The 61,158-nt window shown below is 39.1% G+C and overlaps 2 protein-coding genes across 2 annotated transcripts; one reads left to right on the top strand and one right to left on the bottom strand.

The window, feature by feature from the left end:
• Nucleotides 1-17,532: 17,532 nt before the first annotated feature.
• Nucleotides 17,533-43,640, bottom strand: LOC116494021 (uncharacterized protein F13E9.13, mitochondrial-like). The gene is made up of 6 exons (XM_032195718.1): nucleotides 43,564-43,640; nucleotides 42,530-42,612; nucleotides 35,506-35,686; nucleotides 27,643-27,793; nucleotides 25,538-25,665; nucleotides 17,533-19,948 (listed from the first exon to the last, which is right to left on the bottom strand). Exons 1-6 carry the CDS (start codon nucleotides 43,634-43,636, stop codon nucleotides 19,758-19,760), a joined length of 807 nt encoding a protein of 268 aa, XP_032051609.1. The 5' UTR covers nucleotides 43,637-43,640; the 3' UTR covers nucleotides 17,533-19,757.
• A 637-nt stretch (nucleotides 43,641-44,277) lies between these two features.
• Nucleotides 44,278-56,401, top strand: CCNE1 (cyclin E1). Its single transcript, XM_032195837.1, has 11 exons — nucleotides 44,278-44,349; nucleotides 44,456-44,546; nucleotides 44,800-44,868; nucleotides 50,267-50,409; nucleotides 50,488-50,623; nucleotides 51,815-51,961; nucleotides 53,049-53,144; nucleotides 53,500-53,634; nucleotides 53,720-53,831; nucleotides 53,921-54,078; nucleotides 54,903-56,401. Exons 1-11 carry the CDS (start codon nucleotides 44,336-44,338, stop codon nucleotides 55,023-55,025), a joined length of 1,224 nt encoding a protein of 407 aa, XP_032051728.1. The 5' UTR covers nucleotides 44,278-44,335; the 3' UTR covers nucleotides 55,026-56,401.
• Nucleotides 56,402-61,158: the final 4,757 nt, after the last annotated feature.

Genomic DNA, 61,158 nt, shown 5'->3' with positions numbered 1-61,158 from the left:
ATCAACACACCACACAGTCTGCCAAGCGTTCTGTGAGTTTTTGCTATGTAGCCATGCAGAAAACTCCTATTTTTAGTCTTACTGAAGCAGTAAGACCCACAAGAGATTTTCTCCTGACCACGTTTACTGCCCAGCTGGCTCCATCTGGTGGCTACCCGACCACCTAGCCACCTCAGGGGTTCAGTCCACACGTGCCCTTTGGGAAACCATGATCTTGAATGAAAAAGATAGCTCAGCTGGCTGTATCATCTCTTACCAGATTGTGAATAACATATATCTGTCACTGTAATTCCAGCATGTGTTTATGTCCATTTCAACAGAAGAAATAACTAGTACCTGAGATAAACATCCATATGCCTTTTAAATTCTAGGAGGTGGTAGAGTGAGAGCAAGGAAGTCCTGCTGCAGCTTGGATCCTGCCAAGGATCTCACTTTGTTTTCCACAGTATGCTAGGCTCTTATAAGTAGTAGATGGCATTTCTATTCCTATACTGGTTCCCTTTGCCTTTTATCAGCGTCCACTCACTATTTAATTTCCTTTAGCAGGATGTTTTATGCCTTTTTCTTCTTCAGGTTACCAGGAACTCTGTACTCCTAAAAAGAAACAGGAAAAAAAAATCCCCTAATCTGCAGCTTTTGACATACTCGGAGATAGGCCAAAGGGGGGCCAGGAATGATTTCATATGGAGATTGGCCGTTGCTACCAACAGACTGATTCATTCTGGCTTCCTGCCTGCTCTGTACAGGGTCTAGAGAAAATGTCCATCAGGAACAGGCTCAGTGCTGGAGGAATTGTCCTGAAATACCTGATACAATTATCTGAAATACCTATTACCTTCTCAGGAAACCATGGCAGATTTGTAAATTGAGGCACTTAATCTTGTTAGGGGGGGAAAAATAGTTGAAGACACTGGTTCTCTAAACTTTCTTCTGTGCCAGAGATTCCCTGAGAAAATACAAGGGTTAGGCAACTGTCCGTGGCAGACTTGTAGTTTCATGTAGTTGCACTTTTTTATCCCATGCAATCTCTAAATTTCTCACTGTTACAATGTCAGGAAACAAATCTACAAAACATGAGGTGTGTGCAAGTAATATAGATCAATGTGCCTTAGTTTGTAAAGCACCTAAAAACGTGCAGTGAGATTCCCCTTCTGTGCCAACGCATTAACTTGTATACTGGTGAGGACGGCTTAATTCACAATGTTATTTCATCAAAGCATGTAGGAAATAAGAAAATGGAAGAAATGCTGTGCATTCCTTAGAATGTGCAATGGGAGTGGTCACAGAGAAGAAAGGGGACAGAAGATGTAACAAAGCAGGTTTCTGACCATATCCAAGCTTGGAAGGGCAAGAGGTTTGTATCAGTTCCTCCCAGCTCAGCTCTGTCTAATGTCTGGGGTTCCACACAACCTGTATCTCTCTCTAGATAAATACAGAACCACCATATGCATTCTCTGAAGGGTCACAGAATCACAGAATTTCTAGGTTGGAAGAGACCTCAAGATCATCGAGTCCAACCTCTGACCTAACGCTAGCAGTCCCCACTAAACCATATCCCTAAGCTAAGCTAACAGGAACAAGAATCTGTTCTAAAGGAGTCTGCTACTTCTCTTCATATTATAATTAGAATCTTCCCTTCCTGAAAACACCACACTTAGTATTTTAACTTCTTCATATTACATTCTGGATTACCAAGAAATTGTGAACTTCACAGAACGAGGCACAACCTATACCGAAAGAGAAAATAAATAAATAAAAGCAATGCATTAGCACTTGAACAGAGCCCGGCTTTTCCTGTAAGGGAAATTCTGCAGCTACAGAATGGCTGTTTAAAAGGAATCATGCTTTCTCCAGAGCTCTGTGTAATGACAAAAGGAAAAAGAAATTCGAAAAGCAGTAACCTAACTCCAATTTTCACCTATTAGCACTCTTCATCTCAGTGCGTGCAGGTGTAAATAATATAGTAAAAATGACAATTTTACCCAATTCATTACAGGAAGACACAATAGGAGGCTACAGAGATCCACTACAAGCAAAGCATATGCTTGATGGCGAATCTTTTCCCCATTTCCTACATTAGATATTCATCAGGGTCTGACTTCTAATTGAATGCAAATAAACGATATAACAGGTTTTTGCATATGAAGTGAAGTTACAGAACATCTGTCACTTCACAGTCTTTCAGTGTACCTTATGTGACATTAAGCAAAAAGGAGGTTTGCCTCATCAGCTTGTAGGAAACAGGGTGAATGTGGAGAAGTGTGTCTGAACTAAATCATTCCACTGCTGCTCTAAGAGGTGCTTCTTTGGTCTCTCTGCACACACTCGCAAGTGATGAAGTGACAAGTTGGGCATAATCAGTTTCAATGCCAAAACGATGGACTACCGGTGCAGAAGGTCACAAAACACTATTAATTACTTCGTGTCATCTCATTCTTGAAGGATGATCCAAAAATACAGGCTAGTGGTTTGGAATAAAGTATACATCGCTAGCTAGTGCTATCCAAGCTGTTACAGATAATTAAAGTATGTTTCCTTAACTGCAAACAGTACACCTATCTTCTGCTCTTCTAGACTCACTATAATAATCATTTATGCTGTGGTTGCGTGGTGTTTGTTTTTTTTTTTTTGTTTTTTCCTCCTCAGCAGCCTAATTCAATAATTGCATTTACTGGCACAGAGTAGCCATTTTGTAATGTTTTCAGAAAAAGCTACAGTGAATATGAATGTAAAAGTCAGTGTCCTGAAATTAGCTTCTATGTTCATATGTTATAGCATGTCTGAACACTGAAGTGCAAGGAAAATCCTGGTAAAAATGAGCTACACAAAATATCTGTGAGGAACTAAATAAGAGAATCTCCTACCACCACTTCCCTGCACTTTTTTTTTTTTCTTCTGAATTTACATATCTGAGGTTTCTCCATACCTCTAACTAAAGGGCACAAAAAGCAGACAAAGTTCAAAATCAGATCCAAAATGTGTACAGTAAATGCAGGTAAGAATAAAGCATTCTAGTATCAAGGATGGAAGGATGGTATTTGAAGGAGTCTGGAATGACATCAGTGAGATTTCCATGCTTGATACTATTCAGTAGTAAAGCAATCCATATTGTAACTCAGTGCTTGTGGAGCCTGAGAATAGTAAATGTCTGGCTACATTAAATTCTGGCCATAAATATACAGTACTTCAGGGACACAAAGAGTAAAATTTTAACTGATTATAAGTCCCATCAGAGTGAAGGGTCCATGGCTATCTTCACTTCCAAATTTATACCAACATCGCAGGTGCTGAAAGAGAGCCCGACATCCACATAGCTGTTGGACAAAGCTTCCTGTTCTTCTGGGAACACAGAACAGTTCTCTCAAGCCTTCCTGGGTCTGAATTCTGACAATGTGACAGGCAAGAGGAGAGGGGCTCAGATTCACTGAGGAGGAAGAGAAGAGGCCAGCTGACACCAATTGCACTCTCTGATTTTGTTTTCTCATGTGACTTTTCGGAGGCAACATGATGGAAAGATTAATTTGAATCCCTCTGTACTATGATAGACCAGATTCAAAGCTTCCAGAAGCCTTTGGAAATACTCAAATGTCTTAAAATGGAATTTTCAGACTTGGCACAGTTGAGCACATTATGTTTTAATACTGTCTCTTCAGCTACCTCTCCTTTACTTGCAGTCACAAGGGTGTCACCATTTGGGATCACATAATGCCTCGGTGGCTACAAGATTGTCTAAAGAGCTATAGCTAAGCTAAATGAAAAGCAGCATTTATACTGTATTTATAGTTTTTCTAGGATGTGACCTAGACACTGAAAACAAAAAGAACTGGAGTACACCCATTCTTTACAAACTATAAAGAAGCCCTTTGCTGGCTTTCTGCAGGCCTCATTTTGGGAACCAGTCTTCAAAATCTCATAAATAGCTGTCTCAGGAGTAAAATGATGTGCATTCAAGACCTTTAATGGACAAAAAATTTATAAGGGGCTTGTGCCAAATTCCTTTACCTACAAGAGTGTGCATACACACAGCCCTGAGATGCAAGTGCCACTGGCGCAGACAGCACCGACCATGCAAATGACTGAATGCTAGAAAGGGAAAGAACTGAGCAGCCCCTTCCTTTTCTGTGATAAGTTCCAGGGGATCTTTTATTCTACCCTAAGCATTAAGTTCTCAAGTCTATTGAAAAGACTCACAGCAGGATATGCCAATCTCTATACCATGGAAGAATAAACGGCTAAGATTTTGCCGCAATTAGAATAAACAACTATCCTTAATTTCTGTCAAACGGTAGATGTCTCCCTTTGCCAGTATTTGAAATGTGTGTAAAATGTTGTTAGGGTACACATCCACAGCAAGCATTACTCATTTTTTTTTTTTTTTTTTTTTCAGCTTACGTTCCCATAATGCCTTGTAGAAAAAAAATCCATGGGGGACGAAAAGATAACACTGAGTCCAAACCCTGAGAACAGAGCCCCGTGAAAGCAACAAATTATAAACTCAACTGAAGAGATTTTCTTCAGAAAGATCACAGGTCTCATGCTTTAGTCATGGCCTGTTCCTTTGCCAGCAGGTTCAGAGAGTGATCTGTGAGAGCTAAGTGATTTCTTTCAAGTAAGCTGCTCACGATGACTACAGAAACCTCAAGGATTACAGTACACAAACAATGGGAGAAAAGCTGCTTCAAATAATACACCCAGACAATGGAGTTGCTGTTCTGGTAGCAATGCAAAATATGGACAGGGATTTAAATGAAACGGGTGATATCTGTATACTTTGGAGGGCTCATGTGTGCCAAATTTGGCAGCATGAGTGTTCATATTGCTTGTTGCTCCACCCCTCAAACAATGAGGCTAAACCCCATATGTGCAGAAGTTGGTAGAGCACAAGCAGTTTTGCTAATCACACTGCATGCAAAAGCAAAAAGACAAAGGGAACTAGTAATGCTTAGACTAGCATGGGGGAAATAATTAAGCATGAATGAAATATTGTATGTGGATTTGAAATGAATGCAAGGCATTCTTGGAAACAATTGTGCTGTTTCAGTTGTGCCGCTTTCCCCCCTAAGTTTCACAAAGTAATTTGCATGTCATTTAAATAAATACCATAAATTATTGCAAACTTTTTGTTTTTATCTACATAAAACAAAACACTCACTCCCTTTATTGTTTGGATTACCTGACGAGTGAAATGCAGAGGTCTTTCAGAATAAACTTTCCCCTAAATACTACAGGTTTTTCGTGCATGTCTTCCACAGGCAATCAGTGCTCTGTGGATCTAACAGCGGTACAGGAGCAGATATTTCAGTTGAGCCAAGCTGCAGCTGCAAGCTGGTCAAGGGTACTGGGATGTGGTACGTTGCATTTGTCATGGTTTCATGACCCCTCATGAAAATCAGAGCAGCCTCAGGGCCGCTCATTCGCTGGCATGCAATGCTCCCTGGCCAACCCTACTGCTTTTCCTGAGATAACTTAGCTGTTTGGAGCTTAGGCACACAGAGGTAACAACAGCAAGTCTACAGGTGTAGAGGACTGGGCACGAGCCTCCTGAAGTGCTTGACAGCAACTGCAATGGATGCTCTCCAGCTTTCACACCTTGGGAGGTTACAGTAATGTTAACTCTTGTCTCTGATGAATTCTGCTTCCCTTTGAGAATTCATGAGGTTTAACTTCAACAACCATTAACTTAAAAACCTACACTCTTTTCTCTGATACTCTTACTGTTTTCACTGACATTCAGTGTTATCCATACATTATCAATTCGATTTCACCTCCAATAAATATTTGCTTTCCTTCTTGGCTATATAAATAAACACCTTAGAGTCCTTCTCAACCTTGCTTTCTCTTCTCATGCTCTCAGAGGGTCAACACGCTGCCAATTCAGAACCCTTAGCATTCTGTGCATTCAGTTAAGAAGAAATCAAATTAGTGAAATACAGATCCCAATCCAGGAGAAACTGAGTGCAAGATCACCTTAAAAGTTGAGTAGGTACACATTCCTGTGCAGGGTCACATGGGGCCTGCTAGCCTCTGAAAACTAAATAGAGGTACCATCATCCGAAAAAAAACAAGTGATCTAACCTTCTGCAAAAGGAGCAACTGAATATCTATCATAATTTGTAATGTTTTGGTTATAAGATACTAAAAGGTCATTCGGACTTCTGACCTGCAAAGACTGCCTGCAGGTTTCCTCCATGCTGTTTGTATTCACATCCGATCTCTCCTTCCATGCTCTCTCCAGTTTCAAAGAAACCCCCTAACAACTGTTCTCTCTTCTCAACTATCTGCGTTTCCCCATGGTGTGTTGTCAAAACGCGTCCAACACTCCAGATTGAAATCCAGAGGAACTCATCATACAGATGCTCTTTCCACAGAGGAACATACCATACTTTCTCGGGCTACTTTTTGTTGATAAGCCAAGGAATTAAACCTCTTCCCATTTTGGATATGGAGGCATTTACATCTGTGAACTTGGCTTAGTGGACTCCTAAGTTTTGTATCACCACAGAGCAAGTAAAATTGACTGGATCTAACTTCATGATTTCCAGATATCACTAGGGTGTGCTGTAGATCATGAAATTTCAGTAAAGCACAGTTGTTAACAGGGAAAAATCTAGCTACTATACTAAATATTTTACGTTAATTACAAACACAGAAACAACCCAACACTGACTCAAATTCCTTTTAAAAACAACATAGACAGTCAAGAGAGGTAACAGACATTAACAATTTAAACCATTTTTGTTACACAAGCTTGGTAAGCACACTGCTATACACAACAGACAACTAATGAGAGTTAGTTTGAGAGAGAGTTAAATGAGAGAGTTAAATTGAATCACCTAAACCACACACAGGTAACTATGAACCAGGCATGCCATCCAGTGGGAAGTGAAAAAAAATGGGAGTAGAACCAGTATACCTTTATATATATATATTAATATATATATATAAAGAAAAAAAAAATAGCAATAAGGGTCTGTTTGTGGAAAACTTTCTTTGATAAAGATTTATGAGTCTGTTTCAGTCACTGGAATTCAAGAGGGTAACACCTGGGACTGCAGAGTCAAGGGCTTAATAGTATTATTTAAACCAATTAATGCATATAAACAATAGCTCTGAAATTCACAGCGAGGCTAACAGCCCAACTGAACCAAATCCATCACAGGGTCTGTGCCTGTCAGAGAGCAGCTCAGTACCAGGGTGCCCAGCATGGAGCAACAGCGGCCAGGAAGGTGACTGCAGGCCCTTGAGAAGGGGAAGTGCCAGCTCCCAGCTCCTGGCTTCCACCTGCTCTGGGCCCAGCAGGAGGTGGGCACCCATGCTACAACCTGCATGCAACTAGCTCAGCTCTAAGCTGGTAGCATCTCCCAGCTCTTGTACCTAACCTCCGACTTGAGAAAGAAGCAAATATCCTGGCACACCACCCCGCAGTGGCCATCAGCTTTTGGCACTGTTAACGGAGTGGTAGTGCAATGGGAACCTAGTGGAATAAGGATCTTGAGTCAAACAAGTGTTAAAGCACGGGCTTAACTTCAAGTATATTAACACCAACAACCACAAATACAAGTGCAAGCTTAAAAACAAGCACCTACTTAAACACACACAAGCTCAGATGGCTTCCTGCACTGATGTCCCAGCTATTAGGCACATTGCTCACCATGGCATACCGAGTGACGTGGACAGAAACGCCAAGCAATGCTTCAGTAGGCTGCAGGAACTGGGCTTGGTAGTCTTGCACCATGAACCATGTATTCATAACAAGTACTTGTATTACTATTTGTAGCATCTAGGGAACCCCAATCAGGGCTCTATTGTGTTACAGACTGTACAAGCACAGAAAAGTAGGATGGGTCTTATAATGAGTATATCACAAGCCCCACTACCATAATTAACATTGATTAGCATCGATGCGAACAGCATGGGAAGACAAAGATTGAGCCAGTCTGGAAGCTGAGGTACTCTCTCACCCTTTAAGGTGGCTCCTCTGGTTCCCAACCCCATAACAGAGGGGAGGCTGTTTCCATCAGGGGAGGCTGCAGCCCCCAGTGCTCCCAGTTAGCAGCTCCCCTGACCGCATTCTTGGACACAGGATTCAAAGAGGCATCTTTGTCACTTACTAAGACAGTCTCTCCTATCACAAGCAAAAAGATCACACAATCCTGCCATTAAAATTATCAGGAACAACTATAAACTAGCTAAAAGTGTTTTTTCTTCCTACTCAGGGTATGCATCTCTCTGGAAATATGTTGCTCAGGTTTGCTGAAACAGCTGGGCCAGGCTGCATGCGTATTTATGCATACACCTAAACACTAAAGAGAACCTGTGATTTACCGTAACACATCAGTATTAGGCATGAAATGCAATGGCTGGAATTGGTCTAAAACAAGAATCAGGCAGATATTCAGAATATGTAAAACAGACAAAGTCAACACACCACTACTGAATCTGCTCCTTAACACTCACATGGGGTATTTCCCCTGCTTCCCCACGCCACCACCTTCCTTCCCAGCATTTGTTACTCTTTCCAATCATGCTGTGAAGCGATAACATTTTGAAATGAACAGTGAAAAATCATAGGGTTGAATATTTTGATTATATTCATAAAATTACCCTAATTAACTGAGATACAAGACTTGAAACTTTACTGTGAACCATCCTCTCCCCAGAATGTTTTGCATGTTTTTAATGCATAACCTAAAGAAATGCAGCCAACTGAAGTTTTGCTTTCACTTCCAGTGCCACAGAAAATACATCCACAGAAAAACAGTTACACTACAAGTTTTGTTCAGTTCTCCATGACTTAACTCATGTCACAACCTAACCTACAATCTTGTATATTCTTAGACTCAGTGCATGTCTCAAGACTTCTGTGTGCATCAAATTGAATGTCTATGTAAATATTTGCAGGAGTGCACTGTAACCACAATTTCAAATGCACTCAGGATGTGTTTATGTGCTCAGCTACAATTAGGCTCTGGTGTTTTGCTACCTTTGTTGTTCTGGTAAAGTTCCCTATTTTATTTATTTATTTAAATATACTTCTTACAATTTCACTCACAGGGAAATCAAACACAACTCTATTAAGCCTAAAAATCAACTTGGATCTGCTAAAAAAAAATTCATTTCACTCTCAGGATCCCACCAGCTGGGCTTGTCTGCTTTAGGTTTTACACCCCTGAGAGCTACATGCATGACTGATAAAAATGAACAAGTTTACATGAGAATGATGAAGAGATCCATTTTTAAAATTTTTACTTTGCCAAAATACTGTCCAGGGTGCTTGTTACCAGAATACATTTGTTTGTGGCAATTTCTCACATAAATAAATTTATGTTACTTATGCATTTGGTGAGGTAATGTCCAAATACATACAATTCCCTACTTGTACTTCTTTCAGGTTTGCTCATTACATTTGTTAAACTATTTAATTCTCAAGGATCTACTGGAGACACAGTGAAGACCCCCTGAACACCAGTTAAGAACAAACTTGTAGTGAGAATAAATTACACATACAGATCAATTACTACAAATCCTGTAAAGAGTAAGACCTTATTACATAAACATCTGCTGCAGAATTAAATCTGATACGTTATTAAAAGCCTTCTCCACCCAAATCAAACAATGGAAGTATAACAGTTACCAGATCAGTTAAAAGAATAAACCTATTAAATAAATAAATTTGCTCTACACCAATTTATGTCACTGTGGTACTTAAGGCGAAACCTTTTAAAGGAATAGATTTACTGTGCATACAGATCTCCACTGGGTATGTGTAATTATGCAAAGAAAAGGCATTACTTTTAAGGTGGATGAATGGGTGATACTTTTTGATTTACTACTAGAAACAGAAAAATGGTAATGGCATGAAATAAGCATTTGCAAAACCGTTTTGGCAGACAGAAAATGTTTGATTTACCTAGGGCATCCATCAGGTTCTATATTTTAGATCAAAGTAGATAAATGGGAAGGCAAATGGATATTTGAAAAAAAAAAGTCTACTGCTTTTCTGTCAGCCCTGCAAGTAAGTTAAATGTTTGGAGGGGAGAAAAAGCCCAAGGCTCTTTGGAGGGAAGGAAGTCATGATTCATCACTGATCTAGCAAGTACAGCTTTCTGTACTTAGCCGGAAAGGTGAGAATTTCATGGGATCAGCGTAACTTTCTCCGTTCTGGGCCTGATTCTGCAAGATGATTTGAAGAAGGCTGGCAAAGCTCTACATTTCCACCTGACCCAGGAAACAGGTAACAGGCACCCTGGGTCATATTTCCCTGTCTCTTTACTACCAGCTTGCTCACTCTCTCTCTCCCCTCTTCTGGCTTATATTCACAAAGGTGAACAGAATACGTTCTAGCCAATACACTCCCTTCCCTCCAAATCAAAAACCACCATGTTCGAGACCCTTTCAAAACTTGTGCAGTAGCAAAGCACGTGGAAAACAGGATAAGACTTACTGTATAGTTACCTCTCAAGTCAAGAGATGGAAGAACCAAAAATCAGCTTCTTCTAATGGGAGCATTCTTCCTAGAGGGTCCCAGTGAAAGGCGTTATTTCTGTGCTCTCCATTATCCTGTTCTAAATTTCCTATCCTGAAATGTATCACCAGGAGCTGTGTCATGTAGGCATCATGTCCAACCCTTAAAGCATTGTCAGTCCTGTGGTACATGTGTTGCACAGACGGTTTGAACATGCACAGGAAACACAAAATATCTGCGACACATCCAATTTTTTGTGCTTGTGAAACTAAACAGTAGAGCACATGCACAGAAACCCCGACCATGTCCCATTTACTGTGAGTGTGCACACCACGTGCAGTGCTGTGGGCACTTCCAATGTCAGATTTGTGATATGTGCACTGTAGAAATGATCTGCTCCCATGACGAGGAAAATCTGGGATTACTAAACACCTGGAAATCTTGACTAACTTACACAGTCCTTGAAGATAAGCTCTTGACAAAATTTCTGCCAGGGGAAGGACACATCTGGGGAAACTCAACACAAGTCCCTCTACTTGCTCCATTCAGAAATAAAGTGGGGTATCACCTTGCTAGCTCTCTCCACATTATTTTGAACATGAATGAGAAATCCATCAGCTACTTCTGCACCCATTTATTCCACAGAGGGGTTGCATTCTTAAGAAGCCAAAGAGCAACCAAAACTCATGCCTTTTGCCCAGATATTAAAAAGAAAAAGAAAAAAGCAGCAGAACTGCCTAGCCATAAAACAACAGAGGAGAGCTAGCTGCTCTTGAGGATACTGACTTCATACATTTATCATAAAAAAAATAAGCAGATAAATGCTTCTGCTGACTTACATAGCCTGTTTCTAACTCAGAAGCTTATCCTCGAAGACTGAAGCACTGGAACAAGTTGTCCAGAGAGGTGGTGGAGTCTCCTTCCTTGCAGATATTCAAATCTGTTGCGAGAAGATCCTGAGTACTCTGTTCAAGTTGACTCTGCTTTGAGCCAGGTTGGACTAAATGATGCTCCTTCCAACCTCAACTGTTCCACAATTCTGTGGTGAAGATCCTTCCCTTCAGTTGTGTGTTTTATTTTTTGTGAGTTTTTCTGTCCTTCACTTTTCAGAGATGCTTTGTGGGTGGAATAGGCCAAATCCTCTGCAGTTACCAATAAAAAGTGACAAAAAACATGAAGCTTCACTAACAGAAGGACCAAGAAGGACAATGCTAGCATGCTGCTACATTCCAGTACCTGTGGCTGGTAAACAGCCCCTTTACATAAGGCTTTACATAGGCAGTCCCACATAACGAAATGAGGGCCAGCACAGCCCGAGACCAGGTTCGTGCCTTTATGTCTGTGTGCTCTCTGATCTCATCTCTCCTCTCCCCAGAAAAATTCTGATTTATGCCACTACAAAACAAATAGCAACCCCTCTACAGACTTGCACATATACAAGCTCTTAAAATCAAGACTCAAGACTAAGACCACCACACGCAGAATGCACGTGCACATGTAACACTTGCCATACCTATGGAAGCTGAAGATTTGTGCACATCCAGGGATCTCTGAAAGTTATGCACCCTATCTGTAGGAAAAGTCATAGCCAGCTTCTGTGCAAGGGACAAAATAACTGTTAAAATATTGAGCGAGGAGTAAGGCCAGACTGTATTTCTCCTCCTGTAATAAATCAGCACTATATGTATATATTAAATCCAGTCCCTTGATATGTCCAGTTACAGTGATAAAAACTTAGCAAGCAGGGCAAAAGTTATTGGGTAAAGATCGATATGCTTGCTTGTTGTCCTTGATTGGCAATAATATGACATTTTCTCCTTGACTGTAAGAGGCGCTTTTGTGATTTGGGAACATAAAGAAATTCTGTACTTGACAGATTTATATAGGAGGAATACGCTAATGTCCTTTGACCCGCTTAAGAATAAATACGACCTACCAAATTGTCATTTTTATGGGTATTTACAACTGAGGCACTTTGTAAACCTAAGAACTAATATTTCCCAAAGGAAATCTGTGCTCTCGAATCTTGATAAATTATTGAAAAATACAAGCCACTACCAGCCCTACAAATTTTCTCTTCTTTTTTTCCTATTTTTAGTTACGTAGGAGTTGTCACAGCAGATTGGACCACTGATCTATTTCACCACATATGTCGCTGCAGCCATGGCTAGTGCTTCAGAGGAATCCTCTGACAAAGACTGTATTAAAAACAAAACAAAACAACTTTATTTCCAGAAACTTGAAGGTTTTCAGTGCTCAACTGAAATATTAGTCAAAATTATTTAAGATCCCAAATTACTATTAGTAAAGTATTACAAACCAATTTTCACAGCCCAAATGCCACCAGCTGCACTTGCTCTCATTAATGCTTCAGTTGACAGTTTTCACAGAAGAGCAAAATTGCATGGGGGCCTATTGCAGAGTAAAATAAGCCATCTCCATTTATCAAAACTCCAGCACTCACCACCTCACGGCTGTGGTGCGGGTACTCTAATATGATAACTCATTACTGACCAACTACAGACCTGTTTTTTTGTTTGTGTCGTTATTTTTTGTTTTACTTTTTAATTCTGCAGGCCAGGAGACCCAGAAAACCTCCCCTTGATTGCTGTATCTCACCTCCACTTCATCTTACCTGTCAAACAATAGTTACATAAGCTTCTTTCATTACCTTTCTGCTGACTCTGTCCAAAGGCTTTCAGAAAACATAAACTGACTACAGCGGAGAGAAGGAAGCTAGTGACATGGGGCCTTTGTGCCCTTCAGAATTTTTCTCTGGAAGATGCCAGAACATGATTATACCTCTAAAGCTTGGTCTTGAGGAAACCAATGCTTTTGACAAGAAATTGGTTATTAATATTGTCATTCATAACAGAACAGTTGAAAGCTATTCCCTTTTATCCTTATTCTCCAGCTGAAAGTTGAGCAAAAATTCAGCGCTATTCAGAACAGTATCTAAGACATGAGACCATCAGTATTTTTCCAGCAGAAGTGTATTGTTTCTCCTCTTGGTTATGTGCCTGTACAAAAGTACAGATTCTCTCATGGAAAGACATTCAACAGTTCAGATTTTGACTAAAGCATCATGACGTAGCACTTATCACTACTTTTACTCCATTTCTAAGGGCAGCTGCTTTTCTATTTTTCTTTGCGCATCTGTGGACAACAGAATCTTTTCTCTACCACAAGAATGTCTTCATTAAGTCATTTTCTGCCTTCAGCTTATTCTTAGTCTTCTGTACACTATAATCTATGTATATGCACAAGAAAGGCTTGAGAAGCAAAATGAAAAAGCAGGAAGCTGGAATAAACAATGATGCAGGAACTGCAGGGAACTTAAGCATCTTTTCTTGCCCTTAATGTACTGCCTTCCTTTTTGTCCTTGTTTACTGATGAATTTGGGATTCCTCCTACATTTGTATGAAACATGTTTTTAATCTCCTCTGTTTTGTGACCTCATTCTGATAGCAGTAAGACACGGCACAGCCAGTACACTAGCTGCATCACAAAGTCAAACAATTCCAAGTCTAACTACCATCTTGAACACTTAATTTCATGTCCAATTTGGCAAATTTAGATATTTAAAGTTTATTTTACACTGAACTTACACTTTTACACTTAATGCTGTTTGCAAAGCAATAAAAAGGTCCTAAATACCAGCAGATTCATCAGCTCCTACCCCCTACATTAGATATTCCATCTTCCTTTGCAAAGGCAGCAGGACAAAAGAAGTTGCACATGCATTTTAACATTCAAAAGGGAGATCAAAGAGAGATGAATCAATGGAGAAGGACTCAAGAACTATGGATAACAGACAAAATAGGAATTTCTTCTGCTTAACCTGGTACTAATTCTAACCTGTGCTTCTTTTAAAGAAAATGGGTTGTGTACCCTCTTGTCACCTCTTTTTCTTGAAATTTTCATCTGTTCATCATTCTGCTGCTACCAGCAAAGATGTTTTCAAAAACAATTAAATAGCTACAACGGATTTAATAGCAGAGGAACACCGAGTAAATTAACATTGCACTCAATCAAGCAGCATCTCTCTCCCATTCATTTCAGAGAGTGATTTCCACTGGAAAAAAGAAGTCGTGAAACATAAGGCTTGCTGTCTGACACTCAATTTACTTTGTGAAACAGTGAAAACTTGACAGTGACAGGAAAGAAGGAAGTTAAAATGCAGAAAGTGAGTAGCAGTTTCAGCCCAAATCAGTGAAATCACTTCGTGACATCTTGAAAGAAACCCATCTCTTAATAAAATCGATAAATTTTTAATCATGAAAATTAACCTCACACCTTTGCACACTCTCAAGTGTTTAACAAGCAACACTCCAGGCCCTCCTTACCTTTACTACCTTACTACTTCTGAAGCTTCAAACTATATGGAAAGAGACAAAGTCTGTTGTGAATTACAAACCTTTTGCCTCATATGAGGGACTTCCCTGTTTGTATTGCAGAAGTGTCACTCTCACCCCCCCCCCCCCCAATTATTTATGCATTTTTAAATAATGAGGGTTAAAAAAAAAAAAAAAATGTGTGGGGGGGGGGGGGGGGAGGAGGGGGGAAGCATGTATTTGCCTCAGCATTTCTCCAAAAACCTTTTAGCCTTACCTGCTGCCTCAATTGTCTCTTTTCACTGCAGGTATACAACAGTTCTCTGAATGTGAACAAGTGTTCAAAGGATCACATAACAGTTGTCACTAGCAGTCAAATGATGATTAAGAGTAGAAACAAATGGAGTGAAGTTCCATGATACTTCAACACAAACAAGCCCCAGTAGAAGCACTGGTTGTTATAAAAACAAGGAGCTAATTGGGTAACTTTCCCTGACATCTCTATGGAGGAAACCCAGCTCAGTATCTCTCAGAAGGATTTTAAATTCTGACAGTATTTCTGCAGCAGGGACCATAAAATGGAGTGGGAGGGAGGTTCAATTCTACTATACACCATGGCATATTAGGCCACAAAAAGAGTATCTAAGCCCAGTTCTTCACCCTTTCTGAACATTTTATCATTTAGGCTTCACAGATTAGCATTGCAAATGCATAAGAAAACAAAAAAAAGCAAAACAAACAAACAAAACCAAGAGAGGAAATTCTGTTTCTAAACTCAACATCTAAATACCAGTTCTTTGTCTTTACGACACATGCAATGCCAGCTCTGGGATGTCACGCTTATAACATCACACAAGCTAAAACCAATTCTCCCCGTCTCTAGTTTATAGAGCAGAAATTGCTTTAGCATAGTAAACAGTGCCTAGATGTTAGGGCAAAGGTGCTGAAAGTGAAGCTTTTGTAATGCAAATCTTTAGTGGTTTATTTTTGAAGACATATATACCATCTCTAAATATGCTCCTAAACCAAAGAGCCATGAATTCCAAGCCCAGATTTCACTATAGATATCACATCTTATTGCCATAATTATCCTGGAAAACTTCAGCTTTCATTTAGCAAAACATGTCTCCCTAAGCACACATACCAGCAGAGATGATCTTGGAAACATATTCCAGGTGCAAACGCATGAAGTCTTAACTGAAGAGGCAGCAAACAACCTGAAACTACAGTCAAGAGGAATAAACATCCCCATTCACTTCTCTTGAGAGAATCATGCTCTGTAGCAATTTGTCATGGACATCAAGATTTTGCTACACCCAAAAATTTTAGTTTCCTTCTCCTTTCAGCTTGCAAGTCCTTTACATTCCTTGGTTTTCTGTCAGTGAGAATTTTGCTAGGATAGGTGCAGAAAACAAGAACTTAAAAATAAAAACAAGAACTCCAACCAGGGAGTCAAAAGAATTAGGTGACATTCTAGTAACACAAAGAACAGCTCAGCAGCTGGACCAGCTGCCTAGATGACACAGGGAAGAAAAACTCTAGAGATTATCTGTAAATCTTACAAGCCTAAGTATTTTCACCACTGAAATAGGTTGAAACAAAACAAAACATTTATCTTATTAGGTCCATTAGTGATTAATAACACTAAAAAAAGTAATGCTAGTTCATAAGTCAACAGTGAGAACCATGCATGATGTTTGGGTGGGCACATAAGGGAACTGAGCTGTGTGTAACTGCTATTACATTTTTACGATCTGTTCTTTCCTGCTCAGCACATAATGGACACAAGTAAGTGTAGTAACTAGGCAAGAGCAAAATGTGTGAGAAAGAAGAAATCTAACAAGAAAGAGAGGCCACTATCTGACATTTTAAAAGGGCAAATCGAAAGCAATCAACACCCAACAAAACATTCAATGTAGGATGAGGTGATAGCTTAGGATACACTTAGGATACTGTAATGAGGCTAACAAGTGCCATGTGTTTTAATGTAAATTAACACAAGATAATCTCTTCACATATTTAAGTGATGCACTTCAAATTAATTAATATGTATTTAATAGAAGTCTTCTTGAACAGCTGTTATTTACTTCTGGAGTTACTACACATTAGCACTGCCTCCTTTGTTCTGCTCTAAAGTTATTCATGCTCCAAAGTACGTCAAGAACTTGGGCTGTATAAAAATTCAACACTCTTCCCAAAAGAGACAGCCTGATAACTTAATATTTTTTACATTAAATATTCAAACACTTTCTGAACAAAAGGTCAAATTCTATTTACAGCATCTGTGTGAAACAGGCAAGCAGATGCTTAATGCTGCTAGACAAATACTTTCAGCACAAAGAATGATAGAGAACTGGTGATCAATCACATTTCCAGGCTTTAAAATCAGCTTTCCTTTGCTTCTGGTCCCTAAATTCTTCACTTAGAGTTTATATGTAATAATAAAGGTCCAAATTACAGCCTGTTCCTTCTGTTAAGTGTTACAGTGGTGTTAAATGAAATACTGACAGTGAAAGTGCTGTCTACAGTATTCATTGCATGTTTTGAGGTATTACACCAACTCATTAAGGTTTTGTCATACAAAGGCTGTGTATGGCATTACTTCAGTACTATAAGCAAGGTCTAAATGAAGTAGTTCTCACTTATCACTCCTTTTATTCAGCTTAAGGCCCCTCAGAGTCCCAGTCACTGCAGTTTTAGGACGCGAATGAGTAGAAACCAAGCCAACAAGCATTCTGGTAACACATTATATTTTCATAAAGAAATGAATGTGATTTTGGCAACTCATTCAGTTTCTTAAACATAATTATCATCACAGAAAGATGCTTATTAGTAAATTGGTTGTAGTTTTCAACTGACTACTTGACAGTGTTTGCTTATGGCATGAAAGCACCGGCAAATGTTCATTGCTTACACACCAGCCTTTCTAGCTTACAGGTTTAGTGAAAATGAAGTTGGTGGCAACTGTATTAGAAAATATTTGTTGGTACAACCATCACTAAGTCTTCTAGGCAATGATCAGACATGTGAAAGGCCTGACAACAGTCCTAAATACACAAAAGTGGAAAATGTGTCAATTTAAGCACACTGATATTACTAATATCTAAATCTTTCTTTCTTTCTTTATTATTTTAATGTGGCATTTTTCATAATAAAGAGGCCATAAGATGGAACTGATTAGTTATGCTAAGAACTTATCAGTTAAACCAGATCAATGGTTTACTTGATAAATACATCAAAATATGCTAATGGTGAATGAGTGTGTAGGGGAAAAATATATTTATTTAAATAAATCCTTGAATGCTCCTGCTTTCTGGACATTGTTTGAGATGGAACCATTGTTTTTGATGGAAGTCCAAATCCTCAGGACATTAAATCACATGTATAAATGTGGACTTTGAAAAAGTAGTGCTGCCCACAATAAAGAGACACCTGAAAGGATTTTTATAGATCGAAACTTTGTCAGCGTACTTAGAAGGAAAAGGGATATAAGCAGAAGAATGCCAAGGTTGTTATAGGGTCTAAACAACCCCTTCTCTAGGAGGTCAATGTTATGTCTAAAGTTATGTCTGCTTTTAATGGGGGTCATGTGGGAGACAGACTAGTCCAAAAAAAGGGAACCTGAAGAGAAGACTTGATCTCATGCTGTGATGTTTTAGAATCACCATTCAATTAATGAAGCTAAATTTCTTGAAAAAAATCTCTTTTGTCTTTGGAAGGAGGATGTATCTTTTGTTCAGAGAAGCATGGGCACTCTGCCAGCTGACAGAAGAAATATGTTTGTATGCTCGCTTTGATATGTACAATATAACTTTCATTAGCATCAGCAGAAGCCTGATGCATACATGTCAGGAGAGAGATCCCAGAGGGTAAACTTAGTTTGCAGTCCCAAGGAATGAAAACATATGTCCACATTTTATACAGCCATGACACAACAGGTATTCATTGCTGTGTTTCTGTTGTTCTGTTTTTTCTTTGTTTTGTATTCCTTACAGCTAAAAGATTAAATTTAAGGGGTATCTTTAACAATATAGATAGATCATCACATTTTTCCTCTACATTTTAGAGGAAAAATGAAAATCCATGTTTCCCTGTCAGTTTTGGTAGAAAGGATTCCATCATAACTTTAACTTGTGTATTGGAAGGAACCTGGCAGTTTTAAACATCACTAATACTAGTCTGAAGAGGTACAAAGCTGTAGGAGCTTGCTGGAAAATAACCATAAGCCTTTAATAAAGTTTCCAATTTTTGCAAAAACATTTTGACTAAATTCCAACTCTACTTAAAATGTAATTAAATATTTACATTTATTCTCTAATAAGTATTGTAAGTAAATCAATTTCCCAATTATCTTAAATTTTTGTATGGTATACAATTATTACATTTTTGTAATAAATGCACAATTCTAATGAAAAAATAATGATCTTGAACTTTAATAGAGCCCTTCATTTGAGGAGATGAAAGTGCTGTACATTCATCCATTTATTATGTCTTACAACCCCCCTGTGATGTAGGTACTATTATCATCATTTTACAGATGGGGAAACTGAAAGGCTAATTAACTTGTCCAATTTACAATACTGGTAGCTGTAAACTTAGGGTGTCCTATTGTACTCACATGCAAAGCAAAACTCAGCTCATCCTGCAATCAGTATTTACTACAATTTCTTAAACTCCATAAGCACTTTGCATATAGGAGAGAATATATTATAAAAGCCTTTGGAGAGCTAGTTTTGTCTTGGCAGTGGCTTTGAGTGCTACAGAATTCTGCTGCCTAGGAACAAACATCATAGCACCAGTTCATTGTAAAGTGTCACCACGTTCCCCAGTTAGTTATGGAGATGATGTGCATTTTAATTTAAAGTTATTAGCCACTCAAGTGCACATTTGTGCTTTAATTCAGTGCGATATATCATACTGCATTTGTATACACACAAAAAGAATACTGTTTGACAAACTCATTCTCTCAGTTTACTTATGTGATCCATAAATTTCTTTACTCGCTCAGGATCAACACTGTTTGCCCAATAACCTCCTTTCTTGAAATACGAACCAATTATTAGAGCATTTGCATCCACGTAATTATTGACATTCTCCATAGTCACTCCAGACCCAATCAGCACAGGAATCTTCACAGCATGTTGAACCTCTGAAGTAGAAAAAAATAAATAAAAAATAGGGTTAAATCCTCTGACTCTAACCCATCTTTAAAATTCTCTAAAGGCTACATGTTCCAACTTTGTTTTTGAAAAACTGTATCTCAAGAAACTCATAAGTGTGGTATTTCTTAGTTCTATAATAGAGTGATACAACTGATTTCAAGAAAACTCCTTTAGCTCTCAATGATTATTAAGAAAATATCACTTTCATTTAATTTTGCATTCTGTTATCATATGAAACACTGCAGAATAATATTCCTGACTGCATATCAGAAGGTGGTTTCAGTGGTACAAGAGATGAAAGTCGAGTCTTGGTACCCATAACTGTACCCCTTCTCTCTCCTCCCCCCCTCCACCCCCAAAGAAAAAACATCCCTGGTAAGAAGAGATGCTGGATTCAGGAAGCGTTTGCACAGCAAGACCTGACCCACCTATTTAATGTGACTGTTTACCATTGTGCTTAAGTGGCTCTGTTGTGCTTGGGGTGCCACATGCAGAAAACAGTTATTTTCTACTGTGTTGCAGTAGCACCTAGTATAGATTCCAAACAAACCAGCTCCATTGTCTTGAGAAAGGATTTACTGCTGCTGGAGTGACCATGGGGATTACCATGTGCTATGTGGATTTTTAACTGCATTTTCAATTTCCCTCACCTTAAATGAACTGACTAACCACCTCTTCTCAATCTTTTTATGAAGTAATCAGTATATAGACACAAGAATAAGATGAAATTCTTGCTTCCATTTATTATATCAGCTCACACTCTTTTTTGCAAGTCTGGTGAGATCATTAAAGTGGCAGAACTATTCAGCAGAGCTGTGCTCATTACAATTCTTCAGTCATCAGTTTAAATCACAATAATGGTAGTTGGACTGGTGTGTATTTCTGCCAGGTCTCTGCTAAATTTACGTTGACAACTAGCAGATCTTCACCAAAGAAACAAAAAGGGCCTTACTTACAGAGAACTGAAAAAGAACACACACTCTGCTTCATGGCAAATTTCAGCAACACAAAAATAGGAAAGCAAGCAGTGGTTATAGGCTGCACTGATAGCTCCAGCTAGTTTACTAAAACTCAAAAGACAGCACTGATAAAGACTTCTTCTCTTTCTGTAAATATCAATGGAACACAAAATGACAATTTTTCTGTATACAGTATGTGTTACTGGTTGGACCATGGAAAGGTTCTCCATGGACACAAAAGGTTATTAGAGTGCTTTCTGTACAACACAAGGCAGTACTAGCTGGGAAAACTAGAAAAGCCCTCGTTCTAGAGTTACTAGGCATCCTTTTCATCCCTTCATTTTGAACTGCCCATCTTAAGAGTCACTCTCAACACTTCATCCCTTACACAGGGGAATGTTGTGAAGCATTAGTTCTAACCTTTAAGAACATATAAATTGCTTTAATTGGTGACGATATGCTGATGCAAGATGGTTAGAGCTTGAAAAAACTAGGGAAAACATATATGTAAGAAAAAAATGTCTGCTTCAAAACACTGTTTATTTAAATAATATTTCATCAGTAGCCTAAGTTATTAATGATGCTTTAGGAAAGAATAATTGTGTGTCACCTTGCTACTTCACCAAAGAAAAGGGATCAATTAAAATACTCTTGAATTTCTTTTTAGGTCTCATGTCTGTTTTTCCAGCTAGGAACAATAACTGCTTCTTACAATTTTTTAACATAAAAGAAAACAAACATTCCACACAGAACTTATTGAAAATTTTAAACAAAGCAGAATCACATATATGTGATTAAAGCTACGGTTATTTCTTTGCATATTTTATATTCCTGTGGTTGTCCTGCTTACAGCAACAAAATAATTCATTTTTAGTTATTTATAACATTATTACTGAAATCCTGTTCTAGAAAAATTAGAATTTTATTTATATAGCACCTATGTACTCTTAGAAATCTTATTTGTTTTACATAGATACCAATGCATAATCAAGGTGCTACAACTGACCGCAGATTTGTGCAACTGTACTTTCCTGCATTCCCAGAGGAACTGTGTTCCTAGTCGGTATTGTTTTTTAGGACAGATGCATAAGGCACATTAGCAGGTAGTTGTTTGGCAATTATTTCACATCGGCAGGAAAAATGAAGAGCCAAATAATTAAACAGAGCACGATCATACAGGTGTATGACAATAGGTTAGTCCTACTAGGCAAAGACTGAAACAGCAAAACCCAAGACTGCTGTGAAACTATAAAAAAAAAAAAAACACAAAGCTTTCCTAAATAGCAAGGTATCCAACTCCTGCTGTGATCCATGTGTGACACGTGCAGTCCACATGCATCTGCTGTGCTGGAGATTTATTCAGACTGTCAATGTGAAGAACAGCAATGGGAGTGCCCAGTCTATAATGAGACTGGGTTATCTAATTAAGTATGCTACAAATACTACTTTTAAGTCAAGCACATCAAGGCCTAAAGTTGATGAGTAGAGGATGACTTGTCTACTGGCTGCGTTAATACAAATTCTAACTTGTAAAAGAAAATAAAGCAACAGTGGTGAGATGCTTCCACATAGTGACATTCAGTCACTGTCAGGATGTCTCTAAGCACAGAACCTTGTTTATAGTCTTTTTCAGCTTTCTTCTTCTGATTATATTTTTTGACAAAAAGAGAAAAGGAGACAATTTTGTGATGTTAAAATAACAAGATACTAAACTTTACAGACCTTGCACATTTCTCTATTTCAATGAACTGTAACTAGAGGGCACTGTGCTCTTTCTTCTGACAGTATGTCTGCAGACATGTCTTTAATAAAATCAAATGAAGTAGTGTTTGGTTGCAAAGCACAATGAAAGCATTTGAACTATGGTATGCACAAGTTACATGAAATAAAGGCCAAATGCTCCTAGCTTGAAAACAATGGCAAAGAGCAGCGTAAAAATAAGCACCACTGTGCCAATAACTTGCTCGACTACTCTTCTTTAACAGCTTTTTCATATGCAGTAATCACTGTACCATACACAATGCTATGTTTATGGTAATATTCCACTGTAACCCATTTTAGCTTTTTAATTCAAAGGACTTTTTCCTCTGTCATTAAATCTAGGGCTTATAGAAAAGTACAGATCAGAGACTTGCATCTCCCATTTATTTATAGGAGGCAACTACAAAGGCAACAGCCTCTTATTTTGACCTAAACAGGCCATCCAAAGATAGGAGGGTGAATCAGTCTTGACACCCCTTCTATGAACACTAAAACATGAGGGGACAGCCAGAGCCAGCTGCTGGGCTTTGTGATGTGCCCAGTTTTCCACCAGTCACTCAGCTTAGGCCATTTAGTTTGTTCATACAGATAACTAAGCAGTCCTTACACACAGGCTTTGGTCACTTAAAATACAGGCTGGATTTGAACCAGGTTCAAATTTATCCCAAGGAGAAAGCCTGATAGATTCACATTCTCTAACCAAAGAGCATTTTACAACATAAACTGGAACAGACTTATATAACCTCTTAAATAAAAATGCTTTAAGAATTAAATTGTAATTCAAAATGCTCAGCTATAATTCCTGCTCCTTAACAGCCTGGAGTTTGCATTATGATTTTCAGACCACTTGCTCCCTTGGCTATTGGTTCCTGGTAGGCTCAGGGAGCCCTGCTCACTGCCAGCACACAGCCCACCCAGGGCTGAGAGGAGAAATGCTGCAGGTTCCTTCAGGAAGGCAGTGACACCAACTACAAACAAAACCCCACTGAACACACTTCTGTCTTGACAGGGAAACACTCACTTCCCACACCCCATCACAAATCAGTCAATTCAACACACAGACACAAAGGCAAAAACACTTCTATATTACTACACAACGAAGCTGAAAAAAAGACATGACAAAACCTCATCTGTCTCTTGGTTCTTCTTTCAAGAGATGCTTTGCAGAGTGATGAAAGATGCCCAATTGTATCACTACAGTACAGCACTTTCAGTGCTGCATAAATTCATCAAATGCAAAAATTTCACTCATATCAACAACCAACTTTGTATACTGTACATCTGATTCCTTTTAAGAATCTACTGACATAAATATGCCTAATTTGTCATTTCCTTACACCCTGAAGTACTGATTTCTATGCTCTTCTCAACTGTTTTAAGCCACCATACTTTTCATGAAATGCAGGAAATCAATGGAGGTTGCATGTGAATGTTGGAAAAAAAGAATTTAAACTAGGATTTGCCCTAAGACTTGTCATTTTTTTTTTCTTTTTCTTTTTTTCTTAATTTAATCTGCACTAAGAGAGAGGGGGATACATGGGGATATGAATTGCAGACAGGAAATGGAGCTCTAGATTAAGGAAATTTTGCAGTCTCCAAAATATGCCCCTCGCTTTCAGGGTGATCTGTTCCCACATATCATTTCCAGTTTACTGTACTGAGCAACCAACTAATTTAAGAGCTCAGTATTCACTCCAAGCAATCATTTTTTTTTTTTTAACATTGGTGATTGAAGTGGAGTCATTTATCATCTGTTCTTTGGCAAAAACATTTTTATTTTTTTTTAACATATGTGAAATTGAAAAAACATTTTGACAAGTTCAACATTCATTTTAAATGCTGATAAAGATGTACAATATGGGCAAAGCCCTGAAATCACTAAAATATTTAATTTTGTTCCAGAAGATGTTGGGACCTATGTCTCTATGCCAAAAAGATCATGTTATTCACCTCCTCCTTTTGTATAACAAAGATGGAATAATGACAGAATGGTCTAGATCAGAACATGCTTAAAAAAGCAGAGAATATATTAGTATCTTCCTTCATTCAAAAACATTATTTTTGCCAAAAGGTATTGTTATTTGACCAAACATGCAGTAATTATTTTGAATATTGGTCCTTATAGGTATCACTCCAACTTGAAACAGAAATTGTACAAGGGCAGATGCATGAAGAAAGCCCAAACTTACACCAGGAAGAAATACATTAACACAAAGGACAAGACTAATAGGCCAAACAATTTTCGCTTAATAAAAAGTCCAGACCGTTAAAAAAAAAATATATTTTGATGACACATCTTTCTATTTTCCAACAGATCTGCATTTTTTTCTGAAAACCTCCTAAGCAGTATTTTCCCTGGTATTACTGTTTGGAATTGTGCCATATCAAAACAACCCTTTTCTTGCAGGACTTTATTTTAGATTGTGAAATATTTAAATCTTTCCACTGAAGAGTTAAACACTTTTATTAGGTTATTTTTTAATAAGGCTATGAAGTAACTTTTTTTTTTTTTTTTTTTAAGGGGGGTTAATTCTTACAACTTAAGTTTTACATACTCTTTTTCTAAAAAAAAGTAAGTAAGCCTCAGCATCATTCAGTATTATAAAAGCTTGAAATAATTTTTACTTTTGTCCTGTCAAATGGTTGTTTAGAAACATACCACAGAGAATCCAAATAGAACCTCAATCACATCAGCTTTGCTGTACCATATCAAAGTCTGCAGTGAAAATTCTTTTCTTCCTTTTTTTTTTTTCCCCCCTTCTTTCTTAAAGAACAGCAGACATACAGATTTCTTTCTACATTAACCCAGAAGCTGATTCATTGCCTGTTGTCTGACCTTCATGTGACAGCTCTCACCTTTCAGCTCCCCAGGATCTGTGGGCAGCCCAGTAGCCTTGCCAGTCAATACGAGCCCATCAGCCAGGAAGAGCTCGGCAGCTGCCGCAGTCTCAGCCACACCGACATCTGCCGTCAGAGTATGAGCACTGTAAACAGCAGGAATGTACCCTGTGGTTACTTTCGGCACACACATTTGTTATCCATCTTGTTCAATGTTTAGACTGCATTTCTTCATCTTCCCCACTGTCAGAACAATCAAACTCAGGCTTTTTGAAAGAGAGGGTAAGTGGCCTATTTTAAAACGGGAAGAAAAATTGATATACAAACAAGAGGAAGAAGACCCAACCTCCTCCATCACAACACCATAATTGATCGCTCTATTGCTCTGGGTCCTCTGTCTCTAAGGAGTGTGAACTACCAAGTGTCAACCGAGGCAGCTGCTTGCATGTCAAGCACCTGTATCCCAGAAACGTTGAGCACAAGAAGCTCTGACGTCAAGTGGGAGTTGTGGATGTTCAGTCATTCATAAACCAGATTCTGTTACCTAGAACTGCAATAACACCCTTCACTTCATCTCATGAAGTCCAACTAACAGAAAGTATAGTTATTACCTATAATATAATCACAGGAATCATTTTACATAGCAATTACAAACATCAATTACCTGCAGAGTAGCTTTTCAACAGCAGGCTTTGATACATGGGTGATGCACTTTGAAACCTATAGCGATAGCAGTTTTTAATTTAAACAGACCTGAACCTTGAAAGAATTCCAGTCTTTGCTGTTTCAACAGCTGACTTTACATCCTAATTAACTGGAAGTATAGAAACAATAATGGCCATGGTCAATCCTTTGCACCAATGAGGTGCAGAATCAACCTCTTCCTTGGATTAGGTTGGATGGACAATAGACATGGGGGGCCCGGTTTTGTTCCGTATTAGTGAGTGGTAGGACATGCTTACTCAGCAGTGCTTTCTACTAGTGGTGATGGGTGCAAGAGAAAGTATACTAAATCCCTTTCTGTATGTGGAGAAAGGTGGGCATAAATCTCAAATACATATAATAAGGTAGTAATAAGATGGCTCTCAGCATCTCCTTCTCAACTTAAGAATTCCCCTGAAAAAAAACAACTCTTTTCCTCTCTTAAAAAACAAATCATTTCACCAAACTATAATCTAAATATTAACCTATCAATTGATAAGACAAATGAAGAGAAGCACATGATACATTCATCAATTTTTGTAAGTCTAAAAAAAATGTCTTTTTAATATATAACTTTATATATCATTAGAAAGAAACAAAAGCAAAAGGACCATAAAAGCTTATTTGGCCATAAGGCATTGTTTTCTTTTCTATTTTGAAATCTATTTTAAATCAAAACAAAAAATAAAAACCAAACAGATATTTAGAATCTTCCAAACATGGTTATTTTCATGATTACCCATGTACTACACACAAACACTTTAATTAGGTTATTTAACATGTATAATACATAACATTTGAGCAGTTCTTCTGGAAAAAAAGTGACATATGAATAGCTAAAAGTACTGTGTGACAGTTAAGATAAAATATCAACAGAAAAACTGGGTTCATCTATCATAAGTTCCTTCTGTGTGATAATCACAGAACATAATCCGTACATAGACAGCACCGAATTTAAGTAGAAGAAACCAGTATTATTGGCAGCAAGGAGAAAAAAAAGAGAAGAGCTTTCTAAAACGCCAGAATATTATGATCTGGATCCTTTGTATGTGGAAACTGCTTGCATAACTAAAAATAACCTTGGATGCTTAGCCTCCTGAAACAATTTCTTTAAACATAATAGGTATATAAGGATATAAAATCTCACCTGATACCAGATGCAAGACATTTACAGTCTGCATTTATATATCCTGAAGGTTAAGCTGAAAACTTCACAGATGCAGCAACCTGCAGCTTACAGGTGCAAATTTATTTTTGAACATATCCCTAATAGTGCTGCAAGACCTTGCTTGAATAATAAAGCTCTCCCTTTATCATTAACTTTGTTGATGTTAAATAGACATAAAATAATCAGAAAAAAAATGAGAAAAATGTAAGAACATTACTACATTAATACTTACATAAATATTGCTTATATTTACCTGTGCTTCTTTTTAATATCAGCAAAAATCTGAATATTCTCTGCTCCAACTTGTTTTCTGTATCGTAGCAGGTTACCTGCACAGGCATTTATGATCCCTTCATCAGCAACATGAGAAAACACAAACCCTTCAGCTCGGATAAAATCAAGACCTGGAGGGAAAAAAAAAAAAGAAGAAAAAAAAAATTGTCTTAACCAGAACCAAAGACTGAAAAACAAAACTAAAAGTGAAGTCCACCCTACTACCCCGCTCTTATCTGGTCTCGACACAAAATATTCCGTGTGCTCTAAGACTCACCACCCTTGCTTTCCCACATATTTAAGTCTTTGCAGCCATGGAACAGATTCAGGAACTGCACACCCTGCCCTGCCACTCTGCCATGATGTGCCAGCAGGCAAGAGCCAACAAAGGAGTGGGTAGGCCAAAGCATAGCTCCGTTGTCCTAATGATGTGGCTTCCCTCCAAAAAAGGGCATTAACTTAGGTTTCACCTTTTTCCAGATACTCTATGATTGTATTACTTCTTTCCCAACATCTATTTATCTGTTATGCATGCCTGAAATTGGCCAACAGGTCAAAAGTGACAAGGACATGGACAAAGAGAGAACAGCACAGGTCTTGTTTTCTTTCAGAAAGAAAGCGCAGCCTGCAACACTTTACACACATTATTTGACTCTTCATCTAAATGCAACTTGTTTTCTACGCAGCACAACATCAAGAAATTACTTCTAGAGCTAGGCCAAAGGTACAGAAAGATAAGGTTTCTACTCCACTCCAAATTTACAGTAAGCATCAACTGTACCTTACCTCAGTACCCAGTGTTCACCATGTTCATTCTTTCATTGAATTATGAAGGTTTTGTGGGATGGGTACTTAGGAGGAAGACTAAGAATGGAAACAACTACCACAGACCATTCATTTACTCCTGCGTTCCCCCTACACAGCCTTTGAATATCTTTATATTTAAATATCGATGCCTTAAGCCATGGCTTAACAAACCCACCACGATTAGGCACAAGATGACAGAATTCTGACTATTTTATTGTGGACCTCTCTTATCTCCAATCTTTTGTAGCATTGAAACTTATTTCACCTGTCCTTTAAGATGCGTAAAAGTTCAGCACTCATCTTGTGCAACCTTTGCTCCTTCTTCCAGGTTGCTTCAGAGCTCTCTTCCAAGCCCTTCTGAAGTTCTGCTGCTCCTCCAGCTTTGAGTCAGCTGCACATTTAATTAGAGCTGACATACCAAGGAAACAAATGCATGTGAAAGCAGCCATCAGGGATGCAACCCCACCTACCCAAGAACTGCTCAGGCAACAGAGGCCTCACCCTAACATATTTCAAATATAAACAGAAAGGATCTTTAATACATTTACCAAATGACAAGGTGCCTGCTTATTTTAAAAGCTAAATTTCAGTTTCATTCCAAAAGCCATGAAGTTGCAGAAACAGAAGCTTATGCCTGATAGAGGAGAGCCTCTATTGCTTAGCAACACAGACTCCAGCTAACAAGAAACATCACAGATGGTGCCAAATCAAATATGAGCTGTCCTATGCCTTGAAATTAGCAGGTGAAAAGCATGGAGTATTCTCAGGATCCAAAGACACAAATATGTCACAAGTATAATTAAAGGTGCTAGTAGGAAAGACAGTGCAAATAGCTAGACTGAGATTTCTGCATCTAGGAACAAAACCCACATATTTTCATGTAAATCATCCAGATTTACAGTATAATTCAGAGTTAAATAAGTAAAAATAATTATCCTCTAATCACAAGACTATCAATCAGACTAGAAATATGATAAATTTTCACAGCAATCATAACGGATACCTCAGGATGAGGGTTATTCATTTACTGAAGCTCACTGCTTACATGTTTATTGATGTTGGTTTGTGGTCCTTTAACTTAGGAATTTGAGACTTTCTTCTAAACATTGTCCTTAGTTTAACAGAGCTGTATACTCTCTTTGGGTTTTGGGGAGCTACGAAGATACAAATTTTAACTAGTTATAATAGGTAAAGGCACCAAATCATTACTCTTCTGTTTTTATGAAACCATAATTGGACTCTGATAATGAATTCATTTTTATGCTCATAAAATTGTGAGAACATTACTATTTCTTATTTTCACATTTCCCAAGTTGAAAAGTAATAGATGTTTAATAGTTAATAGGCAGTCCATTTTCTGACTTATATGGGAACAAAAAAAAAAATCTTGTAATCTCACTGGAAAACAAGAACAGGAAGTTTCTAAGAAAACCTAGCAAACAGAGCTTCAGGACTGTGTTAAGAACATGTAATCATGTTACCATCTGGAGCAGGGCCTGTTTAAGGATATAGATCTTGTATCTTTTTCAAAAGCTAGCGTTCCTACACTTTAATTCTACTTGAACAGCTCTGCCTAAGCAGCTGTGAAAGTTTATCAATTATACAGGAAACCTTTATTTTTTCTTTTCTTCCTGTGATAACTAGTGAATAAAAGGAAAAAGAAAACCACAGACAAATATTTCCTTTGCTGGGTCAAAAAGTATTGCAACACTAAGTTGATTGAGGAAATAGTACTTTTACATTATCCATCTTAAAATGATGCAAATGTGCATTTTAATACCACAGAACAGTGAATCAGATACAATCATTAAGAAGCCCTTTCTCAGATATATTTTTCTTTCCTGAATTATGAAGTCAAAAGAAGCTGGAAGCCAGGATTTACTGCTTTCACGGCATAGGATCTGGCCTTTGCAAGGCTGCAGCTCCAGGTTGCTGCTGAAATTTGAACTTCACACGAATGTAAGATGATGCAGGTGAATTTACTGGTAGAATCTTGGCTTACATGCACAGCAAATCCTGACTCCCAGCTCTTCTTGATGCCTTAATTCAAAAAGAAGATGAAAAAATATTTTTTTTGTTCTGAAAATAAAAACTCAGAGGAGTATCAACCTCACTTGCTATTGATGCTAGAGCCATACAGTTTTTGTGCTATGGAAAACCATTTCTACTCAGGACATCATCTCGCAGCAGCTCCTTGCAGACTCTGCAAGAATTCCAAGCCTGGGAGAAGCAGCTTCTCCAGCAGTGCTTGCAGCAGCATCTCATCTCTGTGAGAGTCGCTGCACTTGCTGCCTTGCTCCACGGCACCTGCAGATGCTTCCAAACATGCACACACATCCCCAAAAATTAGGATGGTGTCAGTTAAGATATAATAATAATAAATCAGCAAACATTTTCACATACATTTTAACCTAATTCTATCCCACCTTAAACAGTATCATTGGATGTAGCAAGCAGAGAATTCCTGTGGAGTATCTCTCTGCTGGTGGGTGGCTGTGGGAAAGGAACAGTCTCAGACAGGAAAGCTGTATTTGCAAAAGACCTGGAGATAGCTGGGTACCTAGGATATCTTCTGATATGAAGCCTCACTTAATCAGCTACTGACTGTGCTGTTATCATTACTGAAGACTAATTAAGAAACTGTGACCGCATGGGATTTCTAAAATATGGTCCTTAAAGAAAAAAGGGCATTTTCACAGTCAGCTGGAGATGGTAGAAGATAAACTGAGTAATGATTCATGAAGAATAACACAGACTCACCCAGCTATAGGCAAGCTGCACTCTACAGTAGACCCTGCTGTCCTTGCTCCCAGGCAAACAGATTGAAGCTCTGGCAGACCACAAAAATGCAACTTGCCTCTGGCTCACGTGCTCAGGTTTTTCTCAGGTGCCTAGAATATGGAAACCATTTCCTTGCAGCACTGTTGAGATACAGATATGGGGATTGTTTATGTCTCACAGATCAGCAGATGTCTAGGACAATATTCCACAAAGCAATGATTTCTTGAAAACCTTTTCACCATTAAGTCTGTCTCCATTAGATTAATGATTGGCCAGTTCTATCTTTCAATGACTGCTGCATGTTACTACGGAGAACACCCAGAATGTTCAAAAGGATAAAGAGACTGTCATCATCATATATCCCCTGTATTGCAAGGGCTCTGCATCTCCTCTGCAAAGACATACACTGATAGATCAGAGCCAAACACACCATCTCATCAATGCAAGGAAAAAGGCAGAAAACAGCTGAGGGATTTTGGGTGATTCCTTTAAATGTAACTGTCCTCTCTAAGATGACTACTGCTTCATAATTAGCAAACTTTCAATAAAAGAAACAACATGTAATTTCAAAGTCAGTTAATAACAAACAGCATGACTACATGAAATTTAGTAGACAGACCAAGCATAAACGGTGGTTAACTTCAGGAAATAAGGTATGCAAATAAATAAGGAAAACCTAACATGATGCCCAAATCTGACCCAGATTTAGTGAACATTCCTGAGCACTGAAAAATAATAAACAGTAATATTTGCTAAACAAAAAATAAGTAATGGAGAATTTTTGTATCCTCTACAAATGTGTGAAGGACCTGCATAGATATATCATTCTGTCTCATCCTTAAGCAGATGTAGCTAATTAAATCAGGAACTATAAACAGGAGACTGTACACCTCTAAAAATCACATGGTACACCTGTTAATAATGAACCAATTGAAAAGTATCCCTAGCAAACGATTTCTGCCATGTTTCTCCACAAAGAACAGTTTAGTTCCATGAAACAGGAAAGAAAGGCGATAATACAGTGTTTGGAAGATGTCATTAGAAACACCTTTTAAGAAGGTTTGTTTTCCTAAGAATAAGTATTTGAGATTGAGGTGGCTTCCAGTCAAAAAATATAAAACTGTACTATTCTGTATTATCTCAATATTTTGTGGTCTACAGTTACCTAGGTATATTACTGTATTTTAAATTAAAAAGCCTACATCAGAAGAGTATAATATTGAGCAGCAGAGGACTTCATGACATAATTATGATGTGACTGACACACTTTATAATTATACTAATTTTTAACATACTAACATTGTCATATCAGCCCTTAGAAACAAAGATAAATCATGCAACTTTCAGAGTCTTGAAAACAAAAGTGAAAGCAGAAGATCCCCACACATGCTCTGTCACAGTGAGCAGGCCCGCGAGCCTGTGGCCATGGATGGAGGCAGAGCTGGGCACCAGGCCTGTGCCAGGAGGAGGCTGTGGCCTGCCAGATGCTGACCCCAGCCTCTGTGCAGCGCACATTTGGCATCAAGGCAAAAGCTTGCTGAGCCTTCCAGGGCAGGGAGGAGATTGGCTACAACTGTTTGGGCTCACTGGATGCTTTTTGGTAACCCGAAGAACTGATTGTGTTGAAAGTTATTTCTGTCAGAAGAGCGCAGGCAAAGTTGTTCCTTTTTTCTGCAAGGCCCCTCACTACTTCCCTGCCACTGCCCCATATCTGTGCTGAAGCTCCCAGCACAAACACGGTTTTGGTGTTTTCTTTCTTTTAGGTTCCTAATTTCACAAACATTTCCCAAAGAACTAAAATAAATTAAAACAAACTAACAAGAAACACAAAACAATCAAACAAACAAACAAAAAAACACCTCAGCCTTCTCAGATTCTTCACCGCCTGAATTTATTATTGAATAAATCTGAAAACAACAGTAACCCACTGCAATATGCTGTCCTGTCTGTTTTACTGCCTAACGATGAGAATACCTGAGGAATTTGTTTACAGCAGGGCTTTCTAGATTTATTGCCGTTCTTTATTTCACTCAGAAAGAAAGGATGTTCAAAAACATTATTAATATTTGAATCAAAAAACTTAGGAGTTTTTGACAACTTATGATTAATTCAGGTAGTTTCCAAATTGCCCTCCTTAAGAGAACTGCAGTATTACAAAGTAAAAATTAAGGAAGCTAGGGAAAAATGAACAAAGGTTAAAATACACAAACATACACACACTTATATAAAACTTCTTATTCACCAGCTGTCTAGAATCTTATTGTATAGTTGGACTGCTTTGGGACAGAGGTCTTTGCTCGTTTCCCATTTGGACTTGATCTTAAAGGTCTTCTCCAACCTAAATGATTCTATGCTAGGAAAATTCAGTGATTTAATCTGTTGCTATTCGGCTATCTACAGCATATTTATCAGCATAACCACATATTATTGATGAGTTCTTTCCAGTCACACCATAAACTTGCTGATTTCCCCAACCCCTTTACAAAATAAAATTACCTATGCCTAAAAACCACTAAACCACTTATGGTTGCCCTGTGCAGCTCTTCAGAAGTTATTTCTGCCAGAGACAGAAGTATCTACAGGGAAAATGAAATGTCTACATAGTAGCAGGAGATGCTACATACGCTTTTTGGGTATAACATCTTCAGTAAGCATTTTGTAGTGAAAGCATGTTGGACTTGCTTTATTAGTAGCCACCTTTAATGACTATTAAAGTTGTATTGATATTAAAGTCACTACTATGAGATTTGCTATCTACAAAATAAGTCATTTTACTATGGCTTTGTCTAAAGTGATTTTCTTTCTTTTTGCTTTCCTGTTCAGTGAGCTTGAGAATCATTTTTAGAGAAGTGCAATGAAATGCATTAAACACAGAACACAGGCCTTTCTTAGCTGCTGTTCTCCAGTTACAGAGCAAATAGTGCAAAACAGTAGTAGAGATGAGCAAAACCCAAGCCCTTCAGGAATTCTCTCCCACATTAGTAATTGCTGAGAAGTAAGAGAAACACATTGTTCCCACACTACACCCCCTATACAGTGATCAATTTTGCTCCTAAAAGGAAGCATAACCCACTAGCAGTCTATTACTTTTGAAAATAAGGTATATAAATACTTTTGCAAATGCCGATGCATCTCAAGTATCCTACATGCATACAATCCCCGAAAATTAAAACTGGATTCTGTTAGGTTTTTGGTTTAGCTTTTCACATAGGTTCCACTGCAAAAATAAAACCTGTGTTTGGTCAGTTTGACAAGGAGTTACATACCTGATAAGTGTCAACTTCTGATTCTAAAGCACTCAAATCAAATCTGTGTTCCAAACACAGACTAACAAATTCCACCAAGAAAAAGGGATTCAAGATTTTCAGAACATATTCAACATAATTAAAACTGCCACTGCAGATGTTACTCCATATTATTTTAACCAAAGTATGGGTTTCAATTAGTACGAGCATCTTTTAGTTTTACGTTCTGACAAAACTCTGCCTGTTTACAATATTTGTACAATTTACAAAATGTGCAACCTCACTATAATTACATATGCAATTTGGGTAAACAGAGGCATCAACCCTCGATTTGGGAAGTACAAGCTTTCCATATGAAACCAGTCTCCATCTTTGAATCAGGGAACATTCTATATGAAAACCTAAAATTGCTTCAGCAAGGAGTAGAAGAGAAAGGTCAGCAAGTCAAGGATTCTTGCAATAAGGGTAGATTAATTTACATTTAATTTCCCTGAATGCAATTTAATTTTAAGTAGTTTGGGTACCTGTACACTCTATTTTTTGTTTTTATACAAAAAGCCTCATTCATGAACAAAGGCAGGGAAAATTTAGTTTTAATAGATAACTGTGGTAGCAACAACATATAATTAGATGCTGAAACAGGATGCTTCACCACAGTGGGTTAAATTAATCTTCAAATATAATTTAACTGAAGTAAATAGAGTTACACCAAAGGTGGCTTTTAGACATCAATAGGTTTAAACTAATCATTACGTTTAGACAGGTTTTACCCAAAAAGCAGCACCAATGGCCTTGGGATTTCTAAGCTGCCTCCTACTGAAGCACTGTGTGAGCATCATCTATTATAATCAAACAGGCATCTTTCTCAAAATCTAATTTCTGCTTTTTCAGGGTACAGTGAGCTTTTCATGTCTCATTTTTCATGGTATCTATGTTAGTACAATGCACAATTTGCAGAGAGTAAATGCCATAGCAAACAACAGTAATAACATGCGAGTCATTTCTATTACCTGCAGCGAGAGCAACTGCTATCGCCTGTTGATTCGCAGCACTCAGTACCTGGACTCCCAGCGCGAGGTGTGGGCAGGATCGCCTCACGGCGGCACTGATGGCCGTCATCACTGCCGTCACTTCGGGCCCAGGACACAACGTGTAAGGACGATCGTGCATGTTTTCTACTATCAAGCCATCCTGTGGAGATCATAATAAGGAAAACTGATTAAGCTGAAAGAGGAATTTAAGAAACAAGGCTAGTTTACTATTATTCTAAGTTTTGTATTAAAAGACAAGTTTAAAGGTTTTCCTTCAAAGGGTGGATTATCTTCAGTAAATTATGTTGATGCATATAACCACTTGTAAAAGTGCTTTAATCAACAGCACGGTATTTGCAAAGAAATCAGGAAGAGAAATAAATGCGATTTTAATTATACATTCATCAATTAGTCTTCCTTTGATCCATCCTAGAATGTGAACTATAGGCGAATGAGTTAAATCTTATACCTCATTAAAAGTAGTGTAGAGAAACTTCAATTATCCAAATGGAATATAGGATATTGAGTATGTTTAGATAACGGAGGATTTAGAGATAATCAAGGCAATTTTCAATTCAATTAATGTCAGAAAATGTGTTATTTTAGAAAAATAAAGGTTTTTTTTGTTTGTTTCACTATTAAATGCTTATTTCCAGTGTGCCTAATACCATAGTATTAACTATTGATACATGTATTTCTCCCATTCCAGATTCAGGCTTATTTGAAGGAAGATACTGCTATTTATTATCTACTGTACTTCTCACTCCATATGAACATACATTTAGCAAACAATGGAGTGACAATAAAATACTCTGCTGAAATAATTTATGCAATTTATTGAAAATCTTTATACATCATCTAGTACCTTGTACATTTTCAATCATATGGTATATAATAGAACATTTTCAACAACATCAAATCATATAATTTTGTCAAGGACTAATAACAACAGTAAAAGTATAGCCTTGAAACATATTTGAAGCCTGTTGTTTTGCATTTGCAGTGAGAATTTTAAATGAAGCCAGAAATTTCTCACGTTTCTATCTAAAAATACAAAAATTTTATAAGACACATTAATTGTACATATAGAAAACCAATTCTATTCTCTCTGGAGTTTTACCACATGCCACAATCCTTAAAATGGGGGCTCTGCACTTCAAAGAAATTCTGACTGAGACAGAATAGAAAGAAGACCATTTTAAAATAAATTAAAAAAAATACAACCAGAGATGAAATAAAGAAAGCCACATGATAATAACAGAGAATCAGGAAAAAGGATGAAAAAAAAAAAAAAGGTTTCCTTTAAAAAAAAAATCACATACATAACGCTTCTTCAATCTCTGTTGTAGTTTAGAAGCCCTTTTGGCAGTAAAAGATAAGACAGTATATAAAACGCAGTAAGCATTTAATGGCTGAATTACAGTCTAAGCCACAGGCATCATAAATGAACACCTAACATGGAGGATGGGGAAAAAAAACAGAATGTAAGTAACCCATGAGAACAATATGGTAAATCCAACTACACAATGCACACACCCATTCAATGCAGCTGGGTACAACTGCCCTCACCAGATAACCTCACAGCTAAGTACTTAAATATACAAAACACACGTTACCTTAAAAATAAAAGGGCACAGTTTACTAATGAAAAACACTATATAATATTATGAGCACATAACAATAGAGCTACATACTATTTCATGCCATTCATCAGCATATTCTATTATAGAATTCTGATCCAAGAAACCTCAACCAGGTGAAGGAAAACCAGATCCAACTAACACATCTGTGCCTGGTCTTATTTCTACATCCTGTTCAACTGTCTGATTTAACATCTACGTGTTTCTACCTGTGATCAGAAGCAAGACAGATGACAAAGAGGACAACCAGTCCTCAGAAAACCCATAGCATTTTCAGGAAAAACAAACAAACAAACAAAACAACAACAAACAACTTTTAGTTGGTTTCTCTGGAACGAGGTCAGCACTCTTACACAAATTTGAAGTGACCAAATTGTCTTCTCATACCTCAGTCCCAGCAACTGAATCCTTTTTAATGAACTAACAGAAAGAGAACCCTCTTAGCCTTTTTCCCTCTTTATACATAAATTATACTAGATCATGAGAGAGGTTAATTGCTTATGAGAAAAAGTGAAGTTGGTCAGTAGTGATACATGGCAGAAGGATTAATGAAGGACTCCAGTATTTTAACAAAACAAAATAAACCCAAAGAATACAATGAACCCTCAAAACCAGGTAATTCTTTGAGGCCACACAACCTGGAAGATGAGATCCTTGGCTCAAGGAGGCTTAACTTGGCAGACTTCACCAGAACCTAGGAACTCCAAGCTGATCAAAGGCAAGAAGCTAGGATCTACAAACTAAAAGTTTTGGGCAGTCAAGAACCAACATCAGTACGAAAAAAAAGAGGCCTAGGAAAGAAGCTTTAGATGCTCAGCTAGGAGCTGAAAAAGCAGAACAGACTAGCAGAACTCCACAGCAGCATCACAGTGAAACCGAGCTTTCTATGAATTGTTTCTATTTTAACAACTCAGGATTTGCATAAAGCAAAGTATTCTATTAGATATATTAATAAATTTATTTTTAAAGTAATTAGGAACTCTAGCCATAATACTGAGCATAAAACAAGTATCTGATTGAATACTAGTTCAGAATGCAGGCAGACAGGAGGATTTCAGCATTTTTCTTTTCTACCTTATACTTAGTATATTCACTTTTCAACAATTATCTCTTCCCATAGCCTTAAGGTCCATAGTTACTGTGAATATTTTTGGTATTAGTTTAATAATGCATTATTCTTTTGGTGCCATCCAATAGGCTATGTTCTTTTGCATATTATGTTTTGTTTAATTAAAAAAAGAACAACATATGTTCTGCAATACAGAGAGCAGAATTACAGATGCATTAACGCAAAGCTTTCTTCCATATTTTTATATAAAAATATAACAGCACAGATTTCTGTGTTTACTGAATTTATACATATATAAAACAGACTTCAGTACTATCAGACAGCTAATTAAAATGGTGGAAAGAAAACAGTTATGCTGGATTAAAGTTCTTGGAATTTAAGCTTATGGTGTAGAAGTCTATCGGAACAGATATTGTATTGCACACTCCAGAGCAGATTTCCCTTGAATAGTATGAGATAAGACTAGCAAAAACCTTTTGGGCTTCTTTTCCATTGAATATTGGGACAATTTAAGTATTGCTTATACGTAAAGTAGTCTTATTCTCAACAATTCTTGAACACTAGAGAAGTCGCTCAAAGTAAGAAGGAAATAGAGTGCTACATATACAGAGAGTGCCTCTTGTATCAGTTAGCTGCTGGAAAATAGGTCAGTTAAATACCTCTCTGACTACAGAGGAAAACAATTTCCTTGGCTTTACTCTATTTATAGAAGCGACCTCTTAAAACACTTGTTGTGCACACATATGCAACCTCAGAAAAACCTCAAAAAATAGCTACAACAGTATAAATCATAATAGGTATAACAACCATACAAGCTTTATCTCACTCCCTCTGTAATGTAAATTTTAGCTGTAGTAACTTTGACCTCCATGTTTTCCTTGCAGAAAAACTTTACCTACAAACATTTATGTGTTATCAAAACCTTTGCAAGCTGAAAACAACTGTTCCTGCCTACTGAAGAGAGGCTTTTTGTGTGACACTCATTGTTAAATAGTCAGGTGTGCACTGAAACAATTACAGCTTCTCCCACCACCACAGTCACATGCCTGTAGACAAAGGAAATCAGACAGCCTTGTAAAGCATTTATTTGCTGTACCTAGACAATTTCTTTAAAAAACTCTACCTCCAGAACAAGAGATTGCTACCTTAACTCAGGTAAGTAGGCACCTTATGTTTTCCTGTATATATTATAGGAGATGGCAGTGGGGAGACTTCCCTGTTTTATTCTACTGTAACAGCTATGATTTAAAATATTCATCTCTATAATCCCAGTTTTAGCTATCTATATATTCCTATAGCAGAAATGATAACTTGCTCTGTCTCAACTGTTATTGAATCCTAAATAATTGTAACCATTACTGTAACTATAAGGATAGTAGGCTTCTCACTTTTGAGAACCTTAATGCAGAGCAGGTACTGGCAACCACCCTTGCAGCTCCAGAAACAAGAGAAGGATTGGGAGGTTCAGAATTGTAATGAACACATCTCTAGGAACAATACAGGTAGAAGAAGCAAAGCTAAAATTTTTCTTATTAAGAAGCACTATAATAATACTTGCAAGTCAATACAGCATTATATTTATTTCTTTAAGAAATACTCTTATTTATATATCTTATCTTCAATGTTACCTACTCACGTAGTTACAGCTAGGTAATAGCAAGTAAGGAGTGTTTCATCAGTGAAACTAGAATGAACTCATGCTCTGTTATAAAGCAAGCTTCATTCAGGCTGAATTGAATGAATAAAAGTTAACTTCATTATATTTTGCAAGTGTTTTTTGTTTAAACAAAAGCAGATAAGAATCTGAGAGATCACAACATCTCATAGCTTGTTTCTTATAAGATCTTGTCTAGGGAATTCCATTGTTCAGCAACACAAGTACAAAGCATATACATTTTGAGCACAGATGGCTTCCTAACTGAGCACTCACTTGTTTTCATTACTGTTATCCTAATATCACAAATCTTTCATATTTACTATGTTCAGTTATTAATACGGCAGACAAATCACGTTTTTCTGAACAAACTAGGAGTTACTTCCAAGTGTAATAGATAGTGAGTGAGCGAGCCCACACACTATTTTTGAATGTTAACTCCAGTTCAAGCAACTTGAGACAACATACAAACATCTAGTGGCAGCAATATGGTTACAAATCTTCTAAAGGCTACCATAGGCAAGCAGTTAGAAATAACAGTAAAAACATCCATGGATAAATCCTTTATGGTTCTATTTCTTTTTTTCTGCAAAAAAAAATGGACAGGTTAACAGTTCAATCTGAATATTGGGGAGGGTAGAAACCAAATAATTCCGTTACAGAATCAGGAGAGCTAACTTGGAAGAGTAGGATCTGTGCAAAAGCCATGAAGCTCTCTAGTATCTATCATGCAAGTGTACATTTCTCTTAAAGTATTGGGGAAAAACTAGACAAAGGCATTACAGTAAGCGTTAGGCAACCATAGTGATATTTATGGAAGCTCTCCTGATTATCTCCGACCTTTGTGGTATTAATAAAGGATTTGCTTGTCATATTGCTGTAACACTATTATGTACAGACCTTTAGAATAAAGATTGGTTTGGCCTGTATACTAATGTTGTTACAACTTCTACAGGAAATGCAGTTATGCCTTGAATTTGTTCGAACATGTAGAGAATGACTGCATTCACCTCATCTGTCTACCTTAAAGGTAGGTTTAAAAATTATTTCTGAGTTGAGTGCAGTCAACTGTGGTGAAAGTTAACTGCTTCTATACTCAGTTACCTTTAGATATACTTGGCTTTCTCTCTGTTGCTAAGGTTTTAATATATTATTAGTGTATACATAAGGGAAACAAGTAAACAAGTACTGGAATCTGGGCAATGGCTTCTGGGTTACAGAACCACATCCTCTAACACAGGAAAACAGACTAGTACTTTCTATTTGTCTGATGTAGATCAAATCACATTATACCTCATGTTGATACAGCAAAAGCAAAGACAAGACAGAATGTCACAGTACAGAACACAGAGCAATTGCACACTTGTTCTTTCTACAGGTATAAAAAGGAAGAAAACTGACTTGTTCTGTACCACTTGCAGTTAAAGATTATTTTAACTGGTAGTGCACTGAAGCTTGCCTACATAAACTTCATTCTTCTATGCTGTTGTTTATCCTTCCAACAATTCCATTGTCAGCACTCTTTCCTAATTTAGCCTTACAAGTGCTCATTCCATAACCTACTTCATGTGACTTGTCTTGCATTTTGACCTTGGTATTCCGTAATTTAGACTAAACTCCTAGATTTAATTTTGCTCTGTCTGTAAGGTATCATTGTAATTTATGATGTTAAAAAGAATACCCCAGTTTAAAGTTTTGCAGAAAACAGCAGCTCAGTTGTGACTACTTGTTCATTTAAGCCGTTTTCAAACCTCAGACAGCAGGTCATCACCTTAGCACACCAAAAATGTGAATAATAGAGTAGGCAGGTCAACTAAAAATCACATCAACATGTGCAGACAAGGGGCAATGAAATGTTTAAAACATCCAACATTTCAAAAGGACATACAACCTGTTAAATTCTGCTGACCTACAGAGATGATTACACCACTCTAGGTCCAATGGCAGTTCAGCAATAGTACCTGCCTCTTGCCTCTGGTCAAGAATGGCCTTTTGGGCCTTCCCTTCAAGATGTGCAGAGCAGACATGCTTGCTCCCAGGGGGCTAGGATGGAAGGATTAAATCAGGCAAAAGGGGGTCCAAGGTGATACTTTGGTCCCTGAATAAACTATACTATTGTAGTACAAGCACTATTTGTCGGGGAACCCTGCCACCTATAAGTGAGATACTCAGTACCTATGATTGTGCATGTTCCATTCCTTCATGACTTCATGAAACCGGAGTATGCTGTACAGAGCTAAACAAAGTGGCTTGTCAAACTGGATGATAAAGCATCCTACATTCAGATACCTAGAATGGCAGCAACAGTTCATGTTGCAGTCAACTTTCTGTGTCTTTTTTTTTTAATTGACTTAATTCTTAGAAATTGACAGTAATCCTATTTAAGCAACTTAAATTGTAAAGTTTGAATCCAAGGTTTTTCAATTCTGGGTGCATGTGATGCATAGTTTAGGCTTTGAAACCTAGAAGGCCTATGCATTATGTTGAAATACAAGATGTATGTTTAAATGTCTTTCTGAGCTCTGTGGCTTAAGATGTATTTAATGAATTCTAGGTCACTCAGACTCAGTTCAAAGTATTGGCTATGCAGAAGCAGCTTTGTGTAAATGCTGCCATAGGAAGAAGAAAACCAAAACTTACAACTCCAGCGTCCTTGTAAATTTCAGCTTCTTGACAAGCTTGATCAATGATTTGTGTCAAAGGAAGAGAACTTCTTGGTGTCCCTGCAAGAACAACATTGTTTACCCATTGTAACATTGTGCAGCGCAAGTGCAAACTGAAACCACAGACAGTAACAATTTTCTGGTAAGACAGCTATAGGGACTGGCACACTGAAAAAGGGAGAAGCATCAGGCTTGTTAAATGGCTGCTGGATCTCTGTGACATGCCTTAATGGCATCTCTTTCCTTAGCTGAACCTGACAGATCTGCTGTAACTGTTTAGTTCCTAAAACTAATTTGACTAATTTGCAAACTTTAAGAGTATCTGTATAACATCTTATTGTACCATGTCTGTTTCTAGCTTGTTAATCCTGTACTTACTGCAGCTTATCTCGTGTTAGTGATTCTCCATCCAACGCTATGGCAAGACCTGACCTCTAGGTCAGCAGAATACCTATGCTAATCACCAATTAATATTAAATCAGTTGAAGTAATCTAACATTCTGGTCTGCAAGGTGGATGTTATCTGATCTGCAGCATAAGAACTTCGTGCCAGAGATGAGCATGCACGGATTTCCCCGGAATTCCGAACTAATACTGAGGGAAATTCATTGCAGTCTTTTCTGACGCTCGCTTCCTACAGCCAGGCGCCGAGGTGCGGGCTGCGACGAGCTCGGTGGCAGCGCCGCGGGCCGGTCCCACCTCGCGGTGAGCCGGGCGCAGGGCCCGCAGCCGGGCAGAGCGGGGCCGGGTAGGGCCCGGCAGCGGCCTGCGGGAGGCCGGGCGGCTGCTGCGGGCTGCCCCGAGCCGCCGAGGGGCGGAGGGGGCAGGAGGCCGGGCTGCGGCTGCACGGAGCCGCGCGGAGCCCCACCCCCGCGCAGCCCGTCCCGAGCCGCCGTTGCCGTCCTCCCCCACCGGTCCCCTTCGCGAGCTCGCCGCCGCCTCACCCACCGGCTCGTTCAGCTCCCGGCCCGCGGGGAGAGCAGGGGTCGCCCGCCGGGCCCCGCCGCTTACCTGGCAGCGCTGCCACATGCACCACGCCGAGCACCGCCGCCCTCAGGCGCCCGAAGAGCCGCGGCCGCCCCATGCCCGGCGGGGAGGGGACGGAGCGAGAGGCGGGGCGGGCGGGGCAGGGCATGGCGGCGCCCGGCCCCCTCTGACCTCCCGCTGAGGACACGGCGGGGCGGGCGGGGAGCCCCGGCCCGGCGCGGCCCGGCCCTCCGGGGCGGGGGTTCCCCCGCGGCCGCCCCGCTCCGCCCCGGCCCGACCCCGCAGCCCCGGGCCCCGGCGGCGGAGCGGCGCCCCCCGCAGACCCCGCCCCGGCCGGGCGCCGTCCCGCGGGGCCTGGGCGCGGGGCCACGTGTGCGGGCGGGCGGGGAGGCGGCCCCGCAGCCGCGCGTTTAAATGTCCCGCTCGGCGCCGGCCGCGCTGTGCGCAGGGACGGGAGCGGCCGCGCTGTGAGGCAGGAGGCGCCCAGCGGAGCCCGCCCGCGCCGCGCTCCTCCCGCCCTGCCCCGGTGCCCCGCCGCCGGGCGGCCACCGCTGAGCTTCCGGGCGGCCGCCGCGGGTGGGTGGGTGAGGGACGGGGGCAGGGAAGGAGCAGCCGGGGCCGCCCCCCCGGGGTGCCCGGCCGCAGCCTCCCGCCCCGCCGCCGGGCCTTGGCGCGGCCCTTTGTGGGGGCTGGGGCCCGGCTGGCGGAGGCCTGCGCGGCGGCTCCCTGCCGGCCCCTGCCCTCGCGGCTCCCGGCCGCCCCCTCGCAGGGCTGCTGCTCGCCCCGGCGAGGCACCATGCGGCGGGAGAGGTGAGTCCGCGCGGGGCTGGGGCCGCCTAGGCCGAAGTCTCCATTAGGCGAGACCGGGGGGAGGCTCCCCGCCGCCGGGCTCCTCCAGCTTCTTGTTTCTTGGCAGCGACTTCGCGGAGGAGAAGGCCCCGGCCAAGGGGGAAGGGGGTACCGAGGGTGCCATGCGAGCCCGCAAGAGGAAAGCTGATGTGGCCACGGTGAGTGCAGGCCGGGGCAGGAAGCGTGGCTCGCCCTGGCCCTCGCAGGCCAGCTCCTGCCCCGCTGCGTGCCTTGGCCCGTGGGCTCCTGCGCCCTTTTGTTGGGTGGCTGGCCACCATGTGGTGGTCGGGGTGCTCCAGTAGTGGTCTGTCATGGGGCTGTGGTCCTGAAGGATCTGGGTGTGTGTTGCAGCAGTGAGTGCTGGTTCATCCCATGGTTTCTGCTCCTAATGCTGTACGTTTCTTTTTGTAGTTCTTACAGGATCCTGATGAAGAAATTGCCCAAATGGAAATGAATAGAAAAAAGCAATATGAAAACCAGGTAACTGATTTGGCCTCAGTTCATGTTCCTGCATTCTCAGTTAACTCTAGTGTTATTTTGCAGTACGTTAATACCATGGACACAATGCCACAGGCATGCAGCTACCACGTGCTGTATTGCAGTGGCCAAGAGGGCTACCAACCCTGGCTGATGAAGAACACAAAACACTTCAGTTCATGCAGCATACTTTGGAGTCTTTGCAAGAGACAAGGCCTGTATTGGCCTAAACCCTTATGTTAACATTCCCAACTGTCCTGGGAGTGCAAGGGTGTACCTTACGAAAGCCTTCATATGCATTTAGTTCCACATGATGGGATTCCACATTCTCTTATTTAGAGACCTGCAAGTATAGGGTGCTTTTCTTATGTACTGTGTCTTGCAGGCTGAAGCATGAGGCATTTTAGCACACAAACTGAGTCATGTTTTAGACTGATCTTTTTGCAACCATGTCTATGCTTACAAATCACCTGGGAGAGAGGAAAGATCACTTGTTCCTTTCACAGCCACCTCTGTTCCCTTTGGCAAGTGTCTTTATCAGGTTGACAGAGTACTAGAAGTTCCTGATTAGAACCTTGAGGCTTATGCTGTAAGATGCTACTGTGGTGGTGAAATAGGCTTAATTTTTCTGTGGATAACTTCTGGGAAGTCACTTAAGCTGTGGCTAAAGGACTTAAATCAGGCCATTCAGTGGAGGCTAGTCGTGACCAGGGCCAGTTTTCCTGAATAGGACACAGAATGTTCTGAGTTACAAAGTCAAAATGTATTCCACCAGCATCCTCTAACTCCCTTAAGTGCCCTTATATTCTTCAAATCTGACATGCTCTGGATATTGGTATTTTTATTGGATGCTATGTTGGTATACGGTGTTGAAAGCATGATGCGTTCGTATATTGAGATGCTTGCTCTAAATAAAAGAGCAAGATTAGCCTACTTTCTGAAGTAGTTTTATTCCATTTTTTTTCTTCCTCTGCATACATACGCATGCTTGCTCACTCTGTTGCTAGGACTTCAGCCAGTTAACACACATGCAGAGTGATACTTAAGCTGCAAAAGTCATGATCAGGGGGTACAGACCATACTCATTTGGTACACAAGGCTATGCATAATGTGGCACATCTAACCAGCAGTGGCAGCTGGAAGTTCTAAGACTGAAGTGCTACCATAACAGATGGGCATCATTGTTTGGAATGGCCTCTGCTTGTTGCAACTGCGTATACTAGTTATCAGTCAACATATTAAGCAGGGCTCAAATGGTGAGCATTTAATGAGGGGATCTCTCCTTCCCTTCTGTCTTTCTTTTGTGCAGTATATTAAACTAATCTCTCACTTCTGACAAGGAAGAGCTGCCTGTCCTTCACCACAGTTCTTTACCAAAAGATTCATTCTGTTTGGACTGAGTAAAGGCTTCTCATATGTGTTTATTGCATAATAATAAGGTATTGTTAAAAAAAAAAAAAAAAAAAAAACTTATTGTGGACCCAATCCAGGAAAACGGTGGAAAGAAGCTTGGAGTATATTTTGCATATATCAATCTTCAACTTCTAAAGTAGATAGATTTCCAATGTTGTGGGTTTTTTTTTGGTTTGTTTGTTTTTGTGTGCTGCTATTAAATGTTATTTTCAGGAATAACTGGTATATTAAAATGTAGGTAATTTAAGTAATTGATGTCCAAAATATTTTCTCAGGAATTTCTCAAGTTATGCATAGGATACTGGTAGGAATTTGGCTCTTTGGTTCTGTAAAACATAGATAAAAATGGATACCTGTGTATCAGTCCCTACATAGAGAAGGTTTTTTGTTGTGACAAAGTAGCCAGATTGTTACAGATCTGTTTAAAAAAGCTAACATTTGGCTGCACAGCAGCAGCTCTTCAGTCTATGGTGTGACACAAGCTATTCTCTGATACAAATTGCCATGGGCCACTAATGAGAATATGTTTATGGTTCCAGCAGCAGTATAGCAGGCTTGTATGATAGCCAGTGAGGTAGTTATTCTGTTGAGGCACAACAATTCTGAAATGCAAGTAGCTATAAATCCACTGCAGCCTATACCACATGACTTTTACATTAAATAAATTGTTTACTGACACTAGGTTATACATGAGGCAAAATATCGTAGTCACATTCCACTTGATGGCATCTTCATAGTCAATTCATTAGTTTGCTTCTGTTGAACATAAGGCCTGAGTTCTTAATTAGGATGCCGTTACCCTTTATGTGATGAAAGGGTGGCTATATCATCAGGTTTGTGACAGCAGAATATTGCGTAAATTCTGTGTTTGATTTCAGAGAAGTGGCACTGCTGTAATTCTGCTAGCAATTCTCATATTAATTCTGGCTGCTTTCTGTGGACTCATGCACTTCCAAGGCTCTGTAAAACAAAATTCATCTAACTAGATTAGAGTAGTCCATGCAATTATGATTCAAAGAACATGGTCTCCCCAGTCTAGAGTGGAGAATGGAAACTTGAAGTGGTAAGAAGTCTTGAGATGGAACTAGCTAATGCTTTGAGTTAAGAGACAGAGCAAACTTTCCAGAAATAGTTTTGATCAGTTTCTCGCTAGCTACTTTTCCAGAATCCAGTCTTACTGCTGCCAAAATGTTCTATCTAACTGATTTGAAAAATATCTCCTGAAGAGATTCTATAAAAGGGAAGAGAAAACAAAACAAAAACAAAAAACACATCTCTGAACAAGCATGTTAGCAATGTTAACCATATCCAAGCTGAGAGCTTGACTTTGGCCTAATGTAGGGCAGGGTGATATTCAGACCATTTTGAAAATTAAAAGTACCAGAATCTCCTATGCTATTCAAAAAGAATGGGAACAATCTGATTATGTGAGTTATTCTTTTCTCGTCCTTTAAAAGACGTTTAGATGTAGAGCTTAGGGATATGGTTTAGTGGGGACTGCTAGCGTTAGGTCAGAGGTTGGACTCGATGATCTTGAGGTCTCTTCCAACCTAGACAATCCTGTGTGATTCTGTGATTTTTTTTTTTTTTATACTTCTGGAATCCCTTTCTAAAGGTGAAGAAAAGCCCTATGCTTCAACCTCTAATGCTTCCTGTGAGTGGAGAATGGCTTGAACTATAGCTCTTACTATTTCTGATGGGCAAAGTAAGGCTGCAGTCCAGTAGTCGATATTGATGTTCGTCTGTTAAGATGCCACTTTTTGGGGTGAGACCAACTGACCTTTCCCACTCCTATGCAATCTAGTATCTTTGTTTTCCCTTCTCAAAACATCTAAGAGGCTCTTGAACCCTGATTTGTTTCCTTATAGAAGATTGTGAGTGGTGAAATCTCTCTTAAATCAATTGCCATTGTTGTTTCCTTGTAGTATGTGTGATATCTACTTTGGTAAAGAACTCTGTGGAGCAAAACCCGTTTATTTTAGATGTTGCTGGTGTAGTAGGTAGCTTTAAATATTATAATTTATGGCTTTTCTGTTGGTTTGCTGATTAACTGATAAGACAGTGCTTCTCCAAAAGCTGTTGGCAGCTGGGCTTGTCATGCAGCTGGGAGGACAAAGTGTATCTAAAGTCTGTGAGGGAGGGCAAAAATTAACTTAAAGCAATGCTAATGTGGCACTTATTCAAATTTCAGTTCATAAGAAATCTTACATTTTTATGATAAAGATTCTATTCTGTCTTTTTTCCTTCTACGCTGCCTGAATTAAATCATGGAATTGGGTGAATATGTAGCTATGGGCTACATACTATTGGGCACTATGGAGCTATGCTGTGTTTGCGTGTAGAAATCCAAGAGAAAACTACCTATCTATCTCACAGTATAAATCAGTCATAACTATGATTGAACTATGGCTTTCATTTCTGAAGTCAGTGGTTTCTGTTTCTGAAGCTGGTGCTAGGAGGTAGCCATTTTGTTGGAAAGTGATGTCACTTGTAGCAAGGACAGCAAAAATGAGGTGTGGAAGCTTCTCTGAGGGGGGCAAAATTTCAGGTAGAATGTTTTACTTGCTGGCATCTTAAAGATTCTTTATTATTATTATTATTATTATTGGAGTATATTAGGAATATTGTTAAGGATTTCTGTCCTTTTATTGCTGCAGCAAGATGGCTGCCTTTTACACTTAAAGGGAAATGCTAAGTTTTGACTTGCTTATGCATGGTGACATGGGGCTGGCTTTGTAGTCTACAGTGAAATAAAAGAAGTAGTATTTTTCTGGGGAAATGGGAAAAGTGTATGCCCACAGCTTTAACAGTTAGCCAGGAGGAAAGTAACTCTGAATGTACATTCTGGTCCAAATCAGAGAAAAAGGCTATGATAGGTTCTAATGTTTGCAGGCCTTGGCAAAATTCTCTATGTGAAATGGTTGACTTGATGCTTTAGTTCCTTAACATGTACTTGCTTTATTCATGAAACAACTTGATCAACTGAAGTGTTTTATTTTTTTAACGTAACACTACGCAAAGAACAAGTAAAAAGAACATTCTATAAATTACAGTTTTGCTGTGTTCATCATCAAGGATGTTTCACAGGGAACCAAGAACTCCAGGCAGTCTGCCTACGTATTGCTTACCAGAAGTTCTGACCTTGCATTTGTATAATTTCAAGCAGAAATTAGATTTTTCAAGTTGCATCTGCTTATTCTTTACCTGAAGTCAAAATGTGATATGACAACACAAGACACTGACTTAAATACACTTCCACAGTATAGTTATGGTCGTTCAGAAGCAAAACAAGATAAATGTTCTTCAGATCTAGTTGCAAACTTTGCTGTGAAAATGAGCAACACCTTTCTGCTCCCCTAGAGTCCTGGGTTTCTAGGTCTGGGCTCCATGTTACAAGGGAGACTCATAACCAGATGAGTACTGGTGAGAGTCCAGTGAAGGCTCCATAAGATGATTAAGGGACTGGAACATCTCTCCTAAAGGCTGAGAGAGATGGGACCCTTCTGCCTGGAGAAAAGAAGGCTCAGGGAGGATTTTGTCAATGTATATAAATACATACAAATAAATAAATAAGGGAAGACACAATAAGATGTCTCTGGGCACCACTGAAGAGAGCCTGTCTCCAAGACAAGAGGCAATGGGGTAAAATAAAATGCAGGAGGTTCTGTCTGAACATCAGAAAATTCTCTCCTACTGTGTAGGTGACTAGAGCACTAGAACAGGTTGCACAGAGGCTGGAGTCTTTCTCCTTGGAGATATTCAAAAGCTGTCTGGATGTGTTCCTGAGCAACCTGCTGTAGATAGCCATGCTTCAATAGGAGCATTGGGCAAGATGACTTCCAAAATTCCCTTCCAGCCTCTGATTCTGTACAGTTTAAAGAATTAATCACCATTTCTGTCATAGTTTCTTTCCAAAGTCTATCATCTATTTGTAGCTAAAATTATTATTTTAAAGTCATAGTGTAAAATCTTTTCTCTCATTTAATAGCCGTCCTGGAATAGCATTAACAAAGATCCCCATATGCTGATTCCTACTCCAGATAAAGATGATGATCCAGTTGGTGTTGATTACTCTCACTTTATACATCTAAATGTTGCTCCAACTAGAGCTTCACCATTACCAGTTCTGGGGTAAGTCTGCTGTTTTGCTACTGCTTGTCTGTCTTCTTTTGTCTTAGACTTGAGACTAAACGTATTCTTCTGTCTTAGCTGGGCCAACAGAGATGATGTATGGAAAAACATGATAAACAAAGAGGATACATATGTGAGGGATAAACTTTATATGCAAAGGCACCCTCTCCTGCAACCTAAAATGCGAACAATTCTTCTAGACTGGCTAATGGAGGTGAGTTTCTCTGTGCCTGAGAGTATTTCAAATGTGCTTTTGCTGAAGTATGCTGTAACTGCTACGACTACTGTTCGTGATCTTTGCATAATCCATTATCACTAGACACTTGTCGCCATCTTAAGTTCATCAACGAATGGCACCAAATTACAATTACAAAACATATATATCCATACAGTGAATTGAGTTGATGGTGCATGTACCAACAATGTATTCCAATATTCATTTAGATTAGTCCCTAATGCTCTGCGATGTAAGCTTTTTAAGTTCATGCTGCAGAGAAAACCTGCACAGATGATTATGCAAGTTACTGTAAGAAGGAAGGGGAGTTGCATTAGAGACTAGATGCATCTCACAACATAAATCATAGAGTGGTTTGGCTTGGAAGGGACTATACAGACGATCTAGTTCCAACCTCCCTTCCATGGGCAGGGACACCTTCCACTGGACCAAAATGCCCAAAGCCCCATCCTGTCTGGCCTTGAACTTTTTCGAGGGTTGGGTCAACAACTGTTCTGGGCAACCTTTTCCAGTGCCTCACCACCCTCTGAGTAAAGAATTTCTTCCCTATATCTAATCTCAAATCTACTCTCTTTTAGCTTAAAGACATTACCCCTTGTCCTCCCCTGAGTGCATTACCCCTGTACTCCCTGAAAAATAATCCCTCTCCAGCATTCTTGTAGACCTCCTTTAGGTAGGCTGCTCTAAGTTCTCTGGGGAGCCTCTATCTGTTACTGGCTTGTAGAATGTACTACAACCCCACTGTCTGTATGGGAGTATCTTTGCTGCTTGAATGACTTGGTGACATAGTCTCTATTCTTCATTCTAAAGCAGTTGTGAGAATTTTCTCTTTTAAGGTGTTGGAGTGATGCATTTTAGTGAATATGAGGAACTGCAGGTCTGACATTATTAGAACACATGCATTTCTTAAAAGGGCTTTCACTCTAATCTGTTCGTGTTTTTTTTATTTGTTTTTTTTTTTTTGAGGAGTTACTGTACTGGCAGTTGTCTCGTGAGTCAAAGGAAACTGCTTAGCTTCTGCTCTTAGTTAACTTATTAGTTCTCAGTATCAATGAAGCAGAAACCTAATATGAATTTTATGTCTAGGTCTTGGATTTTTTTTAATGCATCTGTAGCATCTGCTTTTGACTCTAACACTGTTCTTGACCTTTTTTAATCTGATACCTCTAGGTTTGTGAAGTCTACAAGCTTCATAGAGAAACTTTTTATTTAGCACAAGATTTCTTTGATCGGTTTATGGCAACGCAACAGAATGTTGTAAAAACACTATTACAACTTATTGGGATCTCTTCTTTATTCATAGCAGCAAAGCTTGAGGTAAGTATCTCCAGCTTTTACCTTAAAAAAAAAAAAAGTGAATGGACAGACAGCAGACTTATTATGCACAAGATGCATTTTGGCAAGCTTTATGGAGCTTGATGCTATCATTTGAGTGGGAGACAAAAAATAAATCTCAAAATTTTTCCTATATTTTAGAAGTGGTTAAAGTTAAGACTAGCTAACATCACAGTATCTATGCAATTCTACTGTCAGTGGATTATCTACCAGATAATAGAGTCTAAGTTATTCCTTATTTACTGGAACAAATTGAACAATTAAAAAAATTTAAGTTATCACTCTGTCTTTTAAGAGGCATATTAATATTCAGTCTATTCTTAAGCACAAATTCTTTTGCTTCTAAACAATTAGATTTCATTAGTGAACTCTGTTTAAGGTGAACCTTGCACTTGTTGAGCAGTTAGGCCAAGCTGTCTCCTCAGGTTGAAAAGCAGCTCAGTTCCAATGGTAGGGTTTGAGGAGTTGTTTGACCTGTTCCAATCCATGCAGTATCTCTTGGACCAGCAAGATATCTCAGCTTCTGTGTTAGCAGTAACATTAATGTGGAAAATCTAATAAGGATAGTGGTTGCATTGATACAGCTACTGCCTTCAACTGTCCACTGGAACTTCTGTGATCAATTGGTATTGGTCTGCAACTTGCAAGACCTGAGGTCATTACTCTAACAGTTTTTATAAGGTTGTACACCCTGGTAGGTATACAAGTGTCTGTGACCATTAGAGCTACACAACACAAAGGATAAAAGGATGTATTTAAAACTATTAAATCTCAATGTCAATTATGATACCACCTCAGTGATGCCATAGTCAAACAATGCATGCTGTACTGATCTTTCAGAAGTGAAAGATGAAGACTAAGGGCAGAAAGGTTATAAAACATGTCTATGTATGTTAAAGGTAAAGGAGAATAATGAGTTAGGATGGGGAGGTTGATTCTTTTTTTTTTTTTTTTTTTTCCCCCATCTGTCTTGAAATGCTGAAGTGGCAGTAAGTTGTTCTGCTTTTTAACACATGGGACTAGTTACAAACTATTTCTCATATTGAATGCTTGATCTCCTATCTCTCAGGAAATTTATCCACCAAAGTTGCACCAGTTTGCCTATGTTACAGATGGAGCTTGTACAGAAGATGAAATCCTCAGTATGGAATTGATCATTATGAAGGTAATATTTCTAAGTAGGATTAGTTCTGCTTTGGGTTTTTAAAAAGGTCAACTAAAAGCAGAGAGTCTCAATTAATCCTAAGTGCTGGTAAGAGATTCAATTTCTAATTAAAAAATAGTGTCTTCTAGGTAACAAGTGATTTAAAGTATCCACCAATACATGAATATTTAACAGAAGTAATTGTTCATCAACCCTATCAATAGGAGGATGTACGGGAGAGGGTTAGATGGGCGTGTTCCAAAGATGCCTTGACCAGCAGGAATCATAGCTTTCTATCTAGAGTAAATAAAGTTGCATGGTCTAAGTTATGAGTTCTTTATTAATACTGAAGTCTTGTGTATGTCTACTGTTTCAGGCTCTTAATTGGAACTTAAATCCACTGACAGTTGTATCATGGCTAAACATTTACATGCAAGTTGCATATTTAAATGAGCTTTATGAGGTATTGTTGCGACAATATCCACAACAAATATTTGTACAAATAGCGGAGGTAAGGCTGATTTCATCCTTCAAATGCTTTTTCATCTGAAAAAAATGTTTTGCAATAGACTTATTAAACATCTGTTGTCTTGTAGCTCTTGGATCTCTGTGTGCTGGATATTGGCTGCTTGGAATATACATATGGTGTACTTGCAGCTTCTGCTTTGTACCACTTCTCTTCATCTGAGTTGATGCAGAAAGTTTCAGGTATGTAATGGTGGCATTTATGGACTGTCTAATTTATTTTCAAATATAAGCCTTAATTCAGGCAGATCAGCATGTGTCTTGTCTTCCAGGTTATGAATGGTGTGAGATAGAGGAATGCGTAAAATGGATGGTTCCATTTGCTATGGCTATACGGGAAGTAGGAAGCTCCAAACTCAAACACTTTAGAGGTATAGCTCCTGAAGACTTGCACAATATACAGACGCACATAAACAGCTTGGATTTGCTGGTACGTATGTGCACAATGAAGACAAACTGTCTTAAAATCTAAGTCTTGTTTCTTTGGTTAGAACATACAGTAAGTTCAAGTGAAGCATTATCGGATTGAGACTTGTGTGTGCAGATGGTAAAAGACATAAGGTGGTACTCTAGCTGCAAAATTACGGGGGAAGAGACCTGACTTGTACAGTGTTTAGTACAAAAAGGTGATTGTGATTTCAGCCTCATCTCAAACAACAAATAATTACCCTAGAAATGGGAAGCATATTTCTGCCCTTGGGGTACTTCAAATATTGTGTATTAGACCTTTCTCTATAGGAAAAATGGGAAATAAAACCTTATCTGATGAAAAAATGAAAATAAAGACTGATCATTTGAGACTGATCTCAGGGAACTGCTATGTGACAGTGGTGGTTGACAAGAAGTTGAGCAGTAGTGGTTCTTAGCTTGAGAAACTTGCAAAGGATCAAAATCATGTCCAACAATCGTGCCTTTTAATCTACCTAATCTAAACAATCAGGCTTTTTTAATATTTAGGTTATTTAATTGTAGTAGAAGTTAAACCTCTTACTGTTCAGTAGCTTCTAAATTTAGCTGTCTTGAAAATACTAATACTATTAATGCTGACCATCAGATTCCAAAAGATTCCAAAAGTTCAATATTAATCTCTGGGGCTCATTCACTGGCTATTGTGTATTGCAATAGTGTTTTTATCAGTTACTAGTATATATGCATTTCCAGATTGCTAATATATGAAGTTATAAAACACCAAATTATATTAATCTGTTCCATTGATATAGCAAAGTAAAGATTTTCTCCCTTCTGTGCTTTCAGGACAAAGCTCAAGCAAAACAAGCCATATTGGCTGAGCAAAATAGGACTTCACCTTTCCCCACTGGGGTCCTTACGCCACCACAAAGTAGTAAGAAACAGTCGGCTGGGCTGAAGCAGATGTGACTATACAAACTGACAGACAATTTTGCTGAAGTGCCTGTTCTGCTGGTTCTAACTTCTGCTCCATTATGGAAAGGCTGCCAGTGAAGTTCATAAGCTTTTATGGAATTTGAAAAGGAAGCCTTGCATTTTTCATGACAGAAGATTTTTCTATTTGAAATATTTTTATTGAACGTTAAAATATTTTAAAGAAATGGATCAAGTACACCAGCCACTTAAAAGCACACCGAGTGCTCCAAATGCTGCTATGGAGGGTGATGCTTGATGTGACCAACTATTCAGAAAAAGGGATTGAAATCTAGATAAGTTACTGTGTGTAGCCTGTTTGTCCTTTGGATAAGTGGCAGTTATACTGTTCCCTATTGACATATGGGCAAAATGTGCTGTGGAAGACTACATTTCAAAGCCTTTTTTTCAAATGGTTGGCTTACAACCTGATGCCTTTTTAAAAACTCTTTATTGTAAATGCTGCTATGTCTCTGTGTATCCATTTTTAATAAAAATGCTGTCTAAGACAGCTGGTTTTATGTATATTCCTACTTTTCTTTTAATTATGGTCAGCTAAGGTTTTTCAGACTGTGACCACTAGTAGTGTGGGAGTTGGGTGCAAAGAATATAGTAACTATCACATTATTTATTTACCACTACTGGCTTACCAATGAAAGCATCATTTTTGGATACTAAAGATAAAATTTTCATGTTGGGCAGTTAGATTTTCCTTATTCAGTTGCAAATGACTAGAGGGGATAATAAGTATGATGAGTATATGGGGAATCCTTTCACAACACATGCTAATGACAAATGTGTTGGGAACTTCTTGAATCGGAGTGTCTGGATTATTGTACTTAATAGCAAGAAGTGATCAGTAGGAAAGAAGCTTATGTTTAAAGAAAAAAATTACTTAAACTTTGGGATTTTGGCATATTCTCTGACAATTAGTCACTTGTGCAAATTTGAATTCTGGATGGTGTGTGCCTTTTAATCTACAGTTTCATAGCAAGTGTTGTCCTTAATCTTTGTAACATCTGAAAATTCATAGTAAGACCATTTCTGGAAAGTCATGTTTCTGAAGAAAAGGGAAATAGATGTAAAAATGGTTGCTTGTTTTTCTTATGATGTTCACTTTGAAGGACTGTTCAACAACACTGAAAACATCTGTGAGACTACTAGGGTTCACCATGTCCTGTAGATTGTGTAGATGCTAGAACATATATATTTCTGGAAGCTCCTACTCTGCTGATGGTAACTTTTCTGAATGTTAGTTTCCACCAAGGCTGCTTTAAGTTATTCTCCCTTTCCCTTCTACCTGACCCAGTATTCTGGTAAATGTTAAAGCTCTGATGTAATAAAAATGCCTACTGTAACTAATGGTAAGTGAATTACTTGGTGCTGCTGTTGTTTTTTTTTTTTCCTTGTAATGAATGGTTATAAGTCTATGCGATCAAGTGTAAATGTTAGCTCAACAAGTTTGCCAGTTCAGAGAAGTTTTCTTTTTTCAGAGTTCTACATGTCCTAGACAAAGGAATTTTATATTTACCTGCTATCAAAAGTGTTTGTAACAGTGGAGGAAGTGTCAGGACACATTTTGGTACTTGTCCTTACATTTAGAATTCAAAACCCTGGGGGAGAGGGTGGGTAGGGGGACCTCTTCCTGGGACTTCAGTACTAGTTTTTCTGTTACTTCTGTGCTTAGTTGAAGTTTTTTTTTTTAAGTCATTTTAAAACTGACTGACTCCTTATAAATGAGAATTACACTTCATTACTTTTAACTCCAATAAAATAACTGCAATAATGTCACAGTTATGAATGTTTAAGCTTTTTAGTTTAAGCTAAATAGAACTTTCTACTCAATATTCCTTGTTCTCTGGGCTGTGTGGGAAAACTATTTGTTAAATATATTTAAAGTTATTAACGTAACTGGCCTCTTCCTGAATCATATCTCCAAGTTGGTCCCACCAATATAACTTTTTTCCACTCTCCTCAAAGGTCAACCTGCTTTATTTCTGTGAAAGTGGTCTGCTCAGTGTGTGAAGATCTTGGCTTGGAGCTTTCTAGGTCAATGCAGCCGCACACCAGAGATTCTATGCTTTCCAAGAGGGCTAACCTACCATATTATCTGTTTTCTTGTCAATTTCTTACACAGCCACAAACAAAATATTCTTAAAACATTGCTCTATGTGTAGATACTTATGTCTCTGTGCTGTCTTTCTAGGGTAGCTTAAAAAAATTATGCACTAGTTGCTATAGAGTAGAAACCATTTGGGGGAAGAACAGTGGATGTTTTTTAAGGGGAATTCTTTAAAGGAAAATATATAAGGAAAATAATTGTCCCTATAAAAAAAAAAAAGGATGTTCCATCCCTATTTCTTTGCCTGAGAATCCTATTCTTATAAATTATCTCAAGTTATGAATCAAGCTGGAGATGGATTTTTGTTGGGTGGGCAGAAGCAATAGGCAGCTCTGCCTGAAGAGACAGGAGAAAAAGGGTGAGTGTGTTTACAAGTGGGCCAAAGTTTGTGCGGCAGATGAGCTGATGTAAAATAAGATGCTTCTGCAAGCTGCTTTGAACCTAGAGCACATTACCTGAAAGATGAGGGGAGGGATCCAGGGGAAGAAGGCCCTGGAGTAACACATGATGCTGCTTACTGAAGATGGTACATGCTCCTGGCCCAGGAGCCTGGGGCTTGTGGGCTCTTGGGAATAGCAGGGAAACAATTCAGCTGTGCTTTACTGTGCATTCTCTGGCTTGAAACTGTCTCCCTTTAATAGCTATAGGCTGGTGTAAAGCATGCTGGAAAAGAAATTGAATTCTGTGCTAACCCAGGTGGCATATGATTATCTTCCTCCTGAAAGGTTTGTCATAACTATGTATCAAAACCTCACCTTGTTCTGAAAGCCGGGGACATTGGAGAAACTGAGTGAAAAGGAAGTGCTGATTCTCTCTTACTGCTAGTGTAAAATTGCCCTTGGAAGTTAGTGGTAGCTGTGATTGTATTGAAGGAAACGGCACTGAATTGTTGAATGGAGGCTGTAATTGTGAGCTGGTATTAGTAAACAGGAGCAAGGGGGAATGGAAAGAATGAAAATGTGTAGGTAGTACTGTGGTTTTGTTAGATGCTGGGTTGTAGAGAATGCTGCAATTATCTAATGGTGGTTCATAGAAATAGCTCTCCTGCATGGTTTGTCTCCTACAAAATAGTAGGATCATCTGCCCAATGCTGTCAGCTTCTAGGTCTTGGGTCAGCATCTCGTCTTGGTTCTCAGCTTGAGAATTACCCAAGACCACATCAGGCTCTCCTCCAGACTTCCATGGGAATTGCACCCAGGGAGGGTACTGCAAGATTAGGTAAACATGCACTGGTAAACAGTCAGGGGAGCAACATGCAGTGTGGTGGGAGGGTTGGGCAGCGCACTGGTTGTTACGGGAGGGGCCCACCTTACCCTGCTTGATGGTATAAATCCCCTCCCACTTCTGGGAAAGCACTTCCTCTGGGCGTTTAACAGCATGCATGTAAAGTAATCACATTACACATTCATTCCCCTTCCAAACCTTCCTTCCCCCCCCCCCCCCAACCCTGTCACCTCCAATAAATAAACAAATAAATAAATGGGAGGGAGAGAGATGGCAATACCAGCAGGTATACTGTGAAATAGCACAGATTTTGTCTAGCCTTGAATTTGCTGGGCATTAAGCACATCTCCTCCTTTCTATCAAGGTTGAGGTCAACTTGGCCTAAGCTGCTGTAGCCTTCATGGAGAGCTCTCCTGCTGGGCCTGAGCCCTGGCACCGGGTGCCATGAGCACCATGTGTGGATCTGTTGCGTGACACTGGGTCAGGAAGCAGCCCTGCTTGCTTGCTGCAGTACTGCCTCTGCCCTCTTCCCTGCACTGCCTGTGCCAGCCTGTAGACCTGCAAAGGGTGGCTTAGACAAAGCCAAGGTGGAGTAACAGACTTACCTGTAAGATGTCAGGAAGTAAAGGGTGTATACCATTTAATAATTGGGGTGAAGACTTTACAGTATATTTCTTGACATTGTAGCACTTATTGAAAATCCATGAAACTTCTGAGCTTCAGAGTTGATGACTCCACAAAACAGCCATATGGTTTGGATTTTTGAACAGTAAATATTTTGGAGATTTGGCTCTTTCAGCCATCCTACCTGCAAATGGTTCAAATTAGGTCTTATTGTTAAAGTATAAAATCTGCATCTCAAGTTTTGAATTGTCTTTTACTGACACAACTTATACTTAATCAAACATTTAATTAAGACTGCAGAATATTTCAATACCGTGTAATCTGTCTTCTTTCAGTCTCTTGAAATAATCAGTCCAAGCCAAGCACAAAAGAATAAGTTTGTATGTGAAGCTTTTTATTTCTGTTCATGGTGAGTTTGAGATTGGAAAAAGAAAAAGCGTTGTTTGTACACTGAATAAAACCAGGGTTTTCAAGTCTGCAGGCTGGTATGTTTGAGGGCACATTAGATTAAATGGCTATGAAGGAAGAATGGAGGAACTTTCTGATCCCAGAGTGCTTTGGTTCTAAAACCGCTGGCAATTCAGAGAAGCAGACTGACTGTATATGTATTTGGAAACTATTTTTGTTTAACCGAGCTGAATATGTTCTTGTGTAACGAGTATAGTGAGAAGGCAAATGTATTTTATGAAATACTGCTTTTTTTTTTAAGTTTCAACAGGGCTGCAATAACATTCCAGGATGAAATTCAATGGTTTACCATTGAACTGACTAACCCCAACTAACTTTCCTCCTGTTAGTCTTTAAAGTTCACTTCCCTGTGCTGTAGCATCAGTGGTTTGGAAATGGTCATTGGCACCTGGTTGCGAGGCCTGGGTGGATGTGGCTGCAGCACTCCAAGCACCCAGCCAGGGTGCAGGGTCCCTGTGTGCTCTAGCAGCATAGCAGATGCACAAGCTGACATACCATCAGACTTCAGCCAGCCTGCTCAAAAGAAAAAAAAAATATAAAAAAAAAAAAAATGAAAGGTTTGTTTCTGTTTGGTTTGAGATATGTGATCGCCTGGGATACAAGCAACAGCGATGCACAAAGCATACCCCGATATTCCATTGTCTGGCAGATGTGCGACAGCTAGACCTGTGCTTCCTCTTTCCAGGCATTTCAGTTCTTAAGAATCTGTTTGAATTGAAGAGACCACTGTCTAAATGTGAGGAGTGCAAAAATCCTCTGCCCTTAGGCCTGAGACAAAGGGCTTACTGCTACTGACTGGTGCATGTACTTGGATGCAGGCACCACCTTCTGCTATGGGGTAAAGAACTGCCTGCAATCACCCAACAAGACTGTCTCTTCCATTGAGTGAGGAAATATTTATTTTATCAGCATGTAGTCCTGTGATGTACCGCAAGACTTAAATGTTACACTTCTGTCTTGGGCTTTGCTACAGAAACAAGGGTTTAGTTTCTTAGATTTTTATGAGCCTGGGAAAGAGGAGGAGCTAGTGGATTTATGGACAGTGTTCATAACTGTGGTGGGGAAATGGTGCTCTAAATCTAAATGCATTTAATGCCTTGCAATATTTCAGTTGGTCTTCACTTTGCTTAAAAAACAAAAACAAAAACCTATTCAGCTACATATATTAATGGACTCTTGAGCTATAAAAGCAAATCAAATGATGAAGTGTTTTTGTTTACTAACTGTATATAATAAAATTCCTTGAAACTGAAATGATTCTTGTTTTAATCATGAACTAAACAATTTTTATGACAGAGGCAAGCAACAAACCTGGACATTTCCTGGAAAATCCTGCAGCTGAAGGACATAGCACGCCCATGATTTTCCCAGTCCTGAATGCGCTCAGCTTGGTCAGTTGTATTTTCCTCTATTGGAGGCAGATTCTTTTATTTTCAGTAATGTCAGGGAAACTCTAAACAAAAATTTCTAAAGTAACTTGTGCACAGATGTGGGCTTTCAGGAAAGGAATGGCCACGCACATTGATGATGTAGGGATGAGAAATCCATTAAGGCTGGGAGGCTAGAGCTGCTGCTGCCACACCAGCCAGTGGCACAGGTCATTGTGCTCTACTCCAGGAGTCGCTTTGGTTTTAAACCTGGATGGAAGAGACATCAGGTAGGACTGGAAATGAATGGCGTGTCTGGAAATTA

This window comes from Aythya fuligula, chromosome 12 (assembly GCF_009819795.1).
Source record: "Aythya fuligula isolate bAytFul2 chromosome 12, bAytFul2.pri, whole genome shotgun sequence".
NCBI lineage: Eukaryota > Metazoa > Chordata > Aves > Anseriformes > Anatidae > Aythya > Aythya fuligula.
Note: the sequence above shows the minus strand (reverse complement) of the source record. Positions and strands in the feature narration are given on the sequence as shown.

Excerpts from the sequence above, each read along its gene's own strand:
- LOC116494021 (XM_032195718.1), bottom strand. The coding sequence starts at position 43,636 with ATGGGGCGGCCGCGGCTCTTCGGGCGCCTGAGGGCGGCGGTGCTCGGC. Across the intron at positions 42,613-43,563 it reads GCATGTGGCAGCGCTGCCAG|GGACACCAAGAAGTTCTCTT; the intron begins GTAAGCGGCGGG and ends TTGTTCTTGCAG. Across the intron at positions 25,666-27,642 it reads GATATTAAAAAGAAGCACAG|TGCTCATACTCTGACGGCAG; the intron begins GTAAATATAAGC and ends TGCTGTTTACAG.
- CCNE1 (XM_032195837.1), top strand. Across the intron at positions 44,869-50,266 it reads AAAAGCAATATGAAAACCAG|CCGTCCTGGAATAGCATTAA; the intron begins GTAACTGATTTG and ends CTCATTTAATAG. Across the intron at positions 53,832-53,920 it reads GTTGATGCAGAAAGTTTCAG|GTTATGAATGGTGTGAGATA; the intron begins GTATGTAATGGT and ends CTTGTCTTCCAG.